This window comes from Triturus cristatus, chromosome 8 (assembly GCF_964204655.1).
Source record: "Triturus cristatus chromosome 8, aTriCri1.1, whole genome shotgun sequence".
Lineage (NCBI taxonomy): Eukaryota > Metazoa > Chordata > Amphibia > Caudata > Salamandridae > Triturus > Triturus cristatus.
Genome location: NC_140591.1, coordinates 517907716 through 517979804, shown reverse-complemented (window position 1 = coordinate 517979804; position 72089 = coordinate 517907716).

Below are 72089 nucleotides of genomic sequence, written 5' to 3'. Positions count from 1 at the left end.
TAGACCCACCCAGGAACTCATGCATACACTCACAAACTCACCCAGACACTTGCACTCACTCATAGACCCAGTCAGACATTTGCACACCCACTGAGAGAACCACTCAGGTACCCACTCACAGACCAACTCAGACAATCACGCACCCACTGACAGACCCACCCAGGCTCTCATGCGCCCACTCACAGATACACTCAGACACTCTCACACCCCCTCAGAGACCCACTCCCAAACTATTACACACACTAATAGACTCACTGAGATGCTCATGCAACCACTCAGAGATGAACTCATAGACTCACCCTAGCTCACAGACTCACTCAGACACTCACACTCATTCACAGAGCCAGTCAACAGTCACACACCCACTGAAAAGGTCCACTCAGACACTCATGCACCCACTCACAGGCGCACTCAGACACTTTCACACCCACTCACAGACCCACTCAGTCACTCATGGAGGCACTCACATATGCACTCAGGGACTCATGCACTCACTCACAAACTGACTTCGACACTGACACACATGACTCACAGACTCACTCAGACACACATGGATGCACTCACAAACTCACCCAGACACACACTCACTCATAGACCCAGTCAGACACTCACACACTCACTGACACAACCACTCAGGCACCCACTTACAGACCCACTGAGACACATGTGCACCCAATTAGAGAGCCATTCAGACACTCATGCACATACTCACAGACCCACTCAGATACTCATGCATCCACTCATAAACTCGCTCCCACTCACTCATGGACCCAGACCCTCTCACACCCACTCAGAGACCCACTCAGACACTCATGCACCTACTTACAGATGCACTCAGAGACTCACACACCAACTCCCAGACCTATTAGGACACTGACATGCTCACTCAAGACCCACTCAGATACTCATGCTCCCACTCACATACCCACTCAGACATTCTGACATCCACTCATAAACTTACACACTCACTTATAGACCCAGACACTCTCACACCCACTCAGAGACCCAATACTCATAGACCCACCCAGACACTCATGCACCTACTCACAGATACACTAGGAGACTCACACACCAACTCACAGACCCACTCAAGCACTGATACATCCACTCACAATTCACAAAGGTAAATATGTATATGTCCATTTGATCATGTGTTTATTTACTACTACAGCTAGGTGTACCACTATAATTTTTGCTATTCACCATATCTGAAAGTAAGTTTACACCTAGGTGTAGACTCACTTCTCAACACCCTCAAATTAGCCTCCTGAAACCGTATTTATGAGTTTAAAGTTATTACTGGTAACTTTGTACATGTAGTTAGAGATCCCTGCCACCATGGCCAAGATCACCTTATGGATAAATATAGGAGAAATTATAAATATAAACGTTTATTAGTCTTTAAAAACGTATAAAACATATTTAATTGTAACATCGGGACATATTCTCAAATATTGCCGAAAAAATGGAAAAATATATCCAGTCTCACTCAGACTTTCACATACCCTCTCACAGATGAACCCACTCACAGATGCACTAGGACACTAAAGTGCCGACTCGCAGACCTACTCAGACACTCATGCTGTCACTCACAGACCACTCAGACAATCATGCATCCACTCACAAACTCACTCAGACACTCACTCATAAACCCAGTAAGACAGTCAAACACCCACTGACAGACCCACTCAGACACTCATGCACCCACTCACATATGCACTCATACATTCTCCCACCCACTCAGAGACCCTCTCGGGCACTCATGCACCCACTCACAGACTTACTCAGATGATCCTGCACCCACTCACAATCTCACTTAGACACTCAACTCACTCATAGGCCAGGTGACAGTCACACACCCATGGAAAAACCCACTTAGACACTAACCAACCTACTCACAGAACCACCAAGAAAGTCAAACACCTACTCTGACATGCCTACTCACAGACCCATTCAGACACTCACACACCCACTCACAGACCCACTCAGACACTCAGGCACCCACTCATTGGCCCGCTCAGATACTCATGCATCTACTCACAAACTCACTCACTTACACTCACTCATAGATCCAGTCAGACACTTTCACACACACTCATAGATCCAATCAGACACTCATGCACCGACTCACAGATACACTCAGAGACTCATGCACTGACTCACAGACCCACTCAGACACCGACGTGTCCACTCACAGACCCACTCAGGCACTCATGCACCCACTCACAGACTCACTAAGGGGCATATTATCAAGCACGGCGTTAAAATTATCCCCACTTTAGCGGCAGAAAACTGCCGCCAAAGCAGCGATACTGGGCTTGATAATATGCCGCAGAGAATTCCAATAAAAGCCCGTGTTGACACCAGAACATGGGCTTCTATGGGAATTCTCACAGGCATATTATCAAGCCCATTATCGCCACTTTAGCTGCAGTTTTCTGCCGCTAAAGAGGCGATAATTTTAATGCTGTTTCTTGATAATATGCCCCTAGATCACTCACGCACCCAACTCACAATCTCACTCAGACACTCACACTCACTCATAGACCCAGTCAGATGGTCACACACCCACTGACAGACCCCATTAGACACCAATGTGCCCATTCACAGACCCACTCAGGCACTCATGCACCCACTCACAGACTCACTCAGATGATCCTGCACCCACTCACAGACTCACTTAGACACTCAACTCACTCATAGGCCAGGTGACAGTCACACACCCATGGGAAGACCCACTCAGACACTCATGCACCAAACTCACTCAGACACTCACACTCACTAATAGACCCAATTAGATGGTCATAAACCCACTGACAGACCCACTCAGACAGTCATGTACCTACTCACAGACATACTCAGACACTCTCACACCCACTCAGGGATTCACTTAGACACTCTTACATGCACTCATTGACTCACTCAGACACTCATGCACCCACTCACAGATGCACTCAGGGACTCATGTACCCACTCACAAACCCACTCAGACACTGACACACCCTCTCACAGACCTACTCAGACAGTCATGCACCTACTCACAGACCCTTTAAGACAATCACACACTGACTCACAGACCCACTCGGACACTCATGCATACACTCACAAACTTACCCAGACACTCACACTCACTCATAGAACCAGTCAGACACTTGCATACCCACAGACAGAAACGCTCAGGAACCCACTCACAGAGCCACTCAGACACTCATGCACCCACTCACAAATTCAGTCAGACACTCATGTACCGACTCACAGGTCCAATGAAAGGCTCATGTGCCAACTCACAGACCTACTCAGACACTTACTCATCCACTTAGAGAACTACTCAGACACTCACACACCTACTCACATACCCATTTAGAGATTCACCCACACACTCAGGAAAGTCACACACTCACAGACCTACTGGGACACTGACATGCCCACTCACAGACCCACTGAGACACTCACTCACTCACAGACCCACTCAGACACTTATGCACCTATTTACAGACCCACTCAGACACTCATGCATCTACTCACAAACTCACTCGCTCATACTCACTCATAGACCCACTCAGACACTCACACACCCACTGACAGACCTACTCAGAAACTCATGCTCCCACTCACAGATCCACAGAGAAATTCATGCACCCACTCACAGACCTACTCAGACACTCACACACCCACTCACAGGCCCACCCAGACAGTCACACACCCACTCACAGTAAATCAGGTACCACTTACTTGGAAGTCTGTAACTGGTCAATAATGTGTGAACAGATTTCTGGCTGCAAACCATGGATATGAGTTATTGATCAGCAAATGTGTAAGAGATGTCCGAACCCACACGGGAAACATCCATTACAATGTGGTCATAACTACGTGTAACTGTAACCACAAAGTCATTACCACGCATATGCCTTTACCACGCATGCCTTTAGCATGCATGCCCTTACCACAAATATCCTTTTACTATGCATTTCTTTACAAAAAATGTCATTCATAGGCACAGTTGATAGAGGCATATGTGTGGTAAAGCTGTAGGCATATGCGTGGTAAAAGGTTTACAAATAAGTACAATAATAATTAAAATATACATACATACATACACATCAGAGCTCCTTTCTAAGATGTCCACCCGAAGTCCTGTTACTCGCGCACTGCCTGTGTCTGCATTTAAAATATATAGAGAGAGGAAGGACATATATGTGCAGGGTGACTGCTACTGCTTCCTGCTATCTCGCAAGATTCACCTGAGCCCCTGGCTACTCCTTATTTAGGTGGATGAACACCACCTTAGGGAAGTAGACTGTGCAGAAGGCGGTGACTCCTGGTTTGGACCTGAGCTTGGAGATGGTGTAGAGGAGCCCCCAGGACAAAGTTCAGCATCAGCATCCACCTGCATTAATGGACAGCAGATAACAAACCAGTGCAGCAGCAGTGCCTCAGCCGCAGCTCCGCGAGCACAGGGGGCTCTCAGCACCCTCCCGCAAAGCCACGATTCCCTCTGCAGGAGGCTAGGCAGGGAAAACCGACCACATGAGTACCGTTCTGCCTCCTGGGGGCTGCATCCCCCAAATCACTCCATTGAGGCACCACCTTCATGCTGCTGCATCCCACTTTAGTCTGCAGACTAACTTGCCCATTACCACCCATACTGAATAAGGAGCACATATTTGCCTTTACCAAGGCATACATGGTAAAAGGGATATGCATTGTAAAATAGATCATTGTAAAAGCATGCATGGTAATGACACATTCTTTGTGTTGACGGCATAGAAAAGGCATGCATGGTAATTGCATGTGTGGTTCCGTCACACAGCCAATGCCTTCAACTTTGGAGAGGGTACCCCTCTCTGTGTCTCCCATTCCTTCCCATATCACCTGTCTCTTTATGCATGGGCTCAAGCTTCTTGGGGTAAGCATTTATTTTTATGCATGCTCTTTATTAGTGAATGGTGTATTTGGCTGAATTTACTATGAATTTCATGAACTGCTGAATAAACTTGTTTTCCCTTTGTTAGACATACATTTTGTCCGCGTTTGGCCACTTTACATAAAACCTTTACACAAAAAACAAACATAAACTAATGATGCCACCTATTGCCTCCATTTTATCATCAAATATGCAGTCTGGCATTGTTTGATTTTTTTTTAATAATTATGTGACAGCGCCGTAAACGTTTTGGGAAAAGAGTACAGTGACTCAAAACAGCACAATCCAATTTATAGGTTTAGGCATGCAGGCTCACTTTGATTACTTGAAAGGCGAGCAGAAAGCGGTCACAATAGCGCTTAACAAAATTAGATCAGCACAAACACATTTCCTTAATTTATCTGAGCCAAGTTTACTCAGAGGCTGGTTTTATAGAACAATTTTTTTATACACTAATCTTTAAACTTAGAAAAGTACAACTCTGTGGGGGTTTAGCTATTTGGTTTTTATTTCCAATCATCACAAAATAAAATGTGGCTATCAAAGCAAAAAGAAAAAAAAATGAAAAATGAACGTACGGGTTTTTAAGCAGCATGTTGGGATTAAAATATCATAATGAATTCCAAGCAAATTGCTGCGTACAGGCATTCATAAGTCTGACTGGAAATACAGTTCCCTTCTTCTAGTGGCTCCCTGAGATTACTTTATATTCCCCCCGACTGCTGTAACCAGTCAAGCTGTTTCTTTTGAGGCTTTTGTATTTTCAGAATAGATATTGCTTGTAAAATGAATTTAACTTGCATTTTTGGACACTCTAGTGACTTTGTTAAAATGGGAGGATACTGAAGGAGTTTCAAACAATTCTCAGAAAGCAGCAGCAGATCAGAGAATTGCAGGTCATGTATTGTTCCGGATCATTTCATATGTTGAAGACAAGAGGACTTCTGATGAAAGCAGCACTCGGCACTGTATTTAAAGAAAGCAGTGAACAATGATGACGTATGGCTTGAGCATTCATCACTCCATGTCCATTTGTATGCAGATGTACTGTTCTTATTAAGACAAGGGTGTTGCTCTTAAGACTAAAGGGAGAGATAGGTCATTTGTTTTTAGGTCTCGCCTAGTATTGCAGCGCGAATGCGCTGCCATTGCTTTGCGATGCATGCAGTTTATACTGTAGTGTACAAGCTTCATGGTAGCTCCGCCCAATCTCTGCCCATTGGCTTTTGTCTTAAATGCTGCCTTTCGATTGGTTTGAGGCTTGTTAGTCCCTCCTCATTCATCATATGTATCCCTCCACTGCTATTGGCCCCTTTACTCCTAACACTATTTTCTTGTACGTCTCACCTAGCGTTGCAGCGCGAATGCGCTGCCTTCGTTTTGCGAGACATGCAGTATAAACTGTAGTGTGGAAGCTTCGTGGAAGCTCCGCCCACTCTCTACCCATTGGCTTTTGTATTAAATGCTGCCTTCCGATTGGTTTGAGGCTTGTTAGTCCCTCCTCATTCATCATTTGTATCCTTTCACGGCTATTATCCCCTTTACTCCTAACACTATTTTCTCCCCTGTCTCCCCACGCCAACGCCCCCTCCCTCAGTCTGTAACTTCTCTCCCTCCCCCACCCCCCCCCCAATCCCGTTCCTGTTTTCTTGCCTGCCGGCACTTCCGTTTTCATCTTTATTATTACCACCTTGAAATATGCGAGTTCAAGATGCGTGCTGTACAAAAGCTTCTCGTGTTTAATGAACTAGATTTTAATGTTACTCTAAATATAATAAGACTCTAGGCAACATTCAGGGAATGCAGGGCAATGGACGCCTCTTTGTTCACAAATGGCATTGTTGTCGGGCTGGAGGAGCGGCAGTGTTTTAACTCATGCTTAAAACGAGCACTTTTAATAACTTCCTCTCATTTCAGTGCTATTTTCTTGTGTACTGAGGTGACGCGCTAAAGAAAAACACTTTTTTGAATTCTGAAGAGACATTATCGCACATTTACATCATGTTTACTGTATGATTAACATGCCGATCATTTTCACGGCTCGCCCACTGGCTAGTATACGCTTGACTCGTCTCCGGCAGGCTCTACCTGCTAATTAATATATTGGCTTGCGCACCTCTAACAAAGAGAGATGAATGGATACATGACAGTAAGCCCGGTAGATGGTAGAGAAATAGACAGGTGCAGAGAAACAAAGTCAGTCTCGATTGCCTCACGTCAGAATCATCACTTTCAATAGCCTAGAAATCTTCCGGCAACTCCTGCATGCTCCAACCTCATCCCCCTCACCTAAGCCTTCCGGGTGCCTTCACACTCAGGATAAATTAATACATTTTGTTCTGTGCTTTAGTCACCCCTCTGTGAGCACTGTCTGGTAGATGGAGCTCTGTGTTAATAAACACATTCAGAGAGGTGATTGTGTACAAACAAACAACAGCCACAATACCGTACGTTTTTAACGTGTAGTTAAATACCTGCTCATCGAGTACCTCATTGGCTGATCATTTCATGGCACTACCAAAATTACATTTGGACACATTTGCTCAACTGTAAAACACTCCCTTCTATGGGTCATTTAACAACTCGCGGCTTTGGGGTTAGGTAACCTACTTTGGATGCTGTGTAAAAGAGTAAATACAAAAATTAATGCAATGAATCTAAGCAACAAGTACTGTCTAAAACACTGTGAAAACTGACACACATTTTGGCATTTTGTTTAGTTAATGTCGATTTTCTCATAGATGCAAGTAAAGTACTCTTAATATCTTAATGCAATCTGCACACTTTTAACCAATAGCACCGGGCGACCTTTGACAACTAGGCAATTAATAAATTTTCATGTACCTCCGGAGCCCCCCTGCCCCCTGGCCACTTGGCAAACTTCATTACCTCCCAGTGTTTGGAGGATAACCAAGACACAGGAGAGTGAGTCAAATAATCTAGAAAATGAAAGAGAAGCAGGGATTCGGATTCATATGCTCTGATCCCGATCGCGTTGGTTAGTCTGTAAGCACTACTTTTATTAATGAGTTTCGCATTAGTAAAGCACCACGGTGTGCATGAGTGGTGACACTTCACCCATGAGGTACGTGCCAAGCAATTGTTGACACAATCCACACTTTGCGTCTTTTTCAATATATTTATAACGAAGTGCAGGACCTTTCCAAGGGATTTTGCACACTACATACATTCACTACAAAAATAAAACGTGTAGGTAAAAAACATTGCCATTCACAAAGTCAATAGCTCTAACTCACAAATGCGAGAGCTATTTGCATTGCAAATGCTTGTTTTAAACATAGTCCCTTCTTTCGAGGGCCGCATTAAAAGCATCACAAAGCAGCATCCTTGGGAAGTATGCCGCTCCCCTGTAAAAGTGGGCTGTTGTTTCCAGTTCTAAATTTACCAGAAACAAAAGACCCAGTTTACCGCGTGTTCATCTACATCCTCATGCAGGCCTCCCCTCACCACAGACAGCTGCCAAAACCCCATGCCTGCCTTGACCTGCAGCAATTCCCCGATCCCACTCATCACCTTTTCCAAAGAGATGGTAAATGGGACTCAAAAAGGGCCTGTTTTTTGGACCCGGAATCATATTTGACATGAGGAAATGGGCCATGTATTCCCTGGTGATGTTATTCCAAATTCAGGGGGTGTAGATTGCAATGCCCATCGTCTGATGTTGTGAATTGGAAATTCTGCCCTTTATGCATCCCCATACCAAATAATTGCCAATTTTGAAATGAGACTATCACCCTTCCTGCTATGCAAATAAAAATATTGTCAGATAGAAACTGAAAGGGAAAAAGTTCAGGTGATCAAAATACAAAAGGATTTTGTCCCTTACAAACATTGTGCTCCATTAAGTGACAAGCTTTGCAAGGGAAAGAAGGAAAATGCAATGTACAAAAGTGCACTGAAAGTGACCATTGCCATTGTAAGTAGCATACCACACATTATGTGTCTTTGGATATCTCAAGGCATACACGGCAACACAGATGCAATCCCCTTTTTCTTGTGACTCAAGTTATCATTGTGCAAATGAAAGCTGCAGACATCAGTGGGGAGCAGATGACAACCCAATGGATTAGTGCATGCTCCTCCCAGTGTTCCTTGCACAATGTGCCCTTATTTTTAGGTTGAGCCTATGGCAGCATGCATGCGCTGCATAGGAAATCGACCTCTTGGAATCACTTCAGCTTTCTTTAAAGCACGTGCATGTTGTGCTCACACGCTATTGGCCTTTGCATCTGGCTTCAGTACGCAATTGGTCAAAGGCGTGTCGATGTCCCACCTTCTTTTCAAAGGTTTACTCCCAGAGCGCTATGCTCCCGGAAGCCAGCAGCGGCGCGCAGGAACCATCTGTTTTTAATCAGCATGGGCGCGCTTGATTCACATGCAGTATTTCTCCCCTGTCCTGCTGGCTGTGGTTGTAATAAAACATAGCCTCTGGGTCCTGGAGTTAGATTTTTACAAATGCGTATTACTTCTTTTAGTTTAAGTAACACTCAAGATATTTTAATATACTGCTACAAAAATATATACATTTAGCATGTATGCTGAGAGGAGACATGTGTTGGTACTACACGCCCGGAAACCTGGAGTTGGTAATCATGCATGTAAAAGTGGGCTGTTGTTTCCAGTTCTAAATTTACCAGAAACAAAAGACCCAGTTTACCGCGTGTTCATCTACATCCTCATGCAGGCCTCCCCTCACCACAGACAGCTGCCAAAACCCCATGCCTGCCTTGACCTGCAGCAATTCCCCGATCCCACTCATCACCTTTTCCAAAGAGATGGTAAATGGGACTCAAAAAGGGCCTGTTTTTTGGACCCGGAATCATATTTGACATGAGGAAATGGGCCATGTATTCCCTGGTGATGTTATTCCAAATTCAGGGGGTGTAGATTGTAATGCCCATCGCCTGATGTTGTGAATTGGAAATTCTGCCCTTTATGCATCCCCATACCAAATAATTGCCAATTTTGAAATGAGACTATCACCCTTCCTGCTATGAAAATAAAAATATTGTCAGATAGAAACTGAAAGGGAAAAAGTTCAGGTGATCAAAATACAAAAGGATTTTGTCCCTTACAAACATTGTGCTCCATTAAGTGACAAGCTTTGCAAGGGAAAGAAGGAAAATGCAATGTACAAAAGTGCACTGAAAGTGACCATTGCCATTGTAACTAGCATACCACACATTATGTGTCTTTGGATATCTCAAGGCATACACGGCAACACAGATGCAATCCCCTTTTTCTTGTGACTCAAGTTATCATTGAGCAAATGAAAGCTGCAGACATCAGTGGGGAGCAGATGACAACCCAATGGATTAGTGCATGCTCCTCCCAGTGTTCCTTGCACAATGTGCCCTTATTTTTAGGTTGAGCCTATGGCAGCATGCATGCGCTGCATAGGAAATCGACCTCTTGGAATCACTTCAGCTTTCTTTAAAGCACGTGCATGTTGTGCTCACACGCTATTGGCCTTTGCATCTGGCTTCAGTACGCAATTGGTCAAAGGCGTGTCGATGTCCCACCTTCTTTTCAAAGGTTTACTCCCAGAGCGCTATGCTCCCGGGAGCCAGCAGCGGCGCGCAGGAACCATCTGTTTTTAATCAGCATGGGCGCGCTTGATTCACATGCAGTATTTCTCCCCTGTCCTGCTGGCTGTGGTTGTAATAAAACATAGCCTCTGGGTCCTGGAGTTAGATTTTTACAAATGCGTATTACTTCTTTTAGTTTAAGTAACACTCAAGATATTTTAATATACTGCTACAAAAATATATACATTTAGCATGTATGCTGAGAGGAGACATGTGTTGGTACTACACGCCCGGAAACCTGGAGTTGGTAATCATGCATGTCACTGCAGCCAACACTAATAAATACACTAACACGTGAGAGTGAAAAGATAACATCACTAGTGCCTCACTCGCACCTCATTAAAACACGAGGACCTACACGCACACACTATACCTTGGCTCATCATTGGTAGCTTATCCCAAGCTAGTGCCATCGTAGTGCCAATCGAGGTTACCCAGAACCAGCAGCAGAAGCAACCGAGTGCAACCCTTATCCAAGCTCGCCCAGCAGCCCACTACCAGCAGCAGAAACCGCTGAGTACCCGTAGCGTCTAAAAGCACTCCGAACCCCGCAATCCGACAACTATGCAATACGAGCAGCAAGTCCCGGTCGAGCAGATGAACGGCTTCCACCTCATCAGCATGGAAATGAAGTGCAAATGCCTGAGCGCCTACAGCAGTCCTGTGGCCGAGGTAAAGAAGGCGCTAAAGCAGTGCAACTTCTCGACATGCACCGAGGACGGGGTAAAGGAGCCTGAAGACCAGCTGTCCTCCATGCAGGATGCCTACACCACCATCCTCCGGGTCTTGGGCGAGGATCCGGCCCGAGACGGGATGCTTATGACCCCCAGCCGGGCGGCCAAGGCCATGTAGTTCCTCACCAAGGGCTACAAAGAGAACATAAGGGGTAAAAAGCATTTGCACGGGCAAGTGTGCGGCTGTATATTATGTTAAATAATGTGATATATCCTGATGTGTCCAGTTATGAGTATTTTTTCCGTAAGATGCATCAGCACCTTGTGATGGGTAGAAACTAGTAGGCGTAATATCATTGCCATACAATTTCTTTGCCGTTACACTGCTTCTTGGCTCTATTTTGCAAGAAAACATCCGCTTCCACTTACGGCATATATCATATAAATGTGTGGCTGCAGAGGAGGGCGCGAGAAAGCGACAGAGAGGGGGGCAGTTTGCAGTGTGTGTTACTACCATTGACGACATGAGGTGGAAAAAAGAGGCTGGCTCTCAATGAAATACATTCAAGTAATGTGCACGGCACGAAGATTACGTCATTGTGTTTTGAGGACGCTAGTGTTGAATTTTAAAGAAATGAGTTTTTAAGGCATAATGCCCAAGGAAAGGAGCCTATGTGAGACTGCAAAACCATCCTAGCATTTAATACAACACCCCCTTTCTAGTCTCAGGATTATAGTTTTATGTGGAAGTGTATCCTGGTGATAAATACAATACGTTTCACACATAAATATGGAGGGCATCTCACGTGAACCAGCTACTCCTGTCTACTATCTATAATGAATAACCTCCAAACCTTTTGTTTTAAATTTGAGGTTGTTTTGACCACCCACCTCACCCCCCCTCTTATTTCGTTTAAAAAATTGCCTGTGCTGGACTTGAGGCCATGATGTTTGCGAAGGCCGGCCAGATTATCTGAAGATAATGCCCTCGCGTGACATGCACACAATGAACGAATTACAGAGAAGCAAGCACCCCCACATCCATTAATCGGCCCCCTGATCTAGCAAGCCAGTGGGGTTGCTGTGCCCTCCTCCCTGCACTGCCCACTTTTCTCTACCTTATAAAGCGACTCAAAAAGAGTGCCTACTGTCATGCAGTAGTAACCTCCGTGGATAAATGCATTCTCGGGTTAACAATTCATTGCCAAACTCCCGAAGAAATCACCAGTTTTTTAAAAGCAACATTCTTGCTTAAAAGAAAACAAAAACAAGCTTTGGCATAGCCAATATGTATCGCTTTTGGGACCTTATAAGTATTTAGTTATGCAGCACAATGTCCTTGGTACAACAACATCAACTTTTGCATGGCTAAACACTTATAAGGTCCAAAGGCGAGACCTATTAGCTATGCCAATGCTTGTTGCTATTGCGACCTGTGTCCAAAGGGCAGGAATGAAGGCACATTCTAAAGGAGGCTGTAGAGAAGTTCTGCTGTCCCTTTCAGGCCTTCATCTCTGCTTTCCGAACTCTAAGCTAGGGTTCACAGAAGGAGGTCTGCCTTATGGTTGCTGGTGATGCAGTATTTCTGAGAATCCTTGCAAAATCCTCCTTGGACTAGGCTGGATCAATACCTCTGAAACTGTGCAAAGACTTCTTCAGGTTGCATCAGAATTGCAGCATAAACACAATGATCGAAGATACACATTCCAGTCAGAAAATAGTGGGGCAGGCAGTGTAAGCTGCTTGTGGTTGCTCCTGCAGAGCTCCTTGAAGTAAGCACAGTTAAACTCCAGATTAAGGGCCAGATGCAGCGGAGGCTGCCACAGGTAAACATGGTGGGCAAGGTGGGGTGGGACAGGGGGAAGTCGACAAACGATGGAATAGGTATAATTAAATCAATAAATAATACCTATCCCATGATCAGTTGGCTACCCCCTGCGATGCCCTGTCCCGCCCTACCACGCTTACCTCGGCCGGACACCACTGGCCATTTGTGGGTCACAATTTGCGACTCACACACTGGAATATACAGTAGCATCTCAGACACTGTTTTTGATTCCTAATGGGGTCGCAAATTGATGGCCTCATTAATATTCATGCGGCAGGTTCAATTTGTGACCCCATTGGGAATGGTTAGCACTCCCAGCAATGGTGGCCTGCTGGGGTGAGCAGACCACCATGTTTGTGATTGCTTTTTAAATAAAGCATTTTTTTTTAAATGTAGCACTTTTTCCTTAAAGGAAAATGGGATGCATTTAAAAAAGAAAAATGAAAGGTTACGGACCACTGCCTGCTCTTTAAAAATATTTTCACTGCCAGTCACAAAGGGGAAGAGGTCCACTGGGGCCCCTTCCCATTTGCGAGTGGCTTACCACCCATTTGAAAAGGGTGGTAAATTGCAGGTGTTCAGTCTTACATCAAAGTGCGAGTCGATATTAGGAAGGGATGCCCTTGGCACGCCCCTTCCTAATAGCAAGTCCCAAACATTTTTGTGCGAGTCAGTAATAGGTTATCGACTCGCAAAATAGGGTTTGTAAATGTGTCAGATCTATTTTGCGGTCGGAAACAGGCCAAATTTCCTGTTTGCGACATCAAGAAATGATCACACATATGGCCCAAAGCCCCTCAAATTCCTGGAGCACTGCTGCTGCAGCACATGTCCATTTTAGAAAAATGGGGTAACCTAATCGAAGTCCTTGGACCTGGGTGTAGCATAGTACAGAAAACAATTGGTCTTGGTCCTTTCTTTTTACACAAAACACTTTCTGAAAAAAGTTATACCTTAGAAATGACTTGGTGCATGCATACAGTTAGAACACGGTTAAATAAATCCAAATAAAGAAATTTCTTTGATGTGCAACAACCTGATTTTTAAAACGACGATAATGAAAGGAAAGGAATCCAAAAGGAATCAGATAACAAGCATCACTAAAATTGTTCTGAGTATGACTGATAACAAAAATCAGTCAGATCAGGCCTGTACAATATAGATTAGTATACAAAACGTTAGTTCAATATGATTTACAAACACAACAGAGAAATATCATCTGTAACGAAGGCAGGGCAAAGAGGGGGGCACATGGTCCAGACCTGTAGGGGGTAAGCGTCTACATTTCAACCAACTTGGGGGCATAGAGGGTAATTGTAGCATCAGCCTGCGAGTCTTCTTCATGACAAGGGACAAGGGAGAAGCAACCTATCCATGGTGTAAGCCGATCTGGCCCCCGGGATGGCCACCTGCATACACGTTGCGGTTTGTTAGTGACCCAATATCAAAATGCTCCTCATGGATCCATATCTGAAGTAGGTGAAGCAATCGCCATCAGCACTTGCGTTGCGGTGTAAGGACAGGGTTTAATCCTTTGATGAGCTTTTTTATGCAGCGAATCAATCAGCAACTAAACTTTCAGCAGCCCGGAGCGAAGTCCTCACTTCGGCACAACAGTATCGATAGTGCGGCACTATTAGTGCCGAAGTGAGGACTTTGCTACGGGCTGCTGAAAGTTTAGCTGATGATTGATTCACTTCGTAAAAAAGCTCATCAAGAGATTAAACCCTGTCCTTACACCGCAACGCAAGTGTGGCTGGCGATTACTTCACCTACTTCATATATGGATCCATGAGGAGCATTTTGATATTGGGTCACTAACAAACCACAACGTGTATGCAGGTGGCCATCCCGGGAGCCAGATTTACTTACACTTTGAATAGGTTGCTTCTCCTTTGTCCTGAAGAAGACCCGCAGGCTGAGGCTACAATTATCTTCTATGCCCCCAAGTCGGGTCAAAACGTCGATGCTTACCCCCTGCTGGCCTGGGCCACATGTCCCCCCCTTCGCCCTGCCTTCATTACAGATGATATTTCTCTGTTGTGTTTGTAAATCATACTGAACTAACGAATTGTATACTATTTTATTGGACAGGCCTAATCTGACCGATTTTTGTTATCAGTCATTTTAGTGATGCTTGTTTTCTGATTCCTTTTGGATTCTTTTCATTTCCTTTTCTTCACTCACCTCACACTTGAGCACTTTTTTCATGCAGCTTCCATTGGAGCAACCTTCTTCTACTTAAGTTATAGGCATGGTAGAGTGTCTACCATCTGTTGAAATAGGTTTGTGAACAATAAATATATGACTTTTTAAAAATCAGGTTGTTGCACATCCAAGACATTTCTTTATTTGGATTTATTTAACCGTGTGCTAACTGTATGCATGCACCGAGTCATTTCTAAGTGATAACCTTTTTTCAGAAAGTGTTTTGTGTGAAAAGAAAGGTCCAGGACCAATTTTTTGCTGCAGCACATATCAGCATATGGATCTGTAGCAGAATGAACGTAAAGAAAAAAGACAGCAGCAGTGTTGAAGAGAAATGTAAAAGTCAGGATATTGTTTGAGACAGGGCCACAGTAGTACAATTATCTCCCTTAATCCCGACCTAACAGCTTCCCAGGGAGGAAGTCCTTCCATTTGGCCTTCTCACAGAATTGAGGGTAGGTAAAATAGGTAATGGGAGTTCAGTAAGAGTAAGAACTATGAGGGTGTGGGAATCCAGCAAGCACACACAATTTGCCCTACTTATAGACACATTCACACTGTGCTATTGTGAATGAAATAAAAAAAACACATAGTTGATTGGTAAGAAGTTGCTTCTGGCACAGTTCTGCGTAAGCATGTAATTGATGTTAGAAGGTACATTTCACAGCAGCATGTTACATTAATTTTCGTAATATTCAGTAATCATTATTTGGCTTTTCACCTCACATCACGAAAATTAATAACTTGCACAATGAGCCATACCCACACTACAAAATTATGAATGTTAAATGGCCTGATTCAATCCTGAGCGATGACATTCAGAGGTGAACTTGTATTGCAAAGATTCCATTGGACCATACTCTCACCACATGAATTTCTAAACTGTGAAAGCCTTTAGCAACTTTTCAATAAAGTGGTTGAGCATGCTGATGCTGCTATATGTCTTCTGACAACAAGCAACAATATCTCAAATGGTATCAATGGCGAAGACAGTTAAATTAGTATGTAACATACATTACAAGGAAGGAAAGAGGGAGACTCACGTAAGGTTTTTCAAATGTGCACATGGCATCATATATTTAAAAAAAAGTTTTTGGAAACGGTACAGTTGTATCAGCACTGTAGGCATGAATCTTATAGACAGCCCAATTTGGACTTGGTGCACAAATGTGCTCGTGACACATATAAGTGGCGACACAAGTGACAAAGTGAAAACAGAGAAAAGGCGCGTAGTGACAAATGGTGAAAATATGTACAAGTGACTGTGTGGTTCAGCACGATATGATTCACAAAATATACGCAATAATTGAGAATCATTTCGTGCTGAACCACACAGTCTCTTGTACATATTTTCACCGTTTGTCACTACCCGCCTGTTCGCTGTTTTCACTTTGTAACTTGCGTCGCCACTTATATGTGTCACGAGCACATTTGTGCACCAAGTCCAAATTGGGCTGTCTGATTTTGGAGTAAAGTATTCGCACCCACGGAATATGCCTACTGGCCTACCGGTTTAAATTAAGTCCAGTGATATGTGGCAAATGGGTCTCTTTCATTTTTTTTTCTTTTTTTATGAATATCAATGTCTGGAACATTAGTTGGTTTCTGCAATGTATTTTCAAACATAGGAACACATGCAGAAGCAAGATTACCTGGTGGAAATTAAGCAAGCAAAATAGTGTGTTATATTATATGTGGGAAAACCTCTAATTGGAAGAAAAAAACGGGTCCATTCACATGCACTAAGGTATTACTCTGGACTTTGTTTGCACACTATTTTTACACAGTATGTAGAAGTCAGTAAGGTTATATTGTTTATGTTTGGCTACTGAAACAGTCTAACTTAAGCTTTAAATATGAGCTAAAAAATATTTTGCAGCACACAATATCCCAGTGATTCATAGAGCAGGAAACCAATGCCTGTAATTGTACCTGTTCCTCTCCTTAGCCGTTCCTGTCTCTGTGCCCTTCTCGCTGCTGCTGCCCCTGCAACCCCTCCCGCCCATGCCGCTCCCACTTCCCGCCTCCCAGCTGTGCTTCCCTCCCCCTCCCCTACTTATTGGCGGCTGCTGCACCACCGGCGCACCAAAGACGCACCAAAGGCAGGCCCATCTGCGCCCGTCCGCGACCCAACCGCGGCCAATGCCAGGAACCCTGGATCTATGACCTTTCACCACTACAACTCCACTGCCCTCCTCGCACTTAACCCCGGAAGAAACATCAACTGCCAGAGATCGACTCCGAACACCACCCACGGCCAGTTCTCCTGCCGACACTGCCGACAATCCTTCACCATCAACAGCCCCCCCACGACTTCTGAACCCACGATGGACGCCCGCACCACCGAAGCCCGGACCTGCATACTCCTCAACGTGCGCTCCCTCCACAGACACACCATGGATATCTGGGACCTGCTCGACACCCTCCCTCCAGACGTCGCCTTCTTCACGGAAACATGGACCAACGCCATCTCCTCCCCTGACATCACCACCGCCATCCCAGATGGATACAAGATCCAAAGAGAAGACCGCCCCCAACGCCCAGGAGGAGGACTAGCCATCACACACAAGAGCTCCCTCCGACTCTCCACCTCCAGCACGAGCAACCCCCTCTCCAGCACAGAGCACCTCCACTTCCAGATCCAAACCAGCCCCAGAACCATGCTGCACAGGACCTTCGTCTACAGACCCCCTGGGCATTGCGCCTCCTATTCCACCACCATTGCCAACCTCGTTGCACCCCACTCCATTGTCTCCACGGACTACATTCTCATCAGAGACCTGAACTTCCACCTCGACAACCACAGCGACCCTGACTCCACCACCCTCCTTGACAACCTCGACAACCTCGGTCTGAAGCAGCTCGTCACTACCCCCACCCACCGAGCCAGACACACCATCGACCCCATCTTCGCAGAAGGGACAAACATCCACTTCAGCCACACCACGCAGCCCCTCTGGACAGACCACCACTGTGTACACGTCACCTTCAACTCCACCACCTCACCCAAACCCGCCCCGCGCCCACCACGAATGTTCACCACCAACCTCCAAGAAGCCCGGCGCTCCTGCAGATGCCTCGAGAAACTCTGGCGGAACAGGAAAACCACCAAAGACCAGAACTGCTACAGGAACGCCATGAATGAATACCACCAGCGCATAAGAGCCACCAAGTGGACCTTTATCAAGAACAAAATCCTCACCAATGCAAGTAACGCAAAATAACTCTTCAATGTCATACAGCAGTTCACCAAACCCCACAGCGAAGCCACAGACGTCACTCCATCCCAGGACCTCTGCAACAAGCTCAGCTCCTACTTCCACTGGAAAATCAAAGCCCTCTACAACAACTTCAGTGAAGAGACTCCAGACACCATCCCCCTCTCAACCACCGACAACCAGCCAACCATCACCACCTGGAAACCTGCTACCACTGAAGACACCACCACAACCATGAAGAACACCCATCTGGAGCCCCCGGGATCCCTGCCCACCGCACATCTACCACAGAGCCGCTGCCCCCATAGCATCCAAACTAGGCCAGACCATTAACGCCTCCCTCAAATCCAGCATCTTCCCCGATGACTGGAAGCGGGCAGAGGTCAAGCACCTCTTCAAGAAACCCTCGGCTGACCCGACGGACCTGAAAAACTGCCAGCCCATCTCTCTCCTTCCCTTCGCAGCCAAAGTCACCGAGAGATTCATCAACGCCCAGCTGACCACCTTCATCGAAGAGAACGCCATCTTCGACTCCTCCCAGTCTGGATCTTGCAGCAACCACAGCACCAAGACCGCCCTCCTCACCGCCACTGATGACATCCGCATGCTACTTGACCAGGGCCACACTGCGGCCCTCATCCTACTAGACCTCTCCGCAGCCTTCGACACCGTCTCACACCGCACGCTCACAGGCAGACTCCACGACGCCGTTATACGAGGAACCACCCTTGACTGGATCCACTCCTTTTCCTCTGACAGAGGAAAACAGGAGTCATCATTCAAATTGCTTACCTTGGTGCACAGCCATTTGTTCAAGCCATGTCATCTGACGACATTGTCATGAAAGACTTTGACTCATCCTAAAGACATCATGTTTTCAAACTTGTAAATGCGAATAAATAACAATGTCTTGTGCTGTGTTGCATGAGCATGCATTATGGTGTGACAGCATAAGAGTGTAATTGATGAGGATTCAAGGAGTAAGACAACTAAACATGAGAAAGAGACAATGTTGGAGAAGGAATCTTGAGCTTCAGTGAGCTGGCTAAGAACTGTTGTACTGTTAGGTTTTATTAGTGAAGTAATATTATTCATTAAACTAGACGTTCGCCAAAGCTCACCACACTATCACATATTGATTTTGTAGGTATAACAATTGAAACCATACACAATTTCATGCAAAATATTTTAATTGTAATCACAAAATTAATGGCGTTCCATGGGTGGAGAGTGGGTGTTCCCATGCATCCAGCCCATGGATTTTGGCGCATTCCCTGATTTACCATTAGTGGTAGACCTGAGAATGAGTCAAAATGCTATCCCTCCCAAGGTGAGGCATAACGAGGAGAAATGTCCTTATTTCTCCTCTTTTTTTAGGTCCCGCCTAGGCAGCGCATGCGCTGTCTCTATGAGACATCAAGTAATCTGTATTTGGGTGAAACTCCGCCCATTGTCGGGAAAATTGTCCTGCCCCTTGCCGTTAGTTTAACTGTGGCATTGCTCTTCTTAACTGCCTTTTCATTGGCTGTTGATCCGATATTAACTTCCGTTTATTCCGGAAACAACACCGCTTAGCTACAGTCTTGTTATGCTTACACAGCGTAATTGTTCTTTGGAGAACTCTTTGTTAATTATTGCTTGTAAGTGTAAGCTATGCAGCAGCCTCACCCTTCCTGTAACTGGGGTCTGCACTGTACATTAAATATGCATGGGCGCTGCACCTGCCTATTTTATTTTCATTGTTTCCTCTCTGGCGCTGCGCTTTAAATTTAGCATGGCGTGTGCTTTGATTGTTTCCTGCCTCGCGCCCAGTTTCACCATGGTGCATCACCATGCACATAAGGTACATATGCACGGGCACGCCCCGCCTGCTTAATTTATTTTAATTGTTTCCTCTCTCTATGTGTTTTTTTGATATCTGCATGGAACTAGCGCTGCACTTTAAATTGAGCACGCCGCCTGCTTTGATTGTATCCCGGCTCACTCTCGACTCCTGTGTGCATGGCGATTGCATTCTCAATGTGTCTCCATAGATGACTCGCTCTGTCTGTTCTCCCCCCCACAAGCCAGACCTAAAGCCCCACCTCCTCCATGAGACCATTTTCTACATAGCCGCTATCCATGCTTGTTTTTGTTTCTGAATGTGCTTGCAGTAGGTGAGGTATTCTATTTGTTCTATGTTTGAAAGTGTTGCGAGGTTGCGCCACAAGCTGGACATGCACACCTACTGCCCAGCTCCTTTTTGTATTGTGGGAAGCAGACCAGCGCCCACACCATGCCCATCACTCGGTGTCCACCATCTCCAGTGTTCAAGATCTCCATATGTCAGTCCTCCCACCCCTCCATTAATCCAGTAATTAGAGATCGCTTTTACAGACGCTGTTATCAATTTCAACTCTGCACAGGGGGCCTGGCCAGATTACTAGACAAGACTTATTTAGCATCAGGATGAAACATCACCTATAAAAAATAAACTTTAATTTCACCTACAACGGAACCGGTTTAGGCAAAAGAACGATGCAATCAAAACCAGCATACATGTCTGATCCTCCGTATGCATGTGAATGTTGTCAGTTGATGAGCATGCTTGTGCTTATGCGTGTGTATGTGCGTATATGTGTGTGCATGCTTGTCTGTGTGTGTCTGTACGTGTGCGAGCATGTCTACATGAGTGTGTGATTGGTCTTCGGTGTGTGTGTCTGAGTGTGCATGTGTAGCTTACTATGTAGAACTGCGTGCCTATGTGCACATGTGTGTCTATTTGTATGTATGTGCTGGTGCCTGCAATTGTGTGTGCATGAGTGTGTGTGTATGTCTGCTTGTGTGTCTGCATGTATCTGTGTATGAGGCTGCAGCTGGCTGTGTTCCTGAATGTGGGCATGTCTGTGTATGCGTTTGTCTGTCTATGCGTGATTATGTGTATCTGTGCCTGCACTTTTGTGTGAGCCTGTGTGTGCATCTATGTTTATTTAGACTTTTTTTGTAGCACATAAAAGGGCCAGGCGATGGGTGAGAGCGCTTTACTGAGAACAATATCTGTTACAATAACTACTACTGAACATATGAAACATCGAGGCGCTGTAAACACAACAATACAGACAAAATGGGGCAGTTACACACCTGAACGTGTTGTTATACTCTGTTGTCCTCCTTTGTTTTACCCTTGTCTGCTTTGTATTTATTGCTACTTGTTCTATGTACGTGCTTTGCAGCTGTTGTCTTAGCATATGAGCACTATATGCATTGGATAAAAGTATTCTATTAACAACAACGAAAACATATTCAATATGTGAAATAAAACAACATATGTTGTAATATGTCAGGTTTGTTATGGGCTGTGTTTTATGCCAGGAAGACATTTTAATTATGTAAAACTGTGCCAATCAAGATTGGTTAGTGTTTTATTATGGAAAGGACATTTCTTTTTGGTTTTTTTATAGCTATGTGAATAGTACATAAAAACATACACAACTGAGTTATTTTTTTATTACGGTGGGGGGGCATATCTGTTGCATAGGTAAAAAACGTTGACATTTACAATACCAATCGCTCCAACTCGAACAAATGCTAGACCTGTTGCATTACCAATGCTTGTTTTTTAATCTTTCTACGTGTGCGACATTCGGCAGCACACATAGAAGGAGGAAAATGCCTCTCAAGATTGTTTTTGTACAGGAAGATGCCTCTTCCTGAACAAAAAAAATCCTGCCTATAATGAATGCTCCCTTGCACCATGGTGCAAGAGTGCCTGAGTTGGCAATTCTAACGCATGAGTGCTCAGAAAGGACAAGAATGCACCATATAATGATAAACACAGCACAATTCTGCCCTTCCCGTTTCACACTGCACAGCAAGGTGGCTTGCTGCATTGGACTGTGTGAAAAAATTATAAATATGGCCCAAAGTGGCTAGCATGGCACAGTTGATACACAGAATAAGGCACAGGGAACAGTTGGCAATCATATTCATATGTATTACAGAGTTCTAGGGCACAATGTGTAAATTGAAACAGTAATGTGTGAAAGCCATACAATTCACATATAAATTCAAAAAAGGAGAGGCATCAGTTAACAGTGGGCAATGGTCCAGTATTTATTCAATCATTAATTACACTGAATTCTATGCCTTGAGCATCTCGTGTTTCACAGCTCCCAGACTTACATTTGACCTTTGTGATCTTTCTGTCGGTAAGTGTGCTGGCTGCGGGGTCTCACTTGTTAACACTAAAGCAGTCTCATCGTTAATAGCTCTACTGAGACCAGCAATTGACCCCGCCGACCCGAGCACTTCAGCAGCCTCTGTGAGGTGTTACACAGTTTCTTCTGCGCAGGCATTAGCGCTCACATGTCAGGATGTCAATGAACTGATGCTGTGCACATTTTATGGCTTCTGCTCTCGAGGGACAGGGCCCTCGGTTAAAAAGCTGCAGAAGTAGGACAATAGGATTTAAAAAGCTGTGCATTACTTGTAAGTTTTTTTTAGAATGCACTTTGCGGTATCATATTCTGGAAAAGAAACAATATTTGTTTTGTTAATTCAAAATGTATTTACTATGCTGGTGCTTGTTTATGGAACACTTGGCATAATTGGTTTAGCGCTTTTTTACAGACAGAATTCCGCATTCATAAAAAACATTATACGAATTGCATAATTGCCACACTGCGTACCTTGGGGCATATCAGCAACAAGCGGCGATAATTATCGCTAAGCGCACTTAGCGCTAAGATAATTATCGCCGGCTAGCGTGGATTTTTATCACTGAGATAGCATGATATTAGCAACGCTTATCTCAAAAGCGATAAAAATCCTAGCGCTAACTGCCTAACGTGAGATTATTGCTGGAAACCCAGCGATAATCTCACGTAGTGTGGTGTTAGCTTGCAGATAGGGACTCACAAACTTAGCCATGATATCCACCTTCCATAGGATATCATGGCTAAGTCAGTCCTGAAGCAGGCGTAAGGAAAGTAGCGATAACAGGGGTTATCGCTACTTTTCTTGCCGCTATGCTTCATAGCGTGGGGCTTGATGATAGGAGAAATGTCGCTTAGCGACATTTCTCCTGTCATGTCAGGTCAGGAACGCCCAGTTTGCATCTCATTAGAGATGCAAAGCTGGGCGTTAAGAATAGGTGTGCTAATGCAAGGTTTCACGCGTTAGTGTGACCTTGCTAATTAGGCGATAAAATTATCGCCGCTTTTCGGGCGAAAACGGCCGCAAAAGCGGCGATAATTTTCTATCGCCGCCTTGTAAATATGCCCCCTTGATAGTTGATTTGTAGGTTCCTGAGTTGCCAATAAAATTGTTTTGGTTTTGTTTCAGCTGGCTTTGTTTCAGCCACAAGCCAACTAGTTTTGATCACAAATTGATATGTGCAAAATATATATATATTTTTAAGAACAACAGAGAATTAGAGGTGCAAATCGAGGTAGAGCTTGCAGGTGAGTGAAGTAGGTTTTGGCTCTAGATTTGGATAATTTACGTTTAGCTAAGAAGGACTCCATCCGAACCTTTCAACCTAAGAATTATAAAAACATTATAATTGTTCATAAATACCCAAAAGTTAATGTATAAATCTAAAAACTGAGGAATAGACCTTTTTTCATGCTGCTCATTACCAAACGAAAATGGACAAATAGCTATGCTTCCTTCAAGAAAAACTGAGGGGAAGCCCACCCCATGATGTCATGGACATTTTTCAGATTCTTAGGTCAACACAAGAAGACTGTGGGCCCGATTCACAGAACTAACTTAAGACAAAATCCTAAACTTACTACCATTTTTGTATTCACAGAAGGCACTTACTCATTTCGGTATTCACACACGGCACTTACTCATTTCGGTATTCACAGAAGTTAGGAGTCCTAACTTTAGGACTCCTAAATGCCTTCTGTGAATACCGAAAGTCTTAAAATGAGGATTTTTCTCAATTTAGTAGTAGTAAAGTTAAGACTCCTAACTTTAGGACTCCTAAATGCCTTCTGTGAATACCGAAAGTCTTAAAATTAGGATTTTTCTTAGTTTAGTAGTAGTAAAGTTAGGACTCCTAACTTTAGGACTCCTAAATGCCTTCTGTGAATACCGAAAGTCTTAAAATGAGGATTTTTCTTAGTTTAGTAGTAGTAAAGTTAGGACTCCTAACTTTAGGACTCCTAAATGCCTTCTGTGAATACCGAAAGTCTTAAAATGAGGATTTTTCTCAATTTAGTAGTAGTAAAGTTGGGACTCCTAACTTTAGGACTCCTAAATGCCTTCTGTGAATACCGAAAGTCTTAAAATTAGGATTTTTCTTAGTTTAGTAGTAGTAAAGTTAGGACTCTTAACTTTAGGACTTCTAAACTGAGAAAAATCCTAACTTTAAGACTTTCGGTATTCACAGAAGGCATTTAGGAGTCCTAAAGTTAGGACTCCTAACTTCTGTGAATACCGAAATGAGTAAGTGCAATCTGTGAATACCAAAATGAGTAAGTCCCTTCTGTGAATACCAAAATGGTAGTAAGTTTAGGATTTTGTCTTAAGTTAGTTCTGTGAATCGGGCCCCCTAACTTTAGGACCCCTAAATGCCTTCTGTGAATACCGAAAGTCTTAAAATGAGGATTTTTCTCAATTTAGTAGTAGTAAAGTTAGGACTCCTAACTTTAGGACTCCTAAATGCCTTCTGTGAATACCGAAAGCTTTAAAATTAGGATTTTTCTCAGTTTAGAAGTAGTAAAGTTAGGAGTCCTAACTTTAGGACTCCTAAACTGAGAAAAATCCTAATTTTAAGACTTTTGGTATTCACAGAAGGCATTTAGGAGTCCTAAAGTTAGGACTCCTAACTTTTGTGAATACCGAAGTGAATAAGTGTCTTCTGTGAATACCAAAATGAGTAAGTGCCTTCTGTGAATACGAAAATGGTAGTAAGTTTAGGATTTTGTCTTAAGTTAGTTCTGTGAATCGGGCCAAATGATCCAAAGAACAACAAAACTTGTGATGAAATTCTAAGAGCGGGCAACACTGCAGGCAACATTTTCAGAACTGATACATGTGATTCTCTATGCATTCTGCAAACTCCCTCGGTGTAAATATTATCCTCCATGGTTTCTGTCTGCTGGGACCAGCTGCAGTGAAATCTTTATCTGTATTTCAGTAGAGGCTGCCAAGAATCCGCATGTGTTCCTCTACAGTACAGATTTTTGATACTTCACTGTGGGAAGTTAGGTTATTGGTTGAGGTGGGAACAAGCAACAACCACAATCCTTGTCAGGCTAAACCACAAAAATCACTAAATAAACTTGTGCATAACCCTCTGGTTGATTCTAGAAAAATGGAGTAAAATATAATAAATTACTTGGGACCTAAAAGACAAAAATCCAATCAGTATACCTTGAGATATTGAATTTGAAAGATTTAGATAGAAGAAGAGTCAGAAAGCGCAAAGGATGAACTGAGATTATCTGACCACACTGGCCCGGAAAAAAGTTACAAGTTAAGGCTGACTACGATGGAGCATAGTCCAGGTACCGGACCAAATATGGCTGACAGAGTATTGTACCTTATGTCCTTAGTGTGCAGTCTGTGCGGCATAGCTTTGCGAGGTTTCACCCTGTCCAGCATTGGTTCTGATGAGGCTTTGCTTCACATCACTGGCGGTCAGTTCAGATGAAGCCTGTAGCTGTACAGAGAGGCTTTGAGGGGCTTTTGCTTCACACAGTGCCAGTTCCAGTGAAGCTTTCAGCTGTATGGCTAGGTCTTGTGGCGCGTTGCGTTGGTTCCGGTGAAGCTTTCAGTTGTGCAGTGAGGTTTTGCAGCACTTCGACTGGATTTGATGGAACCTTTAAATAGGCCAAGAGGAGTTCTCTGTGATGCCAGCCAAGTAGCCAAGACCTGGGGAGGCACCTCTTGGAAATCAGGAATTCACTTCTGCATAGGCCAACAGGGCTCAGACGGGTCTAGTAGCAGGTCCAGGCAGGTCCAGTGCAGCAGGTTAGGTGGGCAGTTGCAGGGAGGCCTCTGGAGCTTATTGTTGTCCTGTAGCTCCATACAAGAGGTCAGTCAACTGACAATTGGAGTCCCTCAGCATGGCATGAAGGGAGCAGGACCAATCTCCCTTCTCAGAGAGCAGGGCAGACCTCAGGCATCTGGGCAGTCCTCTGGGAGCAGGGCAGTCATCTGGGAGCAGGGCATTTCTTCTTCTGCACTGTCCACAAGTCCAGGCATGTACTGAAGAGTGGGTCTTAGGGTTCAACATTTATACCTGGTGCCAGCTTTGAAGTGGGAGACTTCTACACACATCTGGTTCCGCTTTTACCTTCCACTCGGCCCTGGTTCCAGGATGTCTGTGTTGATAAAAAGCAGTGTGAAGTCCCTTGTGAGTGTACTGAGGCAGCTCCTTTGACCTGCAATTGGGGCTGTGCACAGCTTTGCCCCTCCCATCCTGGCAGTATGACCCGCAGTGACAAATCCTAGTTCCGCTTTGTGTCATTGGGAGGAATACACAAAGATCAACTGCTAACTACTCCTAGTCATTTGACCCAGGCTACAGACTTCAGACACCAAATGGTTAGGACGGAAAAATTACAACTTTTAAAAAAAAAAGTGGCTTTCAGCTGTGCAGCAAGGCTTTGTGTTACTCAGCATTGGTTCAGATAAAGCTTTTAGTTGTGCAGCAAGGCTTTCCAGGGCTTCGTGCCAGATGAGAAAAAGCAATTTTTTAATAGTGCTATTTTCAGAATTGTGATTTAAAATCCTACTTTGCCATTAGGCGCAGTTTTAAGTTACAATTCATTTGAGTGTAAAAATGACAATCTTACCTACTCCTAAACAAAGGTAGGTACTTTTTAAATGTAACAAGGTAACCCAAAGTTAATGCTATGGGAAAGATAGGCCTCACAGTAACGAAAAACAAATTTAGGAGTTTTTCACTACCAGGATATGTAAAACTTAAAAGAACATGTTCAACAGTGTTTTGCATTCTATGAGATACTGCATGCATTGAGCTTGTTGCAGGATATGTTTTTGGTAATATCAGAGAAATAAACAGTAAAAACCAGCCCATCAGTCTATAAAACATGTCCACAAACAGACAGAAAATGGCCATACACTCATCTGTAAGACCAGTCCCTTTGGGCAGTCCAACCCTGAATGCCATATCCTGTTTGGCTACATACGAGAATTGCAAATACCGACGTCTATGTCCAGTTGCTGCACCATATGTCTACTTCAGCTCTCATATCATGGGGTTCAGGATATATATAGGGATATCATGTGCTAATTGCAGGCATGTATGACCATCTACTCTGAGCATTGAGCAGGTCCAGTATGAATGCTAATGCTCTTCCACATATGCCAAGTACAGACGTGTGTGCCAAGTACAGCTTCACATGTCAAGAGTCAGGAATCACATACTAGGTATAGCCTCATAGGCCCACTGCTGTCCCTTTGTGCTTGATGTATCCTCATATGCATAAGGACAACAAACATATTCTTAGATACTGCCTTCTTATGGCTAGTGCAACCTCATATGCTCTAGTACAGCTGAATAAATGAAGTAGAGCCATTAAAGGCCATGTACAGCCATTACATACAAATGAGCAGATTCATACACAATATCCCGTCTTTGGCTTGAGCCTATGAAACAGCATAAGCTATTTGGTGGTATTAAAACTATGTTGGGCTTACCAAGAACTTACAGGAGTTTACAGCTCGCCCATTGCTTACCATCAGTTGTCTTGTCACTTGGTTGCTTCTTAGTCAATGGCTTTCCTTGTTCTAGCTTGTCCATCTAATCCCCCCACCAACTTTTCCTGTGCATAGTCTCTTTAGTATCTCTCTGAATGGTCGGCTTTTCGTCTTCCACTGCTCATTTTTTTCATTTTGCTTAAGCACTCCATGAGAGTGCATGTGTTTTCCAGCTCTCTCCCTCGTTTGCATGTCGCACATCCCTGACAAATGTCACTGCCCCTAAACTCAGTGTAACTGTTGTTCTCATGTTGCAAGCTCTCTTGTGAGCTTCTCCCCCACCAAACATAACTGCGGTATTGTGAAGCACGACTTCTCACCCATAAAGGGCCTCAAGGCGCTGGGGGGGTTTGGGGGTGAGTGCATGGCTCTAGAATGGTACGGTGCTTCATCGAAGAGCCAGGTCTTGAGTTCCTTCAAGAACTTGGCCAGTGAAAGTGTCTGTCAGAGGTGGAGAGGGAGGGCGTTCCATGCCTTGGGCCTGAGGAAGAAGAAGGAGTGTCCTCCTGTTCTGGTCTACTTGGTGCGGGGTTTCGTTGCAAGGGAGAGCTGGGCTGAGTGGATGGATCTTTGGTGTGCGTAGAACGAGAGGCGGTGTGTCATGTAGGCTGGCCCAGTGTTGTGGAGGGCTTTGTGGGCGCGGAAGAGGAGCTTGATGGTGATTCTCTTCTCGACAGGGAGCCAGTGTAGTACCTGTAGGTGATGGCTGATGTGGCAGGGGCGCGGTAGGTTGAGGACTAGCCTTGCGGCAGTGTTCTGGATGTTCTGGAGTTTGCGGGTAAGGTTCTTGTTGATCCCAGCATAGAGTGCATTGCTGTAGTCCAGTCTGCTGCTGATGAGGGCGTGGGTGACTGTTTTCCTGTGTTCAAGGGGAATCCATTTGAAAGTCTCTTGGAGGAGAATGAGTAAGTGGTAGCAGGAAGAGGTGACAGCATTGATCTGGCAGCCCATTTGAGTTCAGAGCCCAGGATGATTCTGAGGTTGCGCGTGTGGTCTGTGGGGGAGGGTGGGTTCCCGAGGGCAGGGGGCCTCCAGGTGTCGTTCCAGGCATCGGGGTGTAGGCCCATGATGAGTACTTTGGTCTTGTCCCTGTTTAGTTGTAGGCAGTTGTTCTTCATCCACTTGGCAACTGCTTCCTTTCCTTCTTGAAAGTTGTGTTTGGAGATTTTGGGTATGTTGGATAGGGAGAGGATGAGTTGGGTGTTCTCGGCGTACAATACGATGTTGAGTCCATGTGATCTGACGATGGATGCGAGCCATGTGGACATTGAAGAGGGTGGGGCTGATAAAGGATCCTTGCGCGACTCCACAGGTGGTCACTCTGGGTTCCGAGAGGAAAGGGGGAAGTCTGACCCGCTGCATTCCGCCGGAGAGGAATGGCAAATCCAGTCAAGGGCCCTATTCTAGATACCTGCTTCATGGAGTCTGCGGGTTAGTGTGCAGTGTGGGACTGTCAAATGGAGCTGAGAGGTCCACTGCCTCCACCACTCTCTGTGCTGCTCTCTTGCTCATGTGATTCTCACCCTGCATGCCATTTTGCTCTCCCTTGTGTCCTCCCATGCCCACTCTTTCTTGCTCACCTCACCCCCTCCTCTGTAAACCACCCTCTTTAAAAAAAAATGTTTTATTGAGAGAGGACCAAACCACAAATTTCTGCTGGCCCCTCTGACTTTTAAAAATGCACATTTGCGCTTCTTTTCCAATTTATTTATTTACTAATCCACCTCAGAATGGTACTGAAAAGAATGGCACCCTCATCATTTCGTTGGTATGCATACGAAATGATTCAAGCACACACCTACAAAATGATGCAGCCACTGCAGCTGCAGCATTGCGCCTTTTTTTGTTTACTTTCGGCCATGCTGCACAGAATCTGACCGTTGCTCTACAACTTTGCCAAAAGGCATACGCACAGCTGATAGGCGCTAAAGCTGGAAAAGAATACTGGCAACTCCAATAAATCAGTGCCCAGAAGCGAAGGTGAGACATATTGGCTTTGTCAATGCTTGTTCTGTATACCATGTTCCTTTTATTGCTACCGTCCATGTCCTCAGTATCACTCAATTGAAACTGGAACACGCTGTTTCCCTTTAAAATGTATTGGCAGGGCTATAGTGTAATGCTAAGCCGCTCATACGTGCTCATAAAGCTTTACTTTTAATTTGAAACACTCATATTTTTTTATAGTTATATATCAGATTGTTTTAGTGTTGAGTTAGACATGGTTACTTGACCTTCTTTGATGTGAATTCCATACCATTTGTTTGAATAATCTATACATGCAAAACACCTACCCTTTTCTTAAGCAGTCAGAAGAAGCTTGGTAACTTCAAGTAGCCAGTCATTGAATACATTCATTATGGAATGACTCTGTGGCAATATTGATAGAGTGAGGGCGAAAGTGACATTGGTAGTGCACAATGCATGCTTTAAAAATAGAGGGGACTTTTTACACCGTACTATTGCTTTCAAAGGCACAGTAAATACTCAGTCAATGGTTAGCAAAACCTAACAGAGCCCTGTCAGTGTAGCATATTATCTGATAAAAACACATACTTGCAGTCCATTAAGCATGGTGGTAGAAAAGCATGTGTACTTCAATACTTAAAACAAAAGTTTGGAGAAAGGCTTCCTCCAACAGCCATTTGATAATAAAACATAATAAGTCTGATGCACCATAAACTGTTCAAGATTACTTTCAAGTACATTTGAAGGGTTTCTCTGCTTTATTTAGTATTAAGTTGTCTGTTTATTTTGAAACTTGATTTATTTTATTCTGTGAACCTTAAGGTGGCATCTTTTGATTTACTCCCATGGACAATCCAGTATATCAGAAGCACTGTTTGACACTTTAATACTGCCTATGCACCACATTTCTCCCACAGTATGTTGGTTTCTCAGATCCTGGGTGTTCTGAGAGTCAGTGGTCTAGTCCTTCTGGGCGCTGCTGTACTCTGCTTGCCACACTTCACCTATTTAATGAGGCAGGAGTCACAGTCGATACTTGGTGGGCTATTTCACACTATTAGTATGAGGTTGTTTGCTTTTATACTTGACCTTTTATTCTTCACACTTATGGTGACAGTTTTGGTAACACATTTATGGTCGGCTTTAACGTTTACACATTAAGGGAATACCTGTCATAGAATCCCCAGGACTTTTTAAAGGGTGTAAAAAGCACTGTTAGATATATGTATTCATGTTTGGGCACTACGTTGCTCCCATAGGATCTTGGTTTCTCAGGGTCAATCTGGTCTAAGAAACAGTGGTCTAGTTCTCCTGGAGATTGTTGTCCTGTGCTTACTTCACTGCACCTAGTGGAAGAAGTCTCAGTGGCGAGCCATGGGCAAGACTGTTCACACTTTAGCCAGGCACACACCCACACTTCAGCCAGGTGCAGAATGAAAAGCTCTGTCCCTCTAAAAGTACACACGCTGATAACCTGTTAACAGACTTTAAATGAGGCGGTATCCCACTAACCAGGCCAAGACATCAAGGCTACTGTTACTACTAGGTAAGACAAATAACCAAGAGGATTGAACAAGACAGTCTCCCACAAGGATTGGGCAACCTATCAAAGCTATGATGTGAAGTGGTGGTTCTGTAGTTAAAAATGGTTAGTTGCCAGAAAAACAAATCACAACGCAGAATTTGAATTTAGTTTTTGACACAGAAACCTGACATAAGTACTGTTCAGGACCAGCTTTGAGAATTGGCAATCAAAGTAACTTTAAAGTAGTGCATGTAGACCGGGAGTAAAAGGTGAGCAGTGGAGTAACCATCAGTTTGAAGATTAAAGGCCACATTTATATGTTGGTGGAAAGGGTACTTCATCTCAACAGCGACGGAGTATCCTTTTTGACAACCTAATGGTCTTCAAGCCCAATTTAAATGCAGGTGGACTTTTGCTTTAATGACAGCGAAGGCTAATCCGTCTTTACCATGGTTACACCCATCCGACAGCTCATCCTAATAAGGGCAATCAAAGGAGTAGCTGTATGTATGCCCACCAAATTTACATGGGAGGGCTAACAGGCCAATTTTCACTGCCCATCACAGCTAAGGAAACCCTGGCGATAACGGCCAGTGAAAACTTTTAAATGCCACCTATCCCGCAATCATGTTTTGCCATTTGGTTTAGAAAATAAAAAAATGATAACTTTGTCGTAGGGCTCCATCATGTTTGACGGAGCGGTATGGCAGTGTTACAATACATAGGCAGGATCTGCCTTGACAGCGAGTCCTGTAAATGCTTTACATATCCGCAGGAGCAACAGATATTTCAAAATGTAGACGTTGGGACCTTCAGTGCAATGGAGTAATTTACAACGCCTCCCTGACAGAGGACTACCTGACCACCACATTTTAAATTGGGCCCTAAATTTAGTCCCTCCGATGAGTTGTGCACTGATCTCCAATAGTGAGTTAATGCTAGTAAATAATAGCTTCTCCAGCAATGATTCAGAAACATATGCATTAATTTATAGAGGGCAGAGGATTGATCCAACTTTTCCCATCTCACTGACTGAGCATACCTCTTCATTCGTCCTCATGTGACTTAAATTCCTGCTAACAGGAGATGTTTGCTTGTGAGTTGAGGACTTAAATTCTACTAAAGAAAAGGAAATTCTAGAAGGTTGCATGATGCTTGGACTACAATAAAAAGTAAAGTCTTGTTCACAAAGTTAGCCATACTTTAGATGAAAATGCAACCTCCTTTCAAGAAATTGCCAAAGAACAGGGTTACCCTGCATTGTGAATCCACCACTTTTATGTATTATTTAATTTTGCTAGAAATGTGAAACACAAAAATGTCTAGGCTAAAATGACTAATTCAATCTTTAAAGTTACCAAGCAACTGCCATCTAGATAAAGTTGCCTCAGAGAAAGTGATTAAGTCAAGAACAAATGCATTGTGGTTTATTAATAGGCCTGGGCAAAATTTCGTTCCGTTCGCGGAAATTGCGATAATTTGACATTTTCGCGGTTCGCGGAGAGCGCGAAAATGTCAAAATTTCCGCTTTCCGCAGCTTGGCGATAATTTGTTTCTTGCTCGCGCTGTAAAATAATACATTCTTGCGCGCGCGCGATCGCCTTACCTGAATCCCTGCGTTCGCGGACAAGTTTTCTTGATCCAGTCGCTTTCTCCATGAGATGTTGGATTGTTTTTAGCCATTTGCACTGTCTCGCGACAGTTCGTGCCCGCAGTGACGTCATGCGTCGCGCGATCACGTCTTTCTTCTCGCGATCATGCACCGCGAGACAACTCAAAACAAGATGGCCGCGCCCGCGAGCAACCACATGGGTAAGTTGGCGACCCGCAACCATGCAGAAAATCTCGCGAACATTCGGGAAAAAAAATTCCGCATCTTCGCGATATTTCCGCTTGTTTGTGATAATTTTAAACATTTTCGCGATAATTTGCGAAAGTGGATTTCGCAAATTCCGGCCACCCCTATTTATTAATAGTCTAGCTCGGTTGAAAATGATTGCGAAAAGCAGAGCCTAGAGGAGAGGTTTTTATACTTATGCTGAATCTATGAACACAGCTGTGTTAAAAACATATACAAGTGCTATTAAAGGGGACAGTTCTCAAAGAATAATTAATGGTTCGTGTACCACCTTAGACATTTTGGGGGAGATTTACTAAGAATTTGTGCCGTGTTCATGTCCCAAAAGAGACGCAAACTGGAAAAAATCTTTCCTTTCTAATTCGTGCTGAAAATACCATAAATGTAATGCCAAGCAGCATACCAAGGGTGGAGCATGCATTTCCTATGCAACCACACCCAAGGCTTCTCACGCTAAACCCAATTTAATAAAAACAGTAGATTGGGTTTAGCGTGGGAAAACTGCGCCCTTTTCAACTAGGTGCAAGGAAGGATAAATGCTTTCATTTCACCTTCCTTTTCTGACTTTGAATGTGTGCTGCACTGTGCAGTACACATGCACAATGGGAAAAGCTTTCCCTCATGTGTAGCATAGTATTTCGTACAGGAAGGCTACCCTTACTGTACAAAACCTATGCTACCCTCATACACACACCCTAGCGCTGCAGCGCTAAGGTGTGTGCATGGTGCACAGAAGCTGAAATCAGCGCCGGCAGAAGGGAAAGGGGAGGAGAGAGCCATATCTTTAAAGATATGGCGCATTACTGCTCCCTCACTGTTGTGCAACACAGCACAGCCTCGCGGGCGGCTGCGCTGCGTGAATTTTTAGTAAATCTCCCCCTTAGAGTTTAGTAAAAAAGTTGGCCTTTCCATATTGTAAGTGTTTCTGGCTCAACCACACATGAATTCTGTTATCAACTATCAGGTTATTCTGAAGATAAAATAGAGAAAATTAGAACCACTGCCACCACAGCACACTTAGACACTACTAATTCCAATTATAATGTCAGCTCTCCCTGAAGGAGACAAAACCTATGAAGTTTTTTGGTTTGGTTTCAGATATGATGGTGGAGAATCCTCCTATTAAGCTTAAAACTGTATCCCCCTCCTTATAAGGGTGACCATCCACTTGGCTAGTGATGTTAAATGAACTCAACTTATCAGTCAGTGGGTCATTAAAGACTAGACAGGCGCCAACACACTGGGAAAATGCCAGGCATTTCTTTACTGAAGATGAAAGACACTGAACACTCTATGCTTTCCAGCTATCGAACAATATCCCTACTCCTGTTTTCTACAAAGGTGGTTGGGTATCTAGCAAATGTCTGGCTATCCAATAATTTGGTGAAAATCACTCTTTCTCACCACAGTCTGGCTTCAATCCAGCCTACTTTACAGTAAGTGTTTTTGTTTCTGTTTTGGATTACCTACAATTTGACTAAGGGAAATCAGATTTGTTGATTCTACAGAATTTGTCAGCTTCCTTTGACACTGCCTCTCTCCAGATTCTCCTCCATCGCCTGGACACGGTGGCGTATGAGACACCACCATCCTGAACTGGGTTCAGTCCTTTTTTAAAGACAGATTACAGGAATTCTCTTTGGCAATTTCAGATCAACACCTAAAAAGATTACATTTGGATTGCTACAGAGTTCCTCCACTAGCTCCACACATGTTTATGTGAATCTATTGGGGACACTACCTTGCTCTTTTAGTTTTACACTTCAAGGGTATGCTGATGATACTCAACTTATTATGAGGCTAGATGGAGGCAGGGGAAAGGCATAGGCACATTTTTAATATTTTATGATTACAGAAGCAATATGGTTCAGGGAGAATGAACTTCAGATAAATGCAGCAAAGACGGAAGTTCAGGTGCTAGGCAACAGTTACGATATCTGGTCTAGTTGATGGTGGTCAAGAAACATAGGACAAGCCCTGGCTGCAAGAGACAGGGTTAGGAACTTGGGTTGTCATAAATGATTTCTAGCTATCACTAAAACCGGAAGCAACTAAAGATACCACTTCATGTGTAACTGTTCTGTGATTTCTGAGGAAAATCTTCCCACTTCTTCTGATCAGATTCCAGAAGAAGTCTGTTCAGACAGTGATAATATCATTCTCAGACTGCAGTAGTCGATATTTTCATAAATATCTTAGTGCAACAATATTGTGTCAAAACTATTGTCGAGTCAAAAATATCAAGGACTGGACTATAAAAGTTAAGAATATAATTTTGTTATGTAAAGAATTGTTTAAAAATATGGTTGGATATAACACTGTTTACTTCAATATAGTTGTATTAAGTATAATTTTTTACTTATTTTAATACATATTAAATATATTATATTTTAGGTATTAGCATTATAATAATAATTTTATATGTTTTTACTTTCGTTTGTAAATTTTTACATTTAATTTGGATTTTTTAATATAGTTGTGGGTTGCCTTCAGAACGGACAAAGGCTTTTCAATTCGTTGAGGCTAAACTTCATCAATTGGTTAGTAGACAGAATTGTGTCAACCAAGCACTAGCTAAAATGGAACTACAGAACATTCTATTTGCAAAGGAGGTCATAAACTTACAAACCTTTGGTCAACAACTTTATGAAGAGGGAGAGTTCAGTGGCAAATTATTAGCTTGAAGAAGGAGAGCACTCGCAACCAAGAGCAATGTCACCAAAGTGAAAGAATCTACAACAGGAACATTGGTTACGGATAGTCAGAAAATGGAATCAATCTTTGTAGAACATTCAGCAAAATGTATGAGGAAGACTTAAATCCCTCAGAAAAGATATCTGAAACTCCCTAGGCCAAGTTCAAATTCTGTCATTATCACCAGACCTGGTTCTTAATCTTATAGGTACAATAAAAGTTGAACAACTAGAAAAGGTGATGAAATTGCTCTGAAAATGTAAAGCCCCAGGAGAGGATGGTTGTCTGGCTGAATGATATTCTGCTATTCTGCTATGCTTAAATATCTAAAGAACCCATTAACAGAGCATTTATAATCATATTCTCAAAGGAGAAAAAGCTCCACCTTCCCTTAAAAAACTGATAATAACATGTTTCCTTAACAAAGATAAGAATGTAGAGGATGTAAATTCCTTCCACGCTACAGCTTTGTTGAACATGGATTATAAAAATGTTATGAACATTTAACTCTAAGGATTCAGAGTTTGGTGGTCCCTTGGACTGCAGTATGGATGGTGGCGGTCCAAGCGTGGAGAACTCAGCAGTCCGACCACCGTATTATGAGTTTGGTGGATTGGCTTAGGGAAGACTGCAGCTCGACCACGAGGCCACCATCAGACCACCGACCGCCGGGTCCGCTGTTGGGAAAAAGCAGCTGCCATAGGGGGGTACTGGGGAGCTGCACTGCTGAGCATATAATGAGTGGCCTGATCCGCCTGCTTAAAGGTGGCAGTGACGACAGGTTTGTGGTGCGTATTCACTGATTTCTTCTTCTCCTTGGCAGAGTCCGACATGGATCCCTGTAGCCAGATCCCCCCTTGACAGCAGGATCTTCACCCCAAGGATCACGACCCTGTTTTTAGCAATATACAGATGAATCGTTTTTTACAATATACCCATTATCAGGAATGCCCACATATGGGCTGAACCCCGGTTATGGGTATATCGTATTTTTCCACATATATCATGCATATGTGTGCATCCGACACATATGCAGTGAAAACGCACTCACAGGCATCAATATATTTGGAATAAATCTTATCACGGCTGCAAGATCCCTGTCTCCACACCACCAGCCCTGTTGACTACTCGTAATTTGGCAGTCTGTGGACCGGCAGTGCCGTGGGGTGCTGGCAGTGGTGGATGTGGTACGATGGTGGTCAATTCCTAGCGGATGTGACTGGAAGAAGGAGGCCTACTATAAACTGGAAGTCAGTGAAATCAGGAGAAACTTCCTCCTTTAGGAAAAAGACCCTCACACATCCAGCCAGCTAGATGTCATGCTTCATCATCAGGTCTGCTCCGAATCGGGGCGGCGCTGCAATCCCCGATCGGCGCCCTTATCGGGGCCTTTTGATGGAGATCTTTTTTCCTTTTAAGCCGGTTGGTGTAGTGCGGGTGAGGGCCCTATGTGAAGTGTGCTCAAAAGTGCAATTTTAAAACAAGTAGCTGGGGCCCAAAATACCAAAATTTAATCAACAGGGTCCCACTCTTGACTAAAAATACATAGTTGCGCCTCCCTACTGCAAGGTAATAGGGTTGGCACTATAAGAGGTCAACATGTTTCTTGCTATGGTTAATTAAACCGCAATTCATCAGGACAAAACAAAAAGAAAGTTCACACACTTACTGGTAGTGATAGCACCTATTTAGCACTTACCACTGATACAGCACCCTAATAAGTGGTTACTTAAGTTGGAGAAAAACCTATATGTACCTGAAAGAGAGAATAAACAGAACAGGTACAAAATAAAACGACATAAAATAATAATAAGTAAGCCTCATGTTCTATGCACCCTTAAAGTGATGTCAGGCAGCACTCGTGATACACTCGAATACAATTGTGATGACGAATAGTGCTGTGAAGAATTCACACATGTACTAAAAATAAAGTGAACAGTACAAAAAGTGTGCACAATATAAACTGTTGCAGAAGTAGCATATATGTAATTATTCTGAAGACCACCAATAACTCATTAAGAAAATGAATTCCTCACGCCCCGGGGAGCGTTTAGTGATACAATTGCCATGGGTCACTTATCAACTCACCCCATAGTGATGCGTAAGGGACTCCAACGAATCAGGGCCGGACTAAAACACTGAATAGTACAGTATTCTGTCATAGTACATAAACAAAAAAACAGCATTGGTATGTAGACGATAAAAATGGCTTAGTAAATGAAAGTAACAGTAAGTGGGGACATCCGATGTTCAAGTTACCGATAAAAACAGACCAAGGTTCTCGGTATAACACATTGTTGGAATGGACTCAAAACCGTCGTCACCCATATCAGGAATAGTATAGCCATAACACACGCTATGATAAACAGCCCAGATGGACTCCTAAGTTATATCCCTATTAGGTTAAACTAGTCACCCATGAGGACCGCACCCACCGTAGAATATAGGGAACACCAGATGGTAGTATTTGTATATAGGTAGGTAACGACCCGGGCTGTAAGCTGGTCCCGTGAGGTGGAGAAACTATAAACCCAGGGCGCAGTGCGTTACCGCCTAGTTACAGTGAGCCCACTCCTTTAAAAACCGCACCTGGCGGTAGGAATAATCGGGGGAAGTCAGTGTCTAACACTGACATGGCGTTGAGCACATTCAAGAACTTACTTCTTCCCTTGTTAGAGGAAACGGCTGCTCCTACCCTTCATCCGATCCGATTCGGGGGACGATGCCAAATGGCTGATGGGCTTCATAAAAAGGAAACCGGAGCCAATCACCGTAGAGGTGAAGCCCGGGCAGAGTCAGGGGAGCGCACTCCACTTCCGGGTGCGGCACGGGAGTAGGACGTCACTTGTCAATCCCCGGACATGAGGGGGCGGGATTAAAAGTCAACAGCCAATCGTAAGAGGGAAGTTGAAAAAAACACAACAACAGCGTCAGCCAGATTCAGCTCACGGTAAAAAAACATAGCAAGGTAGCGTCTGGAAAATCACCCGTGAGAATATCGTGGTTGATCTTGCAATGTAAACACGGGGCATATAACTGAATCATATGTAGTGCAATCAAGGGATAAATGGCCTATTAGGGTTGTGTGGGGTCATCAAAGATTACTCCATGGGATCTCCTCATTTAGCCCTTCCCTATGAGTTGAAAGCCTCATCACCCACCTCTGTTCCAGCTGGAACAATTTGTTCTTGTTAATGTCCCTACTAGATTGCAGGACTATCCACTGTAGCGAGTCCGGGGAATGTTGTTTGTCATTGAAGTGTGTGGTCATTTTTGTGTTTACTTTCTTGCACCGGAAGTTGCTTCTATGCTCAATGATCCTCGTTTTAACCGGTCTCGTGGTCATCCCTATATAGGATAGGTTGCATGGACAAGTGATCAAGTATATACAATTAGGGGTATTGCAGTTGGTATGATTCCAGCATTCCCAAGTAAACCCATTAGGGAAGGTGATATTCTTGGTAATCTTTGTCAGGGGGCACACCACACATGAGCCACAAGGATAGTGTCCCGTAACAGGGGGAAGGTGCCATAGAGATGAACAGGATTCTTCCCTATCCAGACTCCCTGATGCTTCATATTCAAAACCCGATAACTGATAAATTAAAATTACATTCAAACAAAGACAACTAGAACTCTGTCTGAACATTCCAGCTCTAAATGTAGCAAACCCTCTCAAACTTTTATGTCCACCAAATCTCCAACCAGTAGTTAGAAGATGGGAAAAAGCTCTTCCCTGAGCACACTAATGGAGCTGTGAACAAGAAAAGGATCATTGCGCAGAACGCAGTCCAGATTTTTTAACCACTTCCTGTGCATCGAGTATCCACACGATCCTGAAAAATGCAAAGCTCGTGGTTTTGTCATTCAAGTGTGGCTGGGATCAAAGACATGCCTGCAGTTCAGTACCCTGAAATTCGGACACGTGCCATTCTTACGGATTCCTGCTGATTCTTCGTCTTCTTGCCATTCGGCTTGCTTCAGCCTCACTTGGAATTCAAGTATTTGCTTGGAACCCATATCACCAGCCTGGTCTCATGCCTCTTATGAACCCTGAAGTTAGTTAATGTCTTCACTCTGCTTTACTGCTCTGTAGGAGGATCCTGCAGACCTGTAAAAGGAAAGAAAAGACACTTTAGGAACAGAGAAACTGTTGCTTCAAATTGGTGAGGTGCATGCATAAAATTAATATGAAGAACTACTTAACTCCATGGATGTCTTTGCTTGAGAATCATAATTACTGACATTTTCTGAAGGACCTGAAAGGAAAAAGACTTCATATGAGCACTGCAGTAGAAAAATGTTTCTATTTCCATGTTCTTCTTTTGCCAGGACTGTGGACTTAAAGTCTACTGTTGACTAAAGGTCAAGGAAATATTCTCTCTTACACCTTTCATCAGAATACTACCACTTTTCAACGTTTTCAGTTTGTTAGATGTACACAGAAGCATGTCAAAGTGACAAAAACAGGAACCAATGTGAAGAACCTGCTAGCCGAACTATCAGACCAGCAAAATATATTGGTTATTCTTTTTTTATCCACTTCCTCTTTCCTGTAAGTACTGGCACTGTTCGAGTCTTCATACTCATTTTAGATGGAGTTAATGGTTGTGAGGACCAGGAAATAGCTTCAGGGATTACATCTCACTCTGACGTGATTGCACTACCTTAAAAATAAATTTAAGAACAGGAAAGTGCTGAAGCGTTACAGTAAGGTAAAGTAGGAACTAGATACATAACAATGAGTTAATTCCCTGGGAATCTATTAAAATCAAGTAGCTTCAATTGTGAGCAGTAAATGTATTCCACAATTTGCAAATTTGAAGGATATAAAAAAACAAATCATTCATTTCAGGTCAAAGCATAAAGAGATATAGGGAAGGAGCTGTTTAATCCCTAAAATTTCACGAGGAAAATTGGTCACTGGGTTTCATGCCTAACCATTCCTTGTGCCTCTGCTAGGTTTGCGTATTGCATGTCTGGCTTTTGGAAGACTGGGGCTGGAGAGGGGCAGTGGCTCCAGAAGTCTGATGAGTCAATGTTGGGCTGAATAAACCTGAGCTGCATTTAGAGTAGGGGGAGGAGATTTCCTTTCACCTGAATGGGTCTGGTCTGCCTTTAATAATGCTGTCTCCACTTCCTGCCTGGAAGCTGCACCAGTGAGGGCAGAACTGGTTTTGGCTGGGTACAGACACTCTCTGCCTTCAGAGAAGAAAGGATTTTGGTGTATAAAAAGAGGGGCCCAGAACCCTGACTTTTAGATCACTACTGGGAAATCAAAAGCAACCTTTATCAAGGAGAAGAGCTGGATAAGCTGAGGAGGAATACTGCCCCTGTGCTGTTTGCTGTCTGGGGTTGGCCTGCAGTGGCTGCTTGCTCACAAGTAGAGGAGAAAAGGACTTTGTTGCTTGCCATATATCCTGCTTGAAGAAGATCTCCAAGGGCTTGAACTGAGCTCGCCCCCTGTTCTAGAGGTCTAAGAAACAGCAAAGACCTCACTGTGACTATGTGCACCTTCTCTGATCGTCGCCGCAGAAGAAAAGGGTAACCGACTCTGTCATCGAGTCCATCACAGGATTCTGTGTCCAGAAAGCACTGCTGAGAGCAACGCCTCGCTTCGCAATGCAACCCTAGTCTCACCGACTCTGTCAATGAGCCACTGCTTGCACTGCGTCCTGTGGGCACCACACTCCGCAATGCTTCACTGCATGCTGCAAGAAAGTCACCGACTCCGTTGCTGCCCGACTGAAACATCGACCGGCTCTGTCACCGCACCATGATTTGCCAGCACCGCAGCGAGCACCGTATCGCTCTTCACCGCAAGCCCTGGTCTCACCGACTTCGTCATCGAGCCGCTGCTTGCACCGCATCGTGAGGACACCGCCGCTGCAACGCTCCGCTTCACAATGCGACCACGACAACTGCCCCGACCGACTCGCACCAAAGTGTTGGTCACAACAAGAAAGGTACTGTGTCCGAGTCTGTTGACGCTTTAGCTGGCCCATATTGACCCGGTCAGCTGGAATTGTTAGACTCTGCCGTATTCAGTATCGCGGTAGCCCCAGGAGGAGCTACCGAGTCGGAAGAACTGTGTTTTATTGATTTTTCTGCAATTTAAAGGTTATCTTGCACAAATAGTTTGTTCAAGAGTAGTATATGTTGGATTTTTGTCATTTGGTCTTGTTTTTGTTTAGATACATATTTACTATTTTTTTTAACTGGTGTGGTGTCCATTTGTAGTGTTTTCACTGTATTATTGTATGTGTTCACAAATGCTTTACAAACTGCCTCTGAGATAAGACTGTCTGCTCATGCCACGCTACCAAGGGGGTGATCAGAGGTTATTTTAGAAGTGTATACCCTTAGCCTGACTAGAAACAAGGGTCCCTATTTTGACAAAGGTACCTACCTCTGCCAACTAGAGACCCCCTTTTCTACCACCACAGAATTAGCTCTTGCACAAATCCATGCATTTTATTGAAATCAGGCTGGAATGAGGACTTGCGTTATCCTATAAGGTCGGGCCTGCAAGTGCAACCACAATACCCTATTAAACATGAAGCTAGACAACCCGCTAGGGAAATTCTCTAACAATTACAATATCAGAAGGTGATTTAGCCTTGCATCTCTTGAATACAGCTTTAATGAACAACATTGTGGTGCCAATTACGATCCGGTAAAAAATTTCCCCGTACGACTCATATCCGGTCTTTTTACCGTACGAATCGTACAAGTGCCGTACAAACTGCCAATTACTATTCGCATGGGAAAAAGACCATACGAATCGCATTGGGAATCATTCCCCACATGTCCTCGGGTCGGAAAAAGTGTCCGACACGTCCTCGGACGAATCACCGTACAAATGTGAAAAGTGAAGTCCGACCGCGGAATCACGATCCATCCCGTGCGTCAGAAGTTACAACCGTATGGAAAAAACACCATCCGCACCGAACACCCATAGCAACCATGGAGACATGTGCCCGCATACGTGCCGACCCCCCCAGCCCCCGTACGTACGCGCCGACCCCCCCAGCCCCCGTATGTACGCGCCGACCCCCCCCAGCCCCCGTACGTACGTGTCGAATCCCCCGTGTATGTACACCCGTGTACGTGTCCTACCCCCCGTGTATGTACACCCGTGTACATTAGAGTCGTACCCCCACCCGTGTATGTACACCCGTGTACGTGTCGTACCCCCGTGTATGTACACCCCTGTACGTGTCGTACCCCTCCGTGTATGTACACCCATGTACGTTTCGTACCCCCGTGTATGTACACCCGTGTACGTGTCCTACCCCCCGTGTATGTACACCCGTGTACATTAGAGTCGTACCCCCACCCGTGTATGTACACCCGTGTACGTGTCGTACCCCCCGTGTATGTACACCCCTGTACGTGTCCTACCCCCCGTGTATGTACACCCGTGTACATGTCATACCCCCGTGTATGTACACCCCTGTACGTGTCGTACCCCCGTGTATGTACACCCGTGTACGTGTCATAGCCCCCCGTGTATGTACACCCCTGTGCGTGTCGTACCCCTCCGTGTATGTACACCCCTGTACATGTCGTACCCCCGTGTATGTACACCCGCGTACGTGTCGTACCCCGCCGTGTATGTACACCCCTGTACGTGTCGTACCCCCCGTGTATGTACACCCCTGTACGTGTCGTACCCCTCCGTGTATGTACACCCGTGTACGTGTCAAACCCCCCGTGTATGTACACCCGTGTACGTGTCCTACCCACCCGTGTATGTACACCCGTGTACATTAGAGTCGTACCCCCACCCATGTATGTACACCCGTGTACATCAGAGTCGTACCCCCACCACAACATCCTAAGTACGGAGCGCACCCCAGGCCCCAACATCACAACCGCATGTACGAGTCGTACCAAGCCACACACAAGGACAGCACTGTACAACAAAATGGCCCATGTACACCCCATACACACGCTAAAAATGCACGTACACAACCATGACAAACCAAAACAACACAAGAATACACCATTCGAATGGCACAAAGCCACTAAACATGTCCAACAACCACTAAAACAACACATTCACTGACCTGCAACTGCCAAAAACAAACAGAGGCCCAAAACACCACCACTCCTTATAACACACCCACCCAAACTTCAAACACAGCCACACCCACCAATGGACCAATAAAAAGGGCCCACACACACAAACCATGAGCCTTTGCAACAGACTCACTGCTGCCAGACCCCACAGACAACCTACAGCACCATACTAGAAGCTTTACCACACCTTACACTTGCACACCTTCACACAACCACCTTCACAAACACCCCCTCATCACATTCACACACACACCTGCACAACCACACCCACACACCCACAACCATCCACACACACCCCCCCCACCATCCACACCCACACCCCTCACCATGCCCACTAACAAGAATCCAAAGTTCAGTAACCGAGAGTTGGAGGTCCTTGTCGATGAAATCCTCAGAGTCGAGCCACACCTCTTTGGAACATTGGTCAGACAGACCAGCATTTCAGAAAAAACAGCCATGTGGCAGACCATCGTCGATGCTGTGAATGCTGTTGGGGACACCAGAAGGAACAAGCAGGAATGCCAAGCCAGGTGGTACGATTTGCGGAGGAGGGTCCGAGCCAAGATGACGGATGAACACAACCAGGCCAACGTCACTGGAGGAGGGCCGTCCCGCAGACCCGTACACTACCATCCCTGGGAGGAGAGGGTGATGGCCATACTGCCGGTGGAGGCAGTCGAAGGATTAGGAGGACTCTGAGACCCGGGTGAGTATACAAACAACGCACCTCACATGGGGGGAACGTCATCCACAACCAAACTCACAAACAGGCACGCAACCACCCCAAGCTATCGCATGACTCAACCACACTCCATGAACACGCACATGCCACTGGCGCCACCATGCCCCATGCAACCAGCTGGACAATGTCAAGTCACAGGCCACAGAAGACACCAACACAGGACACGGTAACCCGGATGGCGGGAGGGTGGGCCCAAAAATCACATAGTGCAACTCAGAAGCAGACAACAATGCCCTCTGCCCATATGGCCTAGGTCACAGCCAGACAAACAGTGTGTCCCCACACAGGAAAGACTCGCCAGCAAATGGCGGACGCCTTGCATTAACACATGGGGGTGAAGGCACTGTTTTGCACATGACAGCAGCTAATGAACAGCCAACACTGTGAAAGAGTGGCAGCACACACCACCACAGCAGCAGCGCAGACACAGACACTACACCCAATGGGTGCCTGGAGATCAGAAACAAACTCACATCAACAAGCCAAGGGCCATTCAAAGATCTGCTAACAGTGTGTGCCCAGGAAGCTGGGCTGAGGTGACAGAGGGTGACACACAGAGGGAGGGAGAGGGGGACAGAGAGGGAGGGAGACACAGGGAGACGGACAGAGGGAAGAGGCTGACACACGGAGGGAGGGAGAGGGGGACAGAGAGGGAGGGAGACACAGGGAGACGGACAGAGGGAGGAGGCTGACACACAGAGGGAGGGAGAGGGGGACAGAGAGGGAGGGAGAGGGGGACAGGGGAGAGCAAATCAGCCTTGTGGTGTGTGGGAATGTCTGCTCGTCAGCAGGTGGACTGCGTGCATGTAGACAAGGGTGGCCAGTGCCAGCACCCCCCCTCTCCTCCATGGCAAAACACAGGGCCATGTCACAACCTGTGCACGAGCACAACGACAGCTACCTGCATCATTGAAGTGTGTGGAACAACTTCATGTGCCCACGTACAGTGCAACACGGAAGGCGCCAATGCACGGCTCGCCACACCTGCCCACTCCACTGCTGACTGCAGTCACACTTGATGCAGCAAGTAAGACTGTGCCACACATAGTTAAAGTCGCAAAAGCTGTGCCCAAGGGACACACCCATGCACAAGTGCACTGTGAGTGGAATGCAAGACGGATCCAAATTCCCAGAGGAAATGTTCCAACTTTGAAACTAATGAAACATGGATGTTGCATGGAACAAAATTAACATTGTCTCTCTCACACACAGGTCAACCTCGTGGTTCACCCCCCAACACTGGGGGGGAAGACTCACAGGACCCGGCTCTGCGGGAGGCCGATCCCACCGGCAGCGACGACTCTCAGCACTCTGTGGACGACCCCGACCAACCTGGCCCCTCTGGTGTCCAACGACCTGCAGCACCTGCGTCAAGTACAACGGGGCCAACCACCACCCCCACTCCTGCCACATCCCAGGAGACACCCAGGATCCCTGCCCCACCACCACAAAGCAGCCAGGCTGGCCAGGAGGGACACGGTGTCCCGGGCACCCAGGAGGAGGCAGGCGACAATGCCAATGCCACCCCTCAGGGGTCTCGGAGACCCGATGTGCCCACAAGGGCAGGCCAGGTGCAAGTGGGCAGGGGTGGTGGGAGTGGAGGACGGCGGAGGCGCCAGCCTGACCAGTTGGCTGGGAATCCGGTATATTCCCATGTCCGAAACATCCTGGACATATACCGGCAGGACACCACGGGCATGGCCCAGGTTGTGTCCGTCCTCGAGGGGATCAAGACCCAGCAGGCCCAGCAACATGCGGAGCTACATGCCTGTCTACTGCAACACCAACGGAGGATGGAGGACAGACAGGCTGAGCTTGTGACGGTGTTCACGGGAATTCACAGTACACTCCGTCGGATGGCCGACAACATGGGCAACCCTCCCTGTGCCAGAAATGCGTAGAACATCACCACCCACAGGGAGGGATCAGGAGGAGGAGGAGGAAACATCCGATGAAGCATCCCAAACATCGTCACGGCCTGCTTCTGAGGGTCCCCGCAGGAGGGCGGGTCGTCCACGGAAAAGACCGTGAGGGTCGGCGCTACAGCACCATCTCCCAGGACACCTGGCCTGGCACCTGGCCCACTGGAGCAACAGCAGCACAGCATCAAAAGACATTCTCTGCCACATGGCCTTGCTGGTCACTGTCTGACCAATGTTGACAAAGACTGTGGCATGGACTCTGAGGATTTCCAATGGCAACGACACCAACTCCCCTGCTGAACTTTGGATTCCAAACACCCGGAAAGCCCCTCATGACATCCCCCCCCCCCCACTAAAATAAAAAGTCACACCATGAAGAGAAGATGCCTGCTGGTTGCATTATTACCTTACATGTGTCTTGTAAAGTCTAAACATGCCTGAGTTCTCTTTTGACTTCAACCATCCACACCCTGGGGCCTGAGTCTGGCATAGGACACACGGGTCACAGTGTATTATGCAAGACAGACATGGAGCACCATACACACCCGTGATGGGCCCAACCAGCTGAGGGGGTGGCCGCACAACCGTGCCGACAGACATATTGAGTACAGCAACAGTCATGCGCAGAGGTCAGGGATCATGTCCAGTGTCCTGGGGGGCACCCAGGTATGTGTAGACAGGTGGCAGAACCATGTCCTGCAAGCTTGAGTCCGATGGATGCAGATAATGGGGGCCTGGCCAACGTTGGATGCATGGGGATGGCACATGTCACAATACCCACACAGTCATGGACATCATGCACAATACACAGTCTCATCCCACACACACAGCTTGCATCTTGCTACTCGACACATAGACACATAGCCACTATCAGGGAAAACCATGCCAGACATGCCGGATGCACCATGGCAACACACCAGCATTGACTGAGAAGAGGCACCTTGGAGGCATAGGGACACCTTTATTAGTCATGTATTCGGGAATGCAGAGGCAACTCGGAGTACACATACACAGGTCATGTGGAGTAACATGTGGGTCCAACACTGGCACTCCCCTTCTGCAGCACAACTGCGTGATAGCCATGGAACTGGCACACAAGTGTCGGCTAACAGCTAAACACCCCCTGCTGCTCACGGAGAGGCTGCCATACACCATTGATCCTCTGATGTGGAAGTCCCTCACCATGTCAAGCCAATGCAAACCGTATGTGTCCGAGGGCAGTGTTACACACATTGATGCCATCATCACAATCCACCATCCCATCACAGATGACTGTCAACTAGTCTGACCATCTATTCAGGTGTACCCAGCTGCATGTCATGTGTACCATGGTGATGCAACATGTCTGCAGAGGAACCAAACATCGACAGGGGCAGTGTGCATACATCGTGAACAACTGCCACACCCAATACACCCCTGATGCATCCCTTACCCTAAGGAGACTTCCAAACGTGTCCGTGCCTGTAACGCTGAGTCAGCACACGATGACGTGTCCATGAGGAATAGCAGTGCCACAACAATGCAAGCAGCAGACGGCATGCGCAAGTACCTGGGGAAGAGAGACACACAAGAAGTCAGCCACAAAAAGCACAGCCACTTGCATGTGCATTTACTTGACACATGTATGGATGACAACATGCTAGGTCACAATTATGACTGGGGAAATACAACCATCACTGGCACCATCACTCCAGTGACACACCCACACACACCTCTGACTCACGTGCCATACATGCATGTGGAGACACACATCACAACACATGCCACACGGGGACCAATGCGTGCACACTCAGACACTGGTACTCACCACTAAGCAAAGAAGTCTCGTATGAGCCGAGTCCGGATGTCCTCTTGCGGCTCCACATCCTCCACATCACTAGCCCCATTGCCAAGAACTTCGTCCTCCACGGGTGGATGGTCCTCGTCATCTTGATCCAGGATGAGTGGCACAGCTTTCTCAACTGCCATGTTGTGCAGCATGCAGCAGACCATGAAGATTTTGCAGACCTTCGCCGGGGCATAAGGGAGGGCGCCGCCGGTCTTGTGTAGGCACCTGAATCGGCTCTTCAGGAGGCCAAACGTCCTCTCTATCACTCGCCTTGTCCGGCCATGGGCGTTGTTGTAGCGGAGCTGGGCCGGCGTGATGGGGTTGCGGAGAGGTGTGATCAGCCATGGCATGTTGGGATAGCCAGCGTCCCCTACATGGAAAGCACATGAACATAAGCAGGACAGGAGAAGCGGTCGTGCTGGAAGTCTACGCAAAATACAGGACGGACAGACTGTACCCAGCAACAACACATGCTCATTCGTTGCGCAGCTGTGTCATCATTTCAGGCACCCTGCTATGCCTCATGATGTAGGCATCGTGTGCTGATCCTGGAAAACGAGCACAGACATGTGAAATCACCATGTTGGACAGACACACCACAAGGGCATTGATGAGTGGTAGTGCTTGCGATTCCGGTACGCTACCTCCTGTGCCTGTGGTGGTACCAAAGCAACATCTGTCCCATCTATGGACCCAATGACATGGGGCATCCCTCCCAGGGCATAGAATCCACGCTTGACCCCAGTCAACATTTCAGGGGTAGGAAAATGGATGAAGTCATCCAGGTGAATCAACATGGCCTCTAAGAAATCATGCAGCACATGGCAGAACATGCTCTGGGACATGCCACCAACATGAGCTATGGTATTTTGAAAGGTACCCGTGGCTAGAAAATGTAGGGCTGCCATTACCTTCAGCTTGGGTGTCAGTGCCGTAGGATACCTGTGCAGCGGTTGCAGGTGTGGTGCCAGTCTCGCCGTCAAATCCAGAATCAACCGTTGGGGGAAGCGGTAGCACCGGATACAGTCATTCTCCCGCATGGCAGCCAAGTCCGGAATTGCTCGGGGAAGAGGCGGCGCTCTGCAGTAATTTGGAAGTGACAAGGAAGAGTGAGTGCACCACAACAACAATTATTTTGTACTGAGCACATGTTAATCTGTCTATACACATATGCTACATACGGAGTCAGGTATGTGCCACATGCCCTGGACACGTATGGCTGCCAGGTGACACTCCTACCAAGACCCAGCTACACACGGAGATTGTGAACCTCCACATGCCATGGCATGGGATTAGCTGTGTCCCAGTGCAAGTGAACAGCCAGACGCAACACAGGAGTGACATACATCCACACATCAGCAGAAGTAGGATGTCGATTGCAGAGACTGGTAGTGGAACACTAGAGCCACAGGTCACATGACATTACACTAGGACAGCCCACACACCTTGCCATGAAGGTGTACATGTGATGACTCACCACACATTCATAGAGAGGATGCAGACATGTCCTTGTTACGCTACTCCGTGTCCCATGCATACATACGCACCTCACATCCGATACCACATGTGGCATGGTGTGAAGAACAGTGTGCAATGTCAATCTACACACAGACACATGTTGGTTGCTGCAACAGCTGCAGCTTTTGAGGGTGCTCCAACATCAACCTAATGGGAACCCCCCACACATACATGACATAGTCACATCGTGCACCGTGAGTAGTGACATGTCAGGTGTGGTAACCCCTGTACCGGGCATCAGGGGACACTTCCGTGTGTTGGTGTCCGTGCCATGCCAGTGACGCTCATCCCAAGTGTGCAGTACGACATGCACACATGTCAAAGGAGTCAAGGGCATGCCTGGCACACATTGCACCGTCACACATTACATCTGTACACATCTCATCATACATCTGGTGCCTTCTCGACTCAGGAGTAATGTGCCACATCACAGCCTGTCACACCTGTGCCCCACACATGTAGTACTGCTCAGACAATGCCTTGATGTCCATCCATGGACAAGTATGTCAGCCCTATTCCTTCCTGTGTGCTGCCTGTCACCACTGTGATGTGTGAAAACCACCGTACTGCTGCTAAGAGGGCCTGTGTACGTTCCCATATCACTATGGGAGTGCTGCCGTATGTGTACCCATAGTGATGGTGAGCGTACAGGCATGTGTACGGTCAGTAAGTACGCATACGCAAGAACACCCATAGTGGTACGGCCCGTACAGGCGTGCGTACGTTCACTATCACCATGGGTGTCCTCGCGTATGCGTACTCGCAGTGGTACGGCCCGTACACACGCCTGTACGTTCACTATCACTACGGGTACGCATACGCGAGAACACCCATAGTGGTACGGCCCGTACACACGCCTGTACGTTCACTATAACTACGAGTACGCATACGCGAGAACACCCATAGTGGTACGGACCGTACACACGCCTGTACGTTCACTATCACTACGAGTACGCATACGCGAGAACACCCATAGTGGTACGGACCGTACACACGCCTGTACGTTCACTATCACCATGGGTGTCCTCGCGTATGCGTACTCGCAGTGGTACGGCCCGTACACACGCCTGTACGCTCACTATCACTATGGGTGTCCTCGCGTATGCGTACTCGTACTGGTACGGCCCGTACACACGCCTGTACGTTCACTATCACTACGAGTACGCATACGCGAGAACACCCATAGTGGTACGGACCGTACACACGCCTGTACGTTCACTATCACTACGTGTACGCATACGCGAGGACACCCATAGTGAAAGTGAACGTACGCACGCGTGTACGGGCCGTACCACTACGAGTACGCATACGCGAGGACACCCATGGTGATAGTGAATGTACGCACGCGTGTACGGGCCGTACCACTACGAGTACGCATACGCGAGGACACCCATAGTGATAGAGAACGTACGCACGCGTGTACGGGCCGTTGCTATGCATTTGGGGTGCCCTAGGGGCCCGGAACGCACCGTACCTGTGGGTGAAGCTCAATTTTACATAGGGGACACATGAGGGACAAGTATTAAGGCCTACATGCATGCTGGTTGTCATGGAGACCAAGTTTTAAGTTTGATTTTGTTCTGGAAGGTGCACAGCAGAAGTCAGTTGGAATGAATCTACTTTGTTGCATTGTGTTTGTGGGGTTGACATCATGCTGAAGAAAAAAAAACAATAAGAACCCACTGACTGTGCTAGGTTTGAAGGGATTGGAGGAAACATAGGATGCAAAGGTGAGTGACCAATCACTCTGTACTCCTGTGCATGAAACAGGCCAGCAAGGCAGATATAAGGCTGCCAGGTCCCATGAGGGAGCACTTGCCTGCACATATTTCTATTCTACCACACTGCTGCTGCTCCTTATTCCCTGGAACCATGTCAAGGTCTGTGGAGAGGTCACAGCCATTCACCCTGGAGGAGAACCTGGCATTGCTGGATGTGATCCTCCCACAGTACCCCCTGATGTATGGGCGACCAGGGTATCAGGTGAGTGCAGAGCTACTAGCACAGACTGTGTCCCTTTTTTTGTGACTGTGACTTCTGCCATTGTGTCCAGGTGTGACACACATGCTATGTACTGTAGGGGGGGTCCCAGGGGGGGGGAATGCCTGATGTCTCCCAGCAGTGCCCAGAGACAGGAGGGGTGTGTGCAGAGTCCTCCCAGCAGTGCCCAGAGACAGGAGGGGTGGGTGCCTATCACTCCCAGCAGTGCCCAGAGGTAGGAGGGGTGGGTGCAGAGTCCTCCCAGCAGTGCCCAGAGACAGGAGGGGTGTGTGCAGAGTCCTCCCAGCAGTGCCCAGAGACAGGAGGGGTGGGTGCCTATCACTCCCAGCAGTGCCCATAGACAGGAGGGGTAGGTGCCTATCACTCCCAGCAGTGCCCAGAGCCAGGAGGGGTGGGTGCCTATCACTCCCAGCAGTGCCCAGAGACAGGAGGGGTGGGTGCAGAGTCCTCCCAGCAGTGCCCAGAGTCAGGAGGGGTGTGTGCAGAGTCCTCCCAGCAGTGCCCAGAGACAGGAGGGGTGTGTGCAGAGTCCTCCCAGCAGTGCCCAGAGTCAGGAGGGGTGGGTGTGATGCACAGTGTGAGCCTTGATAATTGATTGTGTCTTTGCCCTCATTCCACCTGTGTACTTTCACTGGCACGTACTGCTTTTGCCCTTCCCCAGAGGAGTATGTCCCTATGGCAAAGGTGCAATGCATTGGCTGCATGACATGCCTTGTTGTAACCAGCTAATTTGTTCTCATATGTGTCTCTGTGACATGTTGCAGGTGTATTGATGTAGTGTCACTTGTTCATCCTCACAGGTAGGCGCCTCTGCCAAGGAGCAGATCTGGCTGACCGCCGTCAGTGCCGTGAGGAGTGCGGATGGTCGGAAGCGGCGCCTGTCCCAGGTGAGGAAACGCTGGCAGGATATCCGGTGCTGGACGCGGAGGATCGCACGGGTCCTGCTGGGGGACTCACCTGAGAGCCATAAGAACCGCGGGCGCCGCCGTCTCTCCCACATCCACAAGCGTGTGCTGGCGGTGGTATTTCCAGACTTGGACAGGCGCTTACAGGAGATGCAGCAGCAGGAAGGGGGTAGGTACATGTGTGTTTGTTGTGTTTCACCAGCATTTGTATGTGCACTGTTCCATGGATGCACTGCCAGGGTTTAATGGTGCTGTGCAGATCCTGTTACCCACAGTATTGCAGTGCTCTCCTGCCTCCCTTCCCCTCCTTGCAATGTGTTCCCTGGTCTGTGTGAAGTCACTCCATCACAAGGTTATGTAGCCTGGCACCTTCTCCACGTGTACAATGCCTACAGCATCATGTGTGGGGGTGGTGTGTAACAGGTTTTGGGACCTTGCCTGTGCCCTGTCCAGTTCTGGTCTTGTGGGTTCCATGTCAGTTGGCACTAATGCTGAGTCCAGACATGGGAGTTAGTCTCTCAAGTGTGAGGCCTTACAGCACGCATGTCCTATGTGGTGGCCTGTGACATGATGTGCATGAGTGTGTGGATGGTAGCGTGTGTTGCAGTCATTCCCATTCAGGAGCATGGAGTTGTGTGACCACTACTGTCCCCAGGGGCATATTTTCCTAGGTATCATGTGTGTAATCCGAATATGTTGACAATCTCTGTGTCTACAGCATAGGTTGTGCTCTGTGCCATTGTCCCCTGGCCAAATGTATTTTGACGTGAAATGTAGTACAAGTGTCCACTGTACAGACTGACCTGATTTTCCTTGTTCATACTCAAGGTGGACATTGCCTGTGTGTCTTGTTACAATCATCTGATGATGCCCATTTGTACATGATTATTTGGACAGGCGCACCTTGGGTATTTTGTGTGCAACCTTGATTTGTTGCATCCCATGTGTATTTCACCCAGACTAAGGGGTGTAAGTGCTTCCTGTGTCTCCAAATAATAGTCTCATGTAGGGGGTGGGTGGTGCGGGCATGGCCTTCATGTCACAACCTGATATCTCCTTGCTAGGACTGGCCAGTGTGTGATGTTTGTCTGGACATGCACTCAACGTGCAGTGGGCCAGTCATGGTGGGCATGCTTTCAGTATAACCTATGCTGCATGTGCCTCTTGTTCCTGGATATGGTCCCTGCTCATCCCTATTTCCTGCCACGCTGTGTGGTGCAGATGCAGTGCTGGATTGTCCCCAGGGCCTTGCTCCTCAGTCAAAATTCCATTCCATCTCATTTGCTATTGTGTCATGCTCTCCATAGTTTTTCGGTGGCATGGTGGGTCAAACAACTGTGTCTTGCATGCCCTACATATGTACCTTGTTTTGTAGATGTAACTCTTCTTTTGTTTCAGGCTATGCACTGTGACCTATGTAGATTGGACTCATGTGACATATGTATACAGGTGTATGATTAATTTCTGTCTCTTCACCCTGCCCACAGCATCGTCGGGGGACACGGAGGGAGACATGGGCACAGACGGAGCAGAGGGACCGAGCACCAGTGCCAGCGGTGACATCGGGGCTGGCACATCAAGTGGGACTGAGGCGGAGGAGAGTGAAGCCGGGGACCTGTCGACTGGCACAACAGAGTATGAAGCTGACGGGTCCGAGGATGATCTCTCCGAGTGGGCGGCGGCTGCACCAGCAGCTGACAGCGGCACTACATCTCGCCCGCCCCCTCCATTGCCATCAGCCGCCTCCCACTTGCTCGTGTCCCTTCCCAACGTGCCCGGTCACCACATGTCTCCTTCCTGCCAGGCACCGCACCCCCTGCCCCTGTCTCCACTGCTGCCGCCAATGCCGAGTCTGTGGACATCCAGCGGTAGTTGCAGGTTGGTCAGGCTGCGATCCTTAATGTCGTCCATAGCCACAGCCAAGTGCTGCACAACATGGAGGCATACTTGGAGGGCATTCATTCATCGCAGGCTGACCAACGCAGCTTGCTGAGGTCGATAGACTCGACACTGACTGCAGCAGTGGGTCTCCTGCAGCACTACGTCCCACCCCCTACCCCTGCCCCATCCACACTTCCCACTCCCATGCCTGTCCCACGTACACCCAGACGTCAGCATGCACCCACCACAACACACACAGGCACCACACCAGCAGGGAAGGTCCACCGCACACCTCCTGACACGCACACACAGGGTGAAGTAGGCACACCCACTGGGTCGAGGGGCAAACGTGTGACACGCAGACAGAGTGGGAGTCCGCATTCCACCCAATCCACTCCCTCCAAATCCCCTCCCCTCAGCTCTCCTGGCCACATCTCCCCCAAAGACTCCTTCATGGCCGATCTGTCCCTGAGCCCCACAGTGACGCCACCACGCAAGCGGTCAAGGAAGTCCTCGGTCAGGGTGGTTGATTCCCCCCCCTGTCTACACCCTCCCCCAGTGGCGCTGCGACCCATCCCTCTGACCCCCCCCCCTCCTTGGGGCCTGTGGTTCCTTCGGGTGCAGGGGATTCCCTGGAGGACCTTGCTAAGGTGTGCAGCGAGCTCCTGGCCTCCACCTTTGGCCCTGCCCCACCCCCTGTGGTGGAGTCCTCCATCCCTGCACCCACGACGCCTCCCCTTCACCCTCCTGTCCCTGCGGTGCCTGTTTCTTCCCCCCACATGATGCCCTCACCCCTGTGGAAGACGACGGAATGTAACTGTGCAGGCAAGCTAGGGGACACGCATCCCACTGTGTCCCCCATCCAGCTGTGACTTCTGGACTGCCCTATGGGCTTTGTAAATATTGAACTTTCTACGAACATACAATTTTTGATCATGCTGATTAAAGCCATTTTTGTTTCCTTTGAACACTACTGCTTTTCTGACATTGCTGTTGGTGGGGCTGCTACATGATTTTGGGTGGTGATCATGTGTTGGTTGTGTGGGAAATGTAGTAGTGTGCTGGTCATAGGGGGGACCCTGGGATCTGTGTGCCATCACACGGTGTTAGCTAGGTTTCTGTGTTCATGTAAGCAGTTGCTGCATGGTGAAATTGTCCAAAGGTGTATTCCTTCCTCTGTGTACCCTGACATCTTCCCTGCAGGGTGTTCCCAATATTTAGCGCAGAGCTGTGTGTACATTAGCTGGGTGTGTGACGGATTCCTTCTACTTTGCACATGCATGCTGAGCGATGTCTCCACCTGCATCATTCGTGGCATTCTTGGTAGTCATTGTACTTGTGTATGTGGACTATTGACATGACTTCATGTGTACATGTTTTCTTTTCTGCGCTATGCATGCGTATACTCCCAGCCTCGCACACATGTGGTACATGTACTGCAGGGTCTTTGTGCACCTGACTGAAATTTGTGGGCATGGTATCTGTGGCTACTCCACCCTTTGCGTTTCATGGGCACTGCTGTGAGTGTTAGGCACACACCCCTCCTAACTCTGGGCACTGCTGGGAGGACTCTGCACACACCCCTCCTGTCTCTGGGCACTGCTGGGAGGACTCTGCACACACCCCTCCTGACTCTGGACACTGCTGGGAGTGATAGGCACCCACCCCTCCTGTCTCTGGGCACTGCTGGGAGTGATAGGCACCCACCTCTCCTGACTCTGGGCACTGCTGGGAGGACTCTGCACACACCCCTCCTGTCTCTGGGCACTGCTGGGAGTGATAGGCACCCACCCCTCCTGTCTCTGGGCACTGCTGGGAGGACTCTGCACACACCCCTCCTGACTCTGGGCACTGCTGGGAGGACTCTGAACACACCCCTCCTGTCTCTGGGCACTGCTGGGAGTGATAGGCACCCACCCCTCCTGTCTCTGGGCACTGCTGGGAGTGATAGGAACCCACCCCTCCTGACTCTGGGCACTGCTGGGAGGACTCTGCACACACCCCTCCTGCCTCTGGGCACTGCTGGGAGGACTCTGCACACTCCCTCCTGACTCTGGGCACTGCTGGGAGGACTCTGCACACACCCCTCCTGACTCTGGGCACTGCTGGGAGTGATAGGCACCCACCCCTCCTGTCTCTGGGCACTGCTGGGAGTGATAGGAACCCACCCCTCCTGACTCTGGGCACTGCTGGGAGGACTCTGCACACACCCCTCCTGTCTCTGGGCACTGCTGGGAGTGATAGGCACCCACCCCTCCTGTCTCTGGGCACTGCTGGGAGTGATAGGCACTCACCCCTCCTGTCTCTGGGCACTGCTGGGAGGACTCTGCACACACCCCTCCTGACTCTGGGCACTGCTGGGAGGACTCTGCACACACCCCTCCTGTCTCTGGGCACTGCTGGGAGTGATAGGCACCCACCCCTCCTGTCTCTGGGCACTGCTGGGAGTGATAGGCACCCACCCCTCCTGACTCTGGGCACTGCTGGGAGGACTCTGCACACACCCCTCCTGATGCTGGGCACTGCTGGGAGGACTCTGCACACACCCCTCCTGTGTCTGGGCACTGCTGGGAGGACTCTGCACACACCCCTCCTGTGTCTGGGCACTGCTGGGAGTGATAGGCACACACCCCTCCTATTTAACAATGTGTACGCTTAGTCCATACACGTGTGTGGGTTCGCTCCATGGGGGTACGGGTCGTACTTACACTGTTGGGGTGGGAGGTACGCTCCATACGTACGCGGGTGAGGGTACTGGTCGTACTTACACTGTTGGGGTGGGGGTACGCTCCATACGTCCGCGGGTGAGGGTACAGGTCGTACTTACACTGTTGGGGTGGGGGTATGCTCCATACGTACGCGGGTGGGGGTACGGGTCGTACTTACACTGTTGGGGTGGAGGTACGCTCCATACGTATGCGGGTGGGGGTACGGGTCGTACTTACACTGTTGGGGTGGGGGGTACGCTCCATACGTACGTGGGTGAGGGTACGGGTTGTACTTACACTGTTGGGGTGGAGGTACGCTCCATACGTACGCGGGTGAGGGTACGGGTCGTACTTACACTGTTGGGGTGGAGGTACGCTCCATACGTACGCGGGTGGGGGTACGGGTCGTACTTACACTGTTGGGGTGGGGGGTACGCTCCATACATCCGCGGGTGAGGGTACGGGTCGTACTTACACTGTTGGGGTGGGGGTACGCTCCATACGTACGCGGGTGAGGGTGCGGGTCGTACTTACACTGTTGGGGTGGAGGTACGCTCCATACGTACGTGGGTGGGGGTACGGGTCATACTTACACTGTTGGGGTGGGGGTACGCTCCATACGTACGCGGGTGAGGGTACGGGTCATACTTACACTGTGGGGGTGGGACGTATACATCCGCGGGTGATGGTACGGGTCGTACTTACACTGTTGGGGTGGGGGTACGCTCCATACGTACGCGGGTGAGGGTACGGGTCGTACTTACACTGTTGGGGTTGGGGATATGCTCCATGCATACGGTGGTGGGGGTACGGTCTGTACATATCCGTACCCACGCTATGTGATGCTTGTGCGACCCGTACCCAGGCCTTTGCCACGTGGGTACAGCCGTCCCGCCATTGTTGGGGTGACGTAGGTGTGGGCGTGGTACAACTCGTACCCACGCTCTTAAGGCGTGGGTACGGGACGTACCTGTAAAGTTGTGTTGCCGGTTCGCGTCGTCAGGCACTTCCTTTGTGGCGGACGCTGGCTTTGCTGGACACGCCCTCACCCCCTCGTGGTGACCAGGGCATGGGGGTCAGGTATGTCCAGGGCATGTGTGCTGTGTGACATTGGTGGTGGTTTTGTGGCCTGCCCCTGGTCCTGCCCACCCCCCTTTCCCCCCCTTTCCCCCCCTCCCTTAGTTGTTCTGACCTTCTGCGGCGTCTGCGTCGGAACCTGTAGAGGAGGTCGACTGCTATGAGGGCCGGGATGACACGTAGGTTCGGGTCCATGTCTGTCCGTCGCTTACAGGTACTCCTTGTTCGCGTCGTCCTGATTTCCCGGCAGTTTTTGGCAGCCGGAAAATATTCACCGTGTGGGATGACGTCGGTGCGAATCGTAATTCCTGGGTCGTGAATGGCAGGCTGCGTGCGTCCCGACGTCACGTCGGCGCTTTCCCGGATCGCATTTGTATGTTTATTTTCGTCGGTCGGTGTTTTGTACGATTCGTACGGAAATGGTGTTTCCGTGCGAATCGTAATTCCATGTTTGTACATTTTGACGACCGGGTACGCGTCGGATGGAGAATTTGCTCCATCCGACGGTTCGTACCCGGTTTTTACAGGATCGTGATCGGCACCTGTGTGTATAAAATACAAAACTATATTGGACATTTCCAATGTTTTTTTTTCTGTCAAAATATAGTGGCTGAAAAGAGAGATTTTATTATGCTTACCACTTTAGGGACCCAGAGGAAATGTTATACGCTCACACAAGGGTCTAAGAACTGTCCAGGTCTGGTTGCAACCCATGTAACATCAATTTTACAAGAAATCAAGAGATTGACTCAGAAGCGTTGCCTTACGTTGATGACATTTACCTCATAGATGATGATTTGAACACACACATGGCCATAGTGGATCGCATACTTTTGAGATTCACTGAACATGGCTATAAATTACATTTAAAAAAACTAAAATTGCTTTTCTTGATGTCCTATTTTTAGGTTATGAATTATCAAAAGAAGGCAGAAGCCTTGACCCACACTTTTTAAAGAAGTGTGCTCTCTTACAACCACCAAATACATTAAAAAAGCTACAATCACTTTTAGGCTTTCTACACTTAGATAGAATCATACATACCAGATTATGCACATCAAGTTAAACTGTTGGTCAATTAAATTGGTCCTGATTTTTCTGACAAACATTCTGCTACAGAAAATTGCAAACAGACATGCGAGCATCCAAACACTTGCACACTCATGTGAACAAAACTAATTTAGTTATCCGCATCATTGCGGGTTCCATTAAATATACACGTCACATGTGTACAAAAGCAAGCGTTCCTAATGCCAAAGCCTCACATCCACGAAAGATCCAGGGAGGCACTTCCTTGACAACTACTGATGTAAATTATGTATTTTACCCTACACTAAGAACACAGGAAATTCTTCAGTATGAACAAGAATATCCCATGTCGAAAGAAATGTTGCCTCTAGATCAGTACGATTCCATAATATATACTGATGGCTCAGCCCTGCTTGTGGTTGGTACTAAGCATAAGTACTCTGCAGCATGTGCAGCAGTGAAGAGTCTCATGAAAGATGGTGAATTTCGGGCACAAAAAAACTGTTACAGAACTCGGGGTAAATATACTGAAAGCTTTGGTTCTGGCACTGTAGAATATGGATCCAGACTTCTCGACACATATTCTGTGTGATTCCTATTACTGTTTCCAGTCCTAAAATGATCCTTTACACTGTTGGTGTTTGAATGGATTCAGAGACTCTAAAGGAAAAACTATCAAGCCTAAGTTGCACTTGGGACAGATGGCATCTCTTAAAGACGCTCTGCCATGGGCTCATGTAATTCATACATTGGGCCATCAACATGTTGGTATACACGTTGTATGGAATTCATTAGCTGATGAAGCTGCCAAAGTGTCAGTTCAAACAGTTGTAGTAGCTGCAATTACTCATTCACATAAGAGACTAGATGACATTATGGCTGCTGTTACTGCCTCAGATAGTTGCACGCCACTACCTAAAAATTATCCAGCAAATTACTCCTAACTTTTGAATGCCCAGCATTCCAGGGGTGGGTGATCGAGTGATACCCAACCAGGCCTGCAGGTTAGAGCTAATAATTGATACACATGAAGGATTAGCGTCTACCCATTTCTGTATGGCAGCTACTGTTTCCTTGTTATAGAAATGCACATGGTGGTCGATTCTTTATAAACGGAGTAAAAAATATGTCCTTGCTGTTACATTTGCCAAGAAATTAAAAGTTCCACCATCGCATGCCCACCGCAGACACCCCTTCTAGTTTCTAATAAAATACTACAATGAGCCTCATTACGAAGTCGGTGGGACCGACAGAGGTTGGAATGTAATCTCTGCAATAAGGGCGGTCTCTGCTAAGGCACCATCGTAGGCATTACGATGGCCCTTCCCCTCTGCCTTTCTATGGCAGTCTGAGGCCTGGTGCACCCACCAACATACATGCCCTGTGTGGCAGGCAACGTGAGGTGCCTGGCACACGGTGTAGGGATGTTTAAAAACATGCCTTTTGGCATTGGGGCATGAGCTGCAGCCCTTTTGCAGGCCGCAGCACAAGCCTCAATGCAGAGGCATGTTTCCGACTACCTCCATGGCATAATCGGGCCCAATGTGTCAATTTGGATCGTTGAGGACCACTCTATTCGGATGGTGCATTTATATTTATTTTATTGGCTGTTGGATTCATGTTCTCAATTTCTGTGGGTGTGACCACAGCGATCGGCTGACGCTCAAACTGTTATTAAAGATTTGCAGGTCTTTATTGGTACATATGCAGCAGCTGCATTCCACTTGGACCAGGGACCAGCCTTTGCCTCTAAGCCTTACCAAGATACCATGGGAACCCTGGGTGTAGCTGTGCATTATTCCTCTCCTAATCACCCTAAGGGAAATTCAATAGTGGTGCCTAAACTGGGATTTGGATCTGCTTTCTGGCTGTAAACACCTTGGGGCAGATTTATGAGCCCATTGCGCCTCATTTACGCAGCCATTGCGTCACTTTTGTGATGCAGCGACGGCGCAAATCCTGCGCCATGCTGCGGGGTATTTACAACGTGACACATCTGGGAGATGCGTCACGTTGTAAAGCCCTGCGCCAGCAGTAGGCGTACCTGTACAGGGGGGGTCTTTCCGTCGCAGGAACGCCTCCTAAAAGTGGCTGAGTGAAATCTACAAGATTTCACTCAGTCACTTTTGAGCCCATGCTGCGTCAAAACCCTGCGCCTGCTTGAAGCAGGCGTAAGGATTGACGCAGCATTGTAATGATAGGGCACCCCCGAGCCTTGCTGTAACTACATCGCGCTTGCAACGCAACTCCAGCAATGCGCCGCATCAATGGTGGCGCACGGGTGGGCAGATACGTCGCAACTCTTCTGGCGCATCTCTGCTGATTAGCAGAGATGCACCAGACGTCATAAATCTGCCCCCTTATTAGTAACAAATTAACACTCAAATACAGCAATAAGCAAATTGAAGATGACCAGTCAAACAATGCGAAAGGCATTCCGGTGCTCCAGGTACCTGAGTCACATATTTAAGGTAACTTTTGAGCTGTTTGAGCTGGAAAAAATATATGTTTGTTAAAATCGGCAGATTATGCAGCAGATGATGCAATATGTCACAAATGTGGCAAATCCATAATTATGCAAAAATCGCTGCAGTTGCAGAATCGCAGAATTCCAGAGGCCCTGGGTATGAGTAGAGCAGTTAGAATAGTAATTTAGCCCCCAGTCACTGTCCACCACCTTCTCTGAGGGATGCCCCAAGTGGAGGTAGAATAGTCGTTTTAATGCTCCATCACTGTCCAGCATCTGCCCTGAGGTTTACCCCTGGCAGAGTTATATTAGTAATTTGCTTCCAGTCACTGTCCAGCACCTGCACTGAGGTACGCCCCTGATGGTGTTAGAATAGTAATTTTGCCACCAGTCTCTGTCTAACACCTATCCTAAGGTATGCCCCCAAGGGAGTTACAATAGCAAGTTTGCCCCTATTTCACTGTCCAGAACCAGGCTGGGCGTTGCCCCAAGCGTAGTTAGAATAGTCATGTTTCCCCCCTAGTCACTGTCCAGCACCTGCTCTCAGAAAAAGGTATATTTTAAAACATATGTATTTTTTAGAAAAATAAAGAATGGTTTGAAAATCCTGGTAAATTTCAGAATTAAATTATTGTTAAAATGTTTCATATCAAGAATTACATTAATGGACTTCCAGTCAGTGCACTGTATATGAGGTTATCTTTGAATCTGTCAGTAATCTGCTAATTTACAAAACAAAAAATGATCATATGTTTAACTGGTTAATTTAAAATGTGTTTTGTGTTAACGTGGTATTTACATCGACAGATAGATGGGAGTGTCTCCACAGCAAACTGTTGTTGCTCTCAGAGTCTCACAGAAGCAAATGGCCATGAGCAGAGTCAGTGTACCTCTAGTCCCAAAATGGGGGATGGCTGATTTTATACTTTTTCACTGGTAAACCACATTTCAAACAAAAATATGTTTTGGAATGTATATTTTAAAGTGTGTTGGATTCTGACAGAATGTATATTTTTTTTGTTGGGTGAGAAATATTTACAGAACTTCCTCATTTACTACGACAGCCATTTTACTTGTGGATAAGCTGCACTATTAGGGTTAAAATAAAGGAAGGACTACTGTATAAATGGGATAGTTGGAAAGGCATTTATTTCAGTATTGGAGTATTGTGACATGCTTCATTAATACATTTTATGCCTAAAATGTATTTTGAGTAACAATACCGCACTGACTTATTTTTTTACTTTTCATTATTAAAATATATACTTTTTAGAAATGTCATTACCTATTGATTTAAAAAATACATTTCAACATATAGGGCCTGATTCAGATCTTGGCAGTCTTACTGCCATCCTGCTGCAGCAGGGGTCCTAAATATTCCCTCAAGCTGATGGCAGTAAACCCATTGTCTTTAGAAGTATGCTGGTTGATTCTCCGTCCATGTCGACAGAGTGTTGACCGCCTCATACGTGGCTCACCGCTGCCAACGCGGCAGACTCCAATGCTGGCGAATAGTACACCGTCGCTGTCAGGGCAGCGGGACTGCACCAAGCCTATTTAGATTTCACAGTTGTACCGGCGGTATTCTAGCAGCGGGGTGCCTATAGAGAGAATGTGCTGTGGGACGTGGTTAACTCTGGAGTACACCTGTATCTGAAAGCTGGATTCTGGCAACACACTTAATAATTAAAGAGAGCCCTTCTGTTACTTGAAGGGTCTTTTATTTTTCCACTTAGATGTTCTTCTGGAAAACAATGTGTTTTCCCTGAATAACCCTCATCCTCCCCTTAATGGCATGCTTCATTATCGGGTTCTTTCTGTCTTGCTGTGGAACGGGGCATGCTACAAACTACGGACGTGGAAGCACTTATTGTTGGCACTATGTGTAGATGAAATTTTGTGGTCTGAGTGGGGAACAAAAGGAAAACATTTAAAAATACCTGGCTAGTAGGAAAAGGAATCTTTACTGATACCTCGAACCGGGTGTGGTTAAACTAAGGGGAAAAAACGGGGATCTACATCATCGGAGACATGGGAGGGTACTCACCTGAAGGTAAGGAAGTAGACTTGAGGCAAGTGTGACTAAAGACATCCCTTCTAGGCCAGGGCGGTGAACTTCGCTCCGTTCGTGGAGTTTTCTGCACTCCGCACTTAGCGGAGCTCGCGGAGTGCAGAAAACTCCACTTTACGATGTGCAGCGGAGTTTTTTCCCCGCTTGCGATTGTGAACTGTAAGTTCGCGAGCACGAGCTGCCGCTCGGATAGAATCTCTACCCGAGCGGCAGGAAAACCAGCACAAACTGCAGTTCGCACTGCACTCAGCCACTCGTGGAACTTCGCCCAGGCCGAATCCCTTCCCCCTTATGGTCTCATGTTGCAATATAACAGCAACCAATAATTTTATACCAATTCATGAAGATTGAGACACAAATGTGTGCTGCACGTCTATTATTATTATTTTTATTATTATTATATTTACTATAACTAAGAGTAGCACCAAGGAATTCTAACAATCTTTGGTCCTGAAGAATAGCTTTGGAGTAGTGCTAGAAACATGTTCACCAGTGGAACCTAGGTACATTGTCTCCTTAAAGTTCCCCTTTTTTCCTTTTTATTTTAACCATAAGGGATGCTCTGTTGCAATGCTATGTTGTGCAGCAGGCTATGGTGATTTGACACACCTAATCAAGGAGGGCTCCACCAAGAGGGCTCCACCAGTCTTGTTTCGACAGCGAAACCTGGCCTTTAGGAGCCCAAAGGCCCACTCCACTGGCCGCTGTGTTCTTCCATGGGCCTCATTGAAGCAGACTTCCCCTAGCGTTGTTGAATTCCTCAGATGTGCCAACAACCATGGTTGTTGGCACCACTTAGGAGCTGAGGCTCCTAAGTGGAACAAAAAAAGGAGAGCCAAGATATCTAACACCATTTCAGATGATTCCCCTTGAAATTACCCAAGCAATATTATGTACTTACCAACAAGGCAGGCCATCTCACATCCAGGGCCCCCATTATCCATTATAGATAGGGCACACTTTTCATGTTTGCGCCACAACGCACCTTTGGGCAAGTGTGCCAGGCAAAAACAGGAAAAGTGTGCCTTATCATGTAGAATGCACTGCCTCAGGGCAGTTATGAACATGCACTACCCTGGGGGCAGCGCGTTCAAGAGAAATATGGAGTAGCTGTTTAAAAGCTGCTCATGTTTCTCTGTGTAAGAGACAAACCACCTGCACTTTAGAGAGAGAATTGAGAACCCCTTGCAGGAGGATGTAGTGAATGACTTCACTGCCTGCAAGGGTATGTCTGGGAGGTTGATAGGACCCCTTTCCCTCCTCCTGAGGAATGCCATTCGGGGGCGCTCTGACAGTGCACCACTTTTTAAGTGGGGCACTGTCAGTGCGCCTTCTGACAGCCTCTATGTCTGCATCTATAATACGCACAGGTGCAGAGGCAAAGGGATCCCTCATTTGTATGGGGCCACACCCCCATGCAAATGAGGGAATGCCTCTCCATGCAAATGAGGGAATGCCCTCTTGAGAAAACACTGGCGCTACATATGTGCCAGCACTTTAAGTGTTACAGAAGGTACCGCACAAGTGTCTGCTGCCCCTTCTGTAATACCAAAATGCCCCAGGTGCGCGCAAAGAGGCACAAACACTTGTTGAGCCCCTGGAGCACGTTAAGTAATACGGTTTTTTCAGGGGTCGGCTGCTGTTCCGTAGTACAAAGGAATAATAGGCTGATTCAGGGAAATGTTCACAGATGCTTGAAATGTACAAAGCAGCTAAGCAGACAACTTGCACATTGATTGGATGGATGTGTTTCTGAATCTGGTAGACTTGTTCCCTGGCGTGTTGTGGCACTATGGCAATATATGTGCTATCAAGTGCTCCATGAACATGTTGTAGGCGACCCAAAGCATAGAATTCGCCCTTCCAATTTGCGAAGTCCTCATGTCATGGAAACTGGAAGAAGCTGTTGACATGTTTCATCACTGACCGGGTCCGCTGACGATCGCGTACGTCGCGTACATGTATGCAGTGGTTTAAAAAAAGCTCATTTGCCTCCTAACACCCATCAAGATCTCCTCCACTTTTGCTGCTGTTACTGACCTCTGGGAGCAATGATGGCAGGTCAAAAAAGTGAGAGGGCCCCTGCCTTCTTACCAGAGGAGCTAGAGTTGCTGGCACAAGAGGTCCTCTTCCTGTATGGCCAGCTCTATGGCTCACCAGAGGAACAGATACATGTCTGAAATATTTATGTGAATTTGTCTGTTTTTTTTCCATTAACGCAGGCTACAATGACCCTTTGAGTTCCTGATTGAAGATTAGTGAGTGATGTGAAGTGTCATATATTTTGTTCCTTACATATGCCAATGATGTGAGGGATTTCTAAGCACTGTACAATGATAAAAAACAACAGGATTAGTATGAGTTGTGTGTTTAAAGCCTTTGATTCTAATTAGTGCATATGTAGAGCTATATCTATGTACATGTTTGACTTCCATGTGAAATGTAGAAATCTCATGTCATGAAATTTGGAAACACATTATCTTGTCTTGACATCTGTGCATGTATATGTTTTCTGTACAAACTAAATGAAAATGTTTGCCATGTGTTTCGTCCCACAAATCACTCAGCCGAGATCAGGGGTCTCCAAACCTGATAGCTCTCAGACCACTTCAGAGTAGCACACAACCTCGAGGCCACATATATTAAAAGGGCACAGGGTAATCTTTCAATATAAATGTTAAAGGAAGGTTGTCTTCATTTGACATCATTATCATCAGGCTGCCCATGGCAGGGTAAGTTGTTTAGCCTTCAGCAGTTCACAATGTTTTGCACTCAACTGAAGTAGCTCACATTACAGAAAATGTAGGTGCCCCTGGGCTAGATGATGTCACTGGCCAGGATTACTGAGAGTAGGACATGACAAGGGATGAGGTAGTCAACAGATCACTACAAAGGTGTGTATTTATATATTTGTTTTGCTTAGCATGGGAAAATACACACGTTGTTTGGTAACTTATCAGTCATGCTTGAAATAGATGTAGCAAAAATGTGTTGCACCAATACAAACAAAGAAACAGTCACAAAAACATTATTTCATATCTTGTATTTACACAGGTCAATGCCCATCAGAATCAGGGAAAATCTGGAAGGCCATCTCCAGGAAGGAGCGGACCCAGGGGCTCTACAAGGGGCGCAGCTCACCCTTTGCTGCAAGAGGTGGGAATACCTATGACGGTGGACTAGAAACTCAGCAGAAGTCCAGATTAGGCAGTCATCTGCTCGTAGGAAGTGTGTGCGCCACACCCTGACCCCCCATTGACCCACATTCTTGCATTTGAGAGCCCAACTACTGCAACAAGGAGGTAATATCTTATGTGAGGTTCATATGTTACAAGACTGCATTTTGTTGCAGCCAGGATTTTTCCTATCCACATTAAGGGTGATCCATGTCCAACACACAAGAAGAGTTCATGCAGGTGTAAGTTTTGCACAATGTGTATGATGATGCGCTTTGTCTATTAATTGTTTGGAAAGGACCCCACCTGTTTCCTTTTCACTATTAAATGACTGTTCTGAGCAAAAACATGGCTCCCTGGACTACACACATACATCAGGTTGCTTGATGTCATGAGAGAGAGTTGTACCAAACAAGCCAATAGTCATGGTGTTTCAGGTGTGATGCTCCTTCACGTTTGTGGATGATGTAATGGTAGACCAATTAAATGTGACATTGCATACTATGCAGTTATGATACAGTGGTTGTTCCCAGCGTCACATTGTATTAAAATGAGATATCTGCGAGTCAAATGTGAATAAGTAGTTGCTCTGTACTATAGTGTTTTAGAAATGTATAAAACCTTATGTATTTACTTATACATTGGAGTCATTTGTCAATCCACAATGACAATATGGCTACATGTGTTCAACAGCATAGGTAAATTAATATTGCGTATTACATTGATAAGCTACTTCAGTACTGAAAGCATATAATATGTTGTACATTTCTACAATACTTGAGCTACTCGCGGTAAGTGTTACTATGTGAATGGCCAAAAGTAGGAGACAGGCTTTCAGTTTCTACAAATATTGGTACAACACTGCAGTATTTGTTGACCCATATTGATTTATATTTTACTTTTAGTGTATGTCATTAATGCAGCTTTTTTGACCTTGTACACACAGTGTCCAAATGTATATTTGGTGAATATCCTAATTGGTGACATAAGTTCACTATTCTGGAAAACAAAGACCAACCGTTCAGAGGTGTTCAACAGTTCCTTTAGAGAAAGGATTATGGTTAAGGAGCAAGATCATTTTTGATGTAGGAGCTTTCATGGGGAATTACAGAACAGTGAGCAAAGGTATCTGAAGATGTTCCCTGCATGCATGAGGTGATGATGTAAAGAACCAATGTGCAATATGGAAACTGGTGAAATGTTTTTTGTTCAAGGTTGTTGATCAGATCTTTTCACATAGCTGTAATAAAACTATTGTATATGTCTTTTCTGCATCATCCGGAGCAGGAGAAGGAGATGTAGGCCACGAAGGCAGGGTAGCAGACGGACACTGTGTCTCACCTGGTGAGACCACTGACACCAAGGGACACAGTACTGCAGAGATTGAGGGGACTGGCATGGAAAGCTCCAGCTCAACATCTTCTTCAGAGTCCTCCCCAAGTAACCAGTCTCTAGTGGTGGAGGACCCTACTGCTCCATTTTCACCTGCATCTTTGTCCACTACCCATAATATCATCTGCACCCTTCCTCTTGCCCCCCAGTTGGCCAACCCCACCCCCTTAAAAGGGGTGGTGTCTCTTCCACCGCTCCAGGCACCTCATCTGCTCCTGACCCCACGTCAGAGCTGAATGAGGAGGCTATTGACCTCCTCCGCAGTATCACTGTAGACCAGACTGTACTCTTGAAGGTCATTCAGGGGCTTAGAAGCCATATGCAGCAAATGCTAGCTCACGTGGAAAGTATTCATAGTGGTATGTCTGGCATACAGAAGTCTTTTTCAGGTCAGGCCTCCTCACTGAGATCCAAGGAGCTAACACAACACATTCCCTGCTCTCTGCCTCTCTGCCTCACACACTCACACATCACAAACCACACACCATTCACATACTGTATTTCATACAAAACCACACAAACAAATACTCTTTTTCACATTCACACTCAGCTCCACACTCACCCTCACCTTCATATTCACCCTCACCAAGGCCAAAAGAAAGCAGCCACATTTTACAGATAAGGAGTTGGAAGTACTTGTTGATGAGATTGTCAGAGTAGAGCCACAGTTATTTGGGACCCTAGTCCAACAGACTCAGAGAAATAAGATGAGGGAGAGGATAGTTAACAAGGTGAATGCTCAAGCCCCTTGCCTACGCACAATGGATTATATTAGGAGAAGGTAGTACGATATGCAAAGGAGGGTCAAAAAGCTGATGGCCAGGGAACACCTCTAAAGTCAGCAGACTGGGGGTGGCCCTCCTGCACAACCTGTCCACTTCACCTCCTGGGAGGAGAAGGTCTGTGACATCCTTCTGCCGGAGGGTGTCTAAGGAATACCAGGAGCACAAGAGTCTGGTGAGTACACAATCCACATTCAAATAAAGTTATTAATCTCTCCCCTAGAGACATCACTGTAAAGGATACAGTTAAATAATGATAGTATAAATATATAAAATGAACTAGATTCTAAGAGCATGTGATGTGTATGTCCGATTGTTAACAAAAATTCCTCAAATTGAATTGAAAATGCACTAAACTATAACCATGTACACATTTCGCACAAACTCACACCAAGACCTTGTGCTCCAAATAACTTGCACCAGTGTCGGACATCTTGGCCCGGTACTTTTCCACTCACTTACAGGAAAGCACAGTCACAAGCAGGCTGTTTGGGATGGCTGGGTAGGTGGGTCTGGCCACAGGCACCATGGGACTTGTAGTCGCAACAAACCCTCCTGCACACACACAGCTTAAACACACCCACTAGATAGAACTATGCAAGCCTGTCAGTGGAAATGTATTAGCAAGACGGCTGACACTGCTGCATGGTGTCAGCCTGACCACAACTCCCAACATGGTCATGCGCTCCTCACACCAGACCCCAGTGTCTGCTATCTTGAAAGTATATTTCGATTCATCATCAGGGATAGCATGGTCCCAGGTCTGCTGCCCGTGCTGGCTGGGAAGGTGTGTGTAGGACAGGGCATGCTGTGAGTTGAAGTCAGTACAAACACGCATACTCACACACAGACCAACAAGCCCACATAGAATTGAACTTCCCTGATAGTCTGAGAATCTACTGGCAAGATTATTGGCCATGCGCAATGATATTTGGAGCTCAAGGCACTGTTGTTGAGTTTAAGACAAATCAGACACCAGTCACCAGTGTCAGACATCATGGAAGCCCATTGCCACACACTGCCAGGAAAGTAGAGTGATAGGTAAGATTTTTAGGATGGGTAGGAAGGTGTGTGGAGGTTAGAGCCAGGTGGGCGATGGACTCAGGGCAAACACTCCTCCTCGCAAACAGCACAAACAGACCACCATGAACGATGCTTACCTGATAGTGAGTGGAAATCTGCTGGAAAATGGCTGATACTGTGGACTTGTGTCTGGATTATGACGCCATGCTGGGAGTTGTGGACAATTATAGTGATAGTGTCTAAAGGCGCCAAACACGCCGCATGTCTCCGTGCTCTCTCCCACCTGAAACGCTATTTGCACTGTTGTGAAGTACTGCTTGTATTTTAACTGTGTCACGTTATTTTGAACTTTTAACTGCTTTTACCTTGCATTTGTACTTTGCCTCGCATTGTTCTGGGCTCTTGTGCAGCCCCTTCACACGCTAATCGCCAGCCTCTGCTCTGGTCCGCCACTGCGTTAGTTGTCGATTGAGTGGAGAGCAGAAGACTCGCGCCCCTCCTTCCTTTCTGGTCACGCACTTCCAGGCGATCGGGCGGGCAGGCAGCGGTTTAGTTGTTTCTTAGACTCCCCTGCCTACTTAAGTTCATGCTGGTGCGGGCGCCCAGCGGGCCCTTCGCTGCCACGCCGAAGCCACGCCTAAGGCAAGCCCATCTCCGCCAGCCTGTGCCTGGATGTCGCCAGACGCCAGACATGCTGCCGGTTTGGCCACCCAGCAGCGGCCTTACTCACAGAACACTCTTATTGATATAGGTAAGGGCATCCATCATAGCACACATCAGCCTGACACTCTCTTGGAAGGTCCTTTTGTTTGCACTTCTTGTGGCAATCGCTAGTCCTGTGTGCACTCCCTCGCCTGCTATTAAACTTTTTAGTCTTAACTGACGCTCATTGGTCAAACACTTTGCTGAAGAGGTTGACCGAATTCAGGATGAGGCCCCTGATATTCTTTTCCTAACTGAGACTTGGCTCAATGCGAACACCGAAGCAGAACCTGGCACTGCCCCAGGGATATGCCATTAAAACTCTTAACAGAGAAGGTAGGGGTGGTGGCATTGCGGTTATTTTTAAAACTGGATTTACCTGTACCCTGACCAAAGAAAGTATTGCAGACTCTGAATGTGCACTGTTCAAAATCTTTGTTAATTCTAATTTTACCCTTTCGGGGATTCCTGATCTATCGACCCCCCAAGACCTTCAAAAGGTTTCATGGAAGCCCTTGTCACTACATTGAGGCTGTTGGCTACTAGGTCAGCCA